We start from the raw sequence: 72089 nt of genomic DNA on the forward strand, positions 1-72089 counted from the left end.
CCTTGGCCAACGTTCCTGACAGAAATCATCTTCACCTACTGTTTCCATTGTCTCAGCTCAGATGACGTCTCAGCCCACAGCAGTCTGGCTTCTCCCCCACCAGCACCAACTCCTCCTCGGTGGAAACTGCTTCTGCCAAGGTTGTCAACAACAACAAGCGCGCGCTCTTCGGTCCTTATTCTCCTTGGCATTCTGACTCTGAGGACCAGCTCCCAGCCTTTCTTCCTGCCTCTGTGCCTCCTCCCTCTCCACCTCTATGGCAGGCTCTCCTTCTCAAGTCCAGCCTTGAACACGGGTGCTCTTCTGCTTGCCTCCAGTCATGATGAACATCTCTCCTCTGTGTCGCAGGCATTGACCTCCAAAGGTGAACTCAGCATCTCACCTCCCCGCCCAGCCCTGCCCAGCCCTGAGAGCTGCCCATCTGATACTCTGGCCCAGGCAAGACACCATTGTCTATAAGCTGCCCAGGCCAGAAAGCCATGGAAGGGGCTTGTCGCCTACCTCTCTCTCACCCTCCACCTCAGATCATTGTCCAGACTTGCCCTTGGCATCTCAGATCACTGACATTTCATCCCCTTCCGTTCACCCCCAATACCATGATTCTTGCCTGAATTCCTGGATCTCCTCACCCCACTAGACCCCCTTCTGCTTCCCTGCAACCATTTCTCCAAACTGCAGACAGAATAGACTTTGTAGAACACAGATCCATTCACATTACTCTTTTGCTTACATCCCTCAGCAGCCTCCTGCTGCTCTCAGGACTGAGTCTGAACTCCACCAGGGTTTTCAAACATTTCACAGTGGGGATGTCCTCTCCTGTCACCACATTCCTCTCACGGACTACAGCCTGACTGCACTGTTCATATTCTCTTGCCTCTGGCCTTGCACTCCACGTGTCCCCTCACTCCCCAGCCTGGGTGTTATCTGACTCTCTCATATGCCTTCTTCCGGTGATGGCAAATGACTTTGGACAGGAAACCTTCACTGACCTCCTGGGACTGGATTAGCACTCAGACTACGGAGTTTGCACAGCATCTGGCTGGTGGACACCACCACACTCTCAGCTCCTCGGGAGAAGGCTCCAGGACTTTGTCCTTCTGTATCCACTGTGGTGAGCCCAGTGCCTGGACATGGGGAAATAAACATGTGTTGAGGAGGTAATGAATGAAAGGGGGAAGGAAACTAGTTGCCCATGCGCGCTGAGTGCCAGGCTAGGGAGTTTGGGTTTTATTTTGTGAGGCACCTGGGGCCAGTGCAGGGTTTGGAACAAGGGAGACCGATGACCTGACCTGTGCTTTAGGAAGTTCACTCTGATGGGTTAGTGGTTGGAGGCTTCATAACAACAGATGACTCCTAAAGCAAGAAGCCCAGTTAGCAGGCCCTTGAGAAGGCCCAGGCAGTGGGTAGCCAAGCATGTGCACAGGCAGGAAGAGGGCAGCAAAGAGGAGAAACCATACGAAGATCACATTAACGGACTCCATCAACTGATCAGCCTGGGGCTGAGGGAATCTGGGGGACCAGGTGGCCTGAGACCTATTCTCTTTGTCCTCTGAAGTTTCAGGGTCTGAGACTTCATGTTTCTGCCCTAAACTCTTATATGAAGAGCAGATATTTGCATAGCATTGGGGTTTTATTGTGGGGATTCCCAGGTGGTGCTAGTGGTAAAGAATCCACCTGCCAATGCAGGAGACTTAAGAAACATGGGTTTGATCCCTAGGTTGGGAAGGTCCTCTGGAGGAGGGCATAGCAACCCACTCCAGTATTCTTGCCTGGAGAATCCCATGGACGGAGGAGCCTGGTGGGTTACAGTCCATAGGGTCACAAAGAGTCAGACATGACTGAAGTGACTTAGCATGCATGTATGCATGGGGTTTCATTGCTGTTTTTCTTGTTATTTATCCACACTGAACTTGAATTGTGAAATAGACAATGGCTTGTACTGATGTCTGTACACAGAGAGCATGCCCTCACCCCTACCTGGGCTGTAAAGAGTGTCTATAGCAGAGGATTACAGGCTTGGCATTTTATTTTGCTTTTCAATTTTTCAGTGCTCTGCTCAGCCCACCTCAGTGGAGCTGTCTCCCTGTTCTCCTTTCCTAGACAGAGGCAGTGGCCATCAACATTTAAGCCCTAAGCCACAACCAGAGCTAGGACAGACACCACCATGCCTCCCAGCAACCGGACGGCAGTCAGAAAGCCCCACAGCAGGCTTCCCACTGGGTGGTATTGGCAAGGAGCTCACGTCTTCTCCTCTGTTTCTCACCAAATTCAAACTTCAGGGCACAGGTTAATTTGAACATGAGTTGCAATCATCCGGCATAGCCTTGCTGGGGTTCCCATGTCCAACAGATTCACCAAGCTCAGTATTCCTGAAGCACTTACCCCTGCTGGACAGGCTATTACTGATGAAAGCAGGAAGGCTAAAGACAGCAATGTTTTCACTGAGTTCCACCGCACTGTGCGCATTACTGATCACAGCGCAGGACTCGCAGGTCTATGATGCGGGCAGTGAAGAGTGTGGACCTGGAGGTCAGGCCACCTGGAATCAAAGCCCAGCTTGGATTTACTGGCATCAGGACCTTGGTAAGTCATTCTTCTACACCTCAGTTTTCTCATCTGTGAAATGGAAGGGAAAAAAGTAACAGTGCCCAGGGCTATTACAAGCAATAGATGAAACTATCCACATGAAGTACTTAGCATTCAGCTCTTGGTGACATTTATCAGCATGCTGACCCCTTCAGTAGAATAAATAATCCTATTGGCCATCGGATTCCCTTTCTGGGTCTTTTGGTTCCCCATCCCCAAGGGCTTCTTCTTATTCTTCTTTTTTTTTTAATTCATGAATTTATATTCCTTCTTAAAAAGAGCTTCCAAAATGTAATTGCTCCTGGAAGTGATTAGTAATAATATTTCTTTTCTAGTCTTTTTTATGTTTGGAAAAATTGTGGTAAAATTATAAATATAAAATTTACCATTAGTGACTTTTAGTACATTTACAGTATTTTCAACTGTCACCACTGTCAATTCCCAGAACATTTCATCACCCAGAAGCAAAGCCCATACACATTAGCAGTCTCTCCCCATTCATCACCCCCACTCCAGCCCCTGGTAACCACTAATCTGCTCTCCGTTTCTATGGATTCGCCTATTCTGGGCATTTCATATTAAATGGAATGTTTCTTTTATTCCTAAGACAAAGTTTCAATTTCCCCTTGGAAGCAGTAAGTAAGCTCCTTCAGGCAGGGATTTTCGACTGTGAGTCTATGGACAAGTTCCTGAACATTCCTACATCTTGTTTTCCTCCCCTAGAAAGCAAGGATGACAATCGCTGGACTCCCCCACCCCAGGGCCGTGTAAAGAATGAATGAGATGGTACATGAACAGTGCTCAGTAAGTACTTGTGCACTGCCAACAATCATTAACGTTATTGTTTTATTCACAGAATTTTGTTGCTTTCTGTCAAACTTCAACATGAATCAACCATAGCTATACATATATCCCCTCCTTCTGAACCTCCCTCCCATCTCCCACCCCATCCCACCCCTCTAGGTTGATACAGAGCCCCTGTTTGACTTTCCTGAGCCATACAACAAATTCCCACTGGCTATCTATTTTACATATGGTAATGTAAGTTTCCATGTTACTCTTTCCATACATCTCACCTTCTCCTACCCTCTCCCCATGTCCATAAGTCTATTCTCTAGGTCTGCTGCCCTATAAATAAATTCTCTAGTACCATTTTTCTAGATCCCATATATATATATACATACATTAGAATACAATATTTGTCTTTCTCTTTCTTATTCACTTCACTCTATATATAGGTTCTAGATTCATCCACCTCATCAGAACTGACTCAAAGGCATTCCTTTTTATGGCTGAGTAATATTTAATAGTGTATTTGTACCGCTACTTCTTTATTCATTCATCTGTTGATGGACATCTAGGTTGCTTCCATGTTCTAGCTATTGTAAATAATGCTGCAATGTACCATGGGGTATATGTGTCTTTTTCAATTTTGGTTTCCTCAGGGTATATGCCTAGGAGTGAGATTGCTGGGTCGTATGGTGGTTTTATTCCTAGTTTTTTAAGAAATCTCCATACCGCCTTCCATAATGGCTGTATCAATTTACATTCCCACCAACAGTGCAAGAGTGTTCCTTTTTCTCCACATCCTCTCCAGTATTTATTGTTTGTAGACTTTCCAATGATGGCTATTCTGACCGGTATGAGGTTTTATCTCATTGTAGTTTTGATTTGCATTTCTCTAATAATGAGCGATGTTGAGCATCTTTTCATGTATTTGTTAGCCATCTGTATGTCTTCTTTGGGGAAATGTCTGCTTAAGTATTTTTCCCACTTTTTGATTGAGTTGTTTGTTTTTCTGGCATTGAGTTGTATGAGCTGCTTGTATATTTTGGAACTTAATCCTTTGTCAGCTGTTTCATTTGCTATTATTTTCTCCCACTCTGAGGATTGTCTTTTCACCTTGCTTGTAGTTTCCTTTGCTGTGCAAAAGCTTTTGAGTTTAATCAGGATCCACTTGTTTACTTTTGTTTTATTTCCATTACTCTAGGAAGTGGGTCATAGACGATCTTGCTTTGATTTATGTCATCGAGTGTTCTGTCTATGCTTTCCACTAAGAGATTTATAGTTTCTGGTCTTATATTTAGGTCTTTAATTCATTTTGAGTTTATCATTGTGTATGGTGTTAGGAAGTGTTCTAATTTCATTCTTTTACATGTAGCTGTCCAGTTTTCCCAGCACCACTTATTGAAGAGGCTGTCTTTGCCCCATTGTATATTCTTGCCTCCTTTGTCAAAAATAAGGTACCCATAGGTGCATGGGTTTATTTCTGGGCTTTCTATCTTGTTCCATTGGTCTATGTTTCTGTTTTTGTGCCAGTGCCATACTGTCTTGATGACTATAGCTTTCTTTGTAGTATAATCTGAAGTCAGGAAGGTGGAGTCCTCCAGCTCCATTCTTCTTTCTCAAGACTGCTTTGGCTATTTAGCGTCTTTTGTGTTTCCATATGAATTGTAAAACTTTTTGTTCTAGTTCTGTAAAAAATGCCATTGGTAATCTGATAGAGATTGCATTGAATTTGTAGATTGTATTTGGTAGTATAGTCATTTTCACAATATGGATTCTTCCTACCCAGGAACATGGAACATCTCTCCATCTGTTTATGTCATCTTTGATTTAGTTCATTAGTGTCTTATCACTTTCTGTGTACAGTCCTTTTGTCTTCTTAGGTAAGTTTATTCCTAGGTATTTAATTCTTTTTGTGGCAATGGTGAACGGGATTGGTTTCTCAATTTCTCTTTCTGATTTTTCATTATTAGTATATAGAAATGCAAGTGATTTCTGTGTATTGATTTTGTATCCTGCAACTTTGATAAAATCACTGATTAGCTTTAGGTAATTTTCTGATACTATCTTTAGGATTTTCTATCAACAGTATCATGTCATCTGCAAACAGTGAGAGCTTTACTTCTTTTCTGATCTGGATTCCTTTTATTTCTTTTTTTACTCTGATTGCTGTAGCTAGGACTACCAGAACTATGTTGAATAATAGTGGTGAAAGTGGACACCCTTGTCTTGTTCCTGATCTTAGGGGGAATGTTTTTCACCATTGAGAATAATGTTTGCTATAGGCTTATCACATATGACCTTTACTATGTTGAGGTAGGTTCCTTCTATGCCCTTTTTTTGAAGAGTTTTAATCATAAATGGATGCTGAATTGTGTCAAAGGCTTTTTCTGCATTTAATGAGATTATCATATGGTTTGGTTTTTATCTTTCAGTTTGCTAATATAGTGTATCACATTGATTGATTTGCATATATTGAAAAATCCTTGCATTCCTGGAATAAATCCAACTTGATCATAGTATATGAGCTTTTTGACATGTTGCTGAATTCTGCTTGCTAAAGTTTTGTTGAGGATTTTGCATCTATGTTCATCAGTGATATTGGCCTGTAGTTTTCTTTTTTTGTGTTGTCTTTGTCTGGTTTTGGTATCAGGGTGATGGTGGCCTCATATGATGAGTTTGTAAGTCTTCCTTCCTCTGCAACTTTTTGAAAGAGTTTAGGATAGGCATTAGTGCTTCCCTAAATGTTTGACAGAATTCTCCTGTGAAGCCATCTGGTCCTGGGATTTTGTATTTTGGGAGATTTTTGATCACAGCTTCAATTTCAGTGTTTGTAATTGGGTTATTCATAATTTCTGTTTCTTCCTGGTTCAGTCTTGGAAGATTGAACTTTTCTAAGAATCTGTCCATTTCTTCCAGGTTGTCCCTTTTATTGCCATACAGTTGTTCATAATAGTCTCTTATAATCCTTTGTATTTCTGCATTGTCTGTTGTAACCTCTCCCTTTTCTTTTCTAATTTTGTTGATTTGATTCTTTTCTTTTTTTCTTGATGAGTCTGGTGAAAGGTTTGTCAATTTTGTTTATCTTCTCAAAGAACCAGCTTTTAGTTTTATAATCTTTGCTAATGTTTCTTTCATTTTTTTCTCATTTATTTCTGCTCAGATCTTTATGATTTCTTTCCTTCTACTACTTTTGGGGTTTTTTTGTTCTTCTTTTTCCAGTTGTTTTAGGTGTAAAGTTAGGTTGTCTATTTGATGTTTTTCTTGTTTCTTGAGGTAGTATTGTATTGCTATAAACTTCCCTCTTAGAACTGCTTTTGCTGCATCCCATAGGTTTTGAGTTGTGGTGTTTTCATTGTCATTTGTTTCCAGAAGTTTTTTATTTCCCTTTTGATTTCTTCAGTAACCCGTTGGTTATTTAGAAACATGTTGCTTAATCTCCAAGTGTTTCTGTTTCTTGCAGTTTTTTTCTTGTAATTGATATCTCATCTCATAGCATTGTGGTCAGAGAAGATGCTTCATATGATTTCAATTTTCTTAAATTTACTGAGGTTTGATTTGTGACCCAAGATGTGGTCTATCCTGGAGAATGTTCCATGTGCACTTGAGGTGTAATGTTCTGCATTTGGATGGAATGTTCTGAAGATATCAATGAGATCCATCTCATCTAATGCATCATTTAAGACTTGTGTTTCCGTATTAAATTTCTGTTTTGATGATCTGTCCATTGGTGTGAGTAGGGTGTTAAAGACTCCTACTGTTATTGTGTTACTGTCAATTTCTCCTTTTATGTCTGTTAGTATTCATTTTATGTATTGAGGTGCTCCTATGTTGGGTGCATAGATATTTACAGTTGTTATGTTTTCCTCTTGGATTGATCCCTTGATCATTATATACTTTCCTTCCTTATCTCTTGCAATCTTCTTTATTTTGAGGTCTATTTTGTCTGATACAAGGATCGCTACTCCAGCCTTCTTTTGCTTCCCATTTGCATGAAATATATTTTTCCATCCTCTCACTTTCAGTCTATATGTGTCATTAGGTCTGAAGTGGGTTTCTTGTAGACAGCATATATATGGGTCTTGTTTTTGTCTCCATTCAGATAGTCTGTGTCTTTTGGTTGGAGCATTTAATCCATTTACATTTAAAGTAATTATTGATATATCTGTTCCTATTGCCATTTTCTTAATTGTTTGGGTTGATTTTGTAGATCTCTTTTCTTCTTTTGTATTTCTTGACTATGTAATTCCCTTTAACATTTCTTGTAAAGCTGGTTTGGTGGTACTGAATTCTCTTAATTTTTGCCTGAAAAGTTTATTTTTCCATCCATTTTGAATGAGATCCTTGCTGGGTACTGTAATCTTGGTTGTAGATTTTTCCCTTTCAATACTTTAAATATATCCTGCCATTCCCTTCTGACCTGCAGAGTTTCTCCTGAAAGATCAGCTGTTAAGTGTATGGGGTTTCCCTTGTATGTTACTTGTTGCTTCTCCCTTGTTGCTTTTAATATTCTTTCTTTGTGTTTAGTCTTTGTTAGCTTGATTAGTATGTGTCTTGGCATTTCTTCTTGGGTTTATCTTATATGGGACTCTTTGTGCCTCTTGGACTTGATTGACTATTTCCTTTTTCCATGTTGGGAAAATTTTCAAATATAATCTCTTCAAAAATTTTCTCATACCCTTTCTTTTTCTCTTCTTCTTCTGGGACTCCTATAATTTGGCTGTTGGTGTGTTTGATATTGTTTCAGAGGTCTCTGAGACTATCCTCAGTTCTTTTCATTCTTTTTACTTTATTCTGCTCTTCAGAAGTTATTTCCACCATTTTATCTTGCAGCTCACTGATTCATTCTTCTGCTTCAGATATTCTGCTATTGATTCCTTCTAGAGTATTTTTAATTCTAGTAATTGTGTTGTTTGTCTCTGTATGTTTATTCTTTAATTCTTCTAGGTCTTTGTTAATTGATTCTTGCATCTTCTCCATTTTGTTTTCAAGGTTTTTGATCATTTTTACTGTCATTCTGAATTATTTTTCAGGTAGTTTGCCTATTTCCTCTTCATTTATTTAGACTTATGTGTTTCTAGTTTGTTCCTTCATTTGTATAGTATTTCTCTGCCTTTTCATTATTTTTTTTAACTTACTGTGTTTAAGATCTCCTTCTCCCAGGCTTCAAGGTTGAATTCTTTCCTCCTTTTGGTTTCTGCCCTCCTAAGGTTGGTCCAGTAGTTTGTGTAAGCTTTGTATAGGGTGAGATTTGTGCTGAGTTTTTGTTTGTTTTTCATCTGATGAGCAAGGCTGAGTGAAGTGGCAATCCTGTCTGCTGATGATTGGGTTTGTAGTTTTGTTTTGGTTGTTGTTTATATGAGGCATTCTGCACAAGGTGCTACTGGTGATCTTTTTCCTTTGTGTGAGTTCTCACTATTTGATGCTCCCTAGAGTTAGTGGTCTAGGGTCTTAGAGTCAGTGCTCCCACTCCAAAGGCTCATGGCTTGATCTCTGATCAGGAATGAAGATTCCACAAGTGGTTTGTTATGGCATTAAGTGAGATTAAAACAAATACTCCAAAACAAGAAACCAAAGATGAACCCCAGACAAATGGAGGTTACAAAACCAGGTAAATAATAATTAAAATAATGGAAATATACATATACACCCATGAGCAAAGTGAAAACAGTTAAACAAAAATAAATTACAGTAGATTGACCCAACGAACAAAGTAAATAAAAAATTACCTTTACCAGTTAAGAGCAAAACTAACTAAAGCATAAACTGGAAAACAAAACTAAAGCGAGGTGCCAGTTGTTTAAATATCTCTTCACTGTGTAAGGGGAAAAGAACAGTAGGAAATGTAAATAAAGGAATAAATGTAGAAAAGATACAATAGATTTTTGAAAAAATTAAAAATTAAAATTATAAAAAAGAGAAAAGAAAAAAAAAAACAGAAGAAAGAAAAAAAGGGGGGGAAAGGAAAACTTCACAGAACTGCAAAAGCCCAATGTAGAGGCAGAGGTTTATAACAACAGTAAAAATTGTGACTGAATATACACATATACATACACACCCATAAGCAAAATCAGAACAATCCAACAAAAATAAAGTACAATAGATCGACCCAGCAAACAAAGGAAACCAAAAATTATATCTACCAGAACAAAACTAACTAAAGCACAAACTGGAAAACAAAACTAAGGCAAGGTGCCAGTTGGGGAATAAAGTAAAGAAGATAAAACTAACAAATATGTTGAGAGGAAAGAAAAGAAAGAAAGAATAGATATGCAAAGTTAAATAGAGGTAGATAAAGAAGATTTATATACATTAAAGATTAACTGCAAGGGGAAAAGAACAGTAGGAAAAGCAAACAAAGGAATAAATTTAGAAAAAAAATAATAATAGATTTAAGAAAGAGAAAAGAAAAAAAAGGAAAACTCCACAGAGCTGCAAAAGCCCAACGTAGAAGCAGAGGTTTATAACAGCAATAAAAAATGTGACTGAGGGAAAAAGAAAAAAAAAAAAAGCTCAAAAGCTTAATTGGATTTCATATGCCAAAAAGATTGACAACTGTAACGGGGGGGTGGGAAAGAAAAAGAAAAAATAATCCAAAAGAATCTATAGAGCAAGTCAAAACATAATAATAATAAATGTTTATGTTTTGACTGTTGTGTTTTGCTGTCAGAGTCCTTTCCCTCACTGGGAGTCACAGTCCACCTTACCTCCCTAGGATGCCCTCCAACACTGTGCTGATCTCTGGACCTGCTGTGGGGGCAGCTCAGATTCTAATCTGGTTCTACTCCTGTGTGTTCTTGCCTTCAATGTCCACAGCTATCAGAACTAGTGCATTTTCTTTTGTGGGAGCTCTCGCTGACCATTTATGTATTCCATAGACAGAGTCTGTCTAGTTGATCGTGTGGATTGAATCTGCAGCTTGTGCAGCTGGTGGGAAGGTTTTGGGTCTTCTTCCTTAGTCACACTGGCCCTGGGTTTCAACTGTTGTTTTATTTCCACCTCTGCCTGTGGGTCGTCCACTGGGGCTTGCTCCTGAGTCTGCCCTGGAGGACTTGGGTTTGCCCCTGTGAGGGCCAGGTGTGGAGGTGGTACGGCTGCTTGGGTCGCAGGGGTTCTGGCAGCACCAGGTACTCAGGGGAGTTGGCAGCTAGGGCAGCAGGAAATACAGTGCTCTAGAAGGATATGGCAACCAGCATTGGCCAATACACTCCAGCATTCTTGTCTGGAGAACCCCACTCCCTGACAGAGAAGCCTGGCAGGCCACAGTCTACAGGGTCACAAAGAGTCGGACACTACCAAAGCGACCTTGAGCACATGGACGCAAAACTTTTTTTGCCTGTGGCAGCTCTGCCCCAGTGAGAGTTGAGCGTGAAAGTGGTGCAGCTGCTTGGCTTGCGGAGACCCTAGTGGCGCCAAGTGTGCGGGGACACCGACTGCCTCCGCTGCAGGAGTTATGGCCCTAACAGAGTCTTTCTTCAAGCTTCTTATAGCTGGCAATCAGAAGGCCTCTTTGGCCAGTCTTTCTCCACAGCTCTGCCCATTCAGGCACTTAGAAGGCTCCCTTGCCTGGGGTCCTTCTCTGTTGTTTGTTGCGTCAGGCACATAAAGGGGGACCCCCCTGGTTGTGGTCCTACTCTGTAGATGGGTGCATCAGTCACTTAAAGGAGCACCCTGGGTGGGGTCCTGCAGGAGTTTGATGGGCCGGCCTCTCTATTGTTCAGCTGCCAATGCTGAGGTGTGGGGAGAGAGAGGCTAAGGGGGCGGCTCTACCCCCTACACGTGACTCAGCTGTATCGCCTTGCTTTCAAGGCTGCCCAGCTTTCCTGCACAGGCATTTCCCATCACAACCCCCTCCCTCACCTCCCCTCCATCTGTCTCTCTGCAGTCAACAGCATCCCTTGCCCTGGGATTGCTCCACACTCCCCAAACTCCAGCTCCCAGCCACTAGGCCTTCCAGGGGACCCTCGTCCCTGTCTGGAGTATGTATGGCTGTAGTAAGGACTGTCTGATTCTCATTCCATTTAGGTTGCACAGCTCAGCTGTTTCACTCTCAGCCTTAAATGTTTCTCCTCTGACTCAGACAATTGCCCAGATGTAGGGATTGGATCCCTGCTTCAGTTCCCCCACCTGACGATGGCAGGTCCAGTCCTACTAATACTCCTGTTTTTCCCCCTAGTTCCTTCATCCTCTAGAGTTTTGCGTGGTTCTATGTGTTCTTTTCTTCTGGTCAGGTCCTCCTGTCCTCTCCCAGCTGGTGTTCTGCATGCACTTCTTTGACTGAAGGTGTATTCTTGATGTATCCATGGAGAGAGATGTACTCCACGTCCACCTACTCTTCTGCCATCTTGTTCTCCCCTCACTAATGCTATTTTTAATTACACAAGTAATGCAGGCTCTCTAGAAAAAAATTGGAAAACAAAGATGTGTTGCTGTGGTTTAGTTGCTAAATCATGTCTGACTCTTTGCAACCCCATAGAATGGAAGCACGCCACACTTCCTGTCTTTCACCATCCCCTGGAGTTTGCTCAAACTCATGTCCATTGAGTTGATGATGCCATCAAACCCTCTTGTCCTCTGTCATCCCCTTCTCCTCCTGCCCTCAATCTTTCCCATCATCAGGGTCTTTTCCAATGAGCTGGCCCTTCACATCAGGTGGCCAGAGTACTAGAACTTCAGCTTCAGCATCAGTCCTTCCAATGAATATTCAGGACTGATTTCCTTTAGGATTGACTGGTTTGATCTCCTGGCAGTCCTAGGGACTCTCCAGAGTCTTCTCCAGCACCACAATTTGAAAGCATCAATTCTTTGGCACTCAGCCTTTTCTACAGTTTTAAGTCTCATAACCGTACATGACTATTGGAGAAACCATAGCTCTGACTATACAGATTTTTGTCAGCAAAGTGATGTTTCTGCTTTTGAAATCGCCCACACCCCCAGCTACACTGGCAGTTGAAGGTCAGTGGCTACATCTTACCTCAGTGTGGGCAGTGGCAGCCCCAGTAGCAGATGCTGGGTAAGTGGACCTGAGCCTGCTTTTCTGCACGGTCATAACATGGGTGACCTTGGGCAAGTCACTCAGCTCCTGTGAACCCAATTTCCTCATCTGTCACAATGAGCAAACCTCCACTGCAGGAAGTCGATGTGAGAAGCAAAAGAGACGTTCAGTGTCAAGGGCCTGACTCAAAGGAGGGCTTCAGTAGCCAAGGGCATGGTGTGGCCGCGGAGGAGGCAGTGAGTGAGGAGAGGACTCAGTTACAGGCACTCCACGCAGAGGTCTGTGGGGCAGATCTGGGGAGGGGAGGGGACCGGAGGGGCAGTCAGAGTCTGCAGAAGCAGAGACGTGAGGAAGGATTGTACAGTACAGGCAGGACCAGGTGTTGAGCACTGCAGGGCTGGGGGCTATTTTATTCCCTCGCTAACCTTCACACTCATCACTTGTATCCCTCTACCCCCGACTCAGCGGCGGGCCCCTGTGTTCCCAGGACAGCAGGCACTGGGTTAGTGTGGAGGATGTGGAAGTCGTGAGTGGCAGGGACCAGCAGTGGTAAGGGCTGGGTTCATAGGGAGGGTTTCCTGGGCCAGACACCGAGCCCACTGCCCTTTGCCACATCCTCCTGTACTCCAAGGGAGGGCGGGATGAGGGAGCTGCTGCTATAGCAGACCCTGAGAACGGAGACAGAGACAGCAAAGGGGCTGTTGAAGTGCTCAAGTGGAAGCCCCCAGTCCCCACAGACCTTGTCTCTCCCAGCCACACCTCCTTGAAATCTGAGGAAGTACAGCTTCTGAGAAGGGAACAAAGAAGAAGGCAAATGCACAGACTTATGTTCAACTCAGAAAGACCCTAGAAAGTAATGGGCCAGTTCCCTCAGGTACTGGAACCTGCCATATGAAACTTCAAGTGCTGGGCCAAAGTCACATGCTTTTTTTCAGAAAGCCAGAGCAAGGCCACTCCTGCTCAGAATGCGCCAAACTTCAATTAAACGTAAACTAATCCTTTAATGCACAGCCAACCTGAAACGGGGCCAAGGTTGCTCACTGGGTTTCGCCCACGTGGCACCAGGGAAGTCTAGCTCCTGGCAGAGGGTACATGTAGATTGACTGTGGGCATCCCAGAGCATGTAAGTTGTTGTAATAATTGCACTGCAGTTTGCTCCATCAACGAATAGAAGACTGAGCTCATTCACGGCACTTCTATCAGTCACAGATGATTTGGGTAAAGCCATCTCCTTTACTGTGTCGAGTAGCTCAGATGGTGGAAGGAACATCAGGCAAAACCAAGTTTCATCTCCACACTGCAAACCAGCTGTGTGGCCTTAGGTCAGTCACTTAACCTCTCTGGGTCTCAATTTCCATACTTGTTAGAGAGGGATTTGACTGAAAGAATCAAAGTTCCCTTCTGGCTCTAAATTCCTTTTTTAGGCCTTCCCATATTGACTTTTGGAATCAGCAAATGCCACCTAAAGAAGCTGTGGCAACATAGAGAACAAATGTATGGATACCAGGGGGGAGGGGAAGGGAGATTAACTGGGAGATTGGGATTGATACATACACTATGTATAAAGTAGATGACTATTGAGAACTGACTGTATAGCACAAGGAACTCTACTTGATGCTCTGTGATGACCTATAGGGGAAGGAAGTCCAAAAAAGACTGGATATATGTATACATGTAGCTGATTCACTTTTCTGTATGGCAGAAAGTGACACAGCAGTGTAAAGCAACTATACTCCATTAAAATAAAATTAAGAATCTGGCTACATAACACTTCCAGACTGAGCAACAAACTCCTCAGTCAGCAAGGCCTCATGCAACCCACTGGGGGTGTTCATAAAATGGTGGCGGTAAGTCAGATGAATAAAAGCTGTATCATGAAAGTTCTAGAATCACTGAAAATTAAAAAGACCAAAGAACTGAATTCATCTACAAAAGACAGAACATTTTCATAATGCCCCAAATTCCTTTTCATCTGTCTTTTAACTTGAATTTTTGCAAGAGGATTTAATGGACTTTGAAGTCACCAGAACTGGGGTGGAACCCTGGTTCCCGGAGGAGTTACTCTCTGAACTTCAGTTTCCTTGTCTGTAAGTGAGTGTTTATACTTTTCTGGAAACACTGTTGGAGAGATTAGCAGGGATTTATATTTAGTGATACAGAAATCTGTTAAACATGAGGTGCCCATTAAATTCATTATTGTGCCAGTCCTAAAGCAAGACACATGCATGTGTCTTCAGTTTTTTTCTCCCAAATCTCTTTTAGGTTTTTCAGGATAGGGACAAATTTCTTCTCCTCCTTGGTAAAGCCCACAGTGTTTTGTATGACGCTGAGCAAGATAAATGAATTCATCAGTTAATGAAATTACTCTTTTGTTCTTCCCTAAGATTTAGCTTTCCTTCCCAGAATTCATACCATTTCTCCCTTCCTCTTTGAGATGGCAAATTTAAGGTCTCTCATAATATTTGCAAGTCTTAGAGTTGTCATTGTTCAGTCGCTAAGTCGTGTCCGACTCTTCTGCAACACCACGGACTGTAGCCCGCCAGACTTCCCAGCTCATGGGATTTCCCAGGCAAGAATACTGGAGTGGGTTGCCATTTCCTTCTTCAGAGAATCTTCCTGACTCAGGGATTGAATCCGCGTCTCCTGCACTGGCAGGCAGATTCTTTACCACTGAGCCATCAGGAAAGCCTAAGTCTTAGAAGACTCCTGGCATCTGCATATCCAAAAAGAACACATGTCCACTGGGACCCATGAGGCTCCAGGCAACAGCCTGAAAGTGGAAAGCAGAACTCCCCGCTACCCCAAAGAGCAAACCCAGTTCCCACAGTGGAAGAAATGGGGCAGATTCTTTACGCTTTGTGCTTGTCCAGTCCCAGGAAACCACACAGGCTGTCTTCCGCTCCACACCACCTTTGCAGGTACATACATTTTAGCCCCAGTTCCTCCATTTCCCAGACTAAGAGCAACAAGCAGGAAAGAGGGAGGTGGCAAGGGACGGCACGTGTGCAAATAAAACTGGAAATGTGCCTGAGAGGTAGGGCAGGGAGGTGTGCTTTCCAAGGGGCAACCATTCCACCTCCTGGGACTTTGGAAGTTTTTCTGGGGTCCCCTGACCCCTGGGTTAGACTGGAGAAGTTAAGTCATGCTCTTCCCGGCTTCACCTGAGGAGGTTGCCACACCAGAGTGAAGCCAGGAAACCAGTGACTCAGGAACATCCATGAGCAGAGGGGAGGTTGGCTGCTGGTGGGATCAGCAAACAGTAGGAGCTTGGAACCACGGTTACCATCAGCTTTATGTTCCCAGTGCTAACCGGATGCCTGGCCCACTTGAAATGCTTGCTGAGTGAGCAGATGCATAAATGCAAGAAGAAATGAGGGAATGAATGAATTACAGCTGGGGCTAAATTAAGCAAGTATTTCAGGTCCCTTTTCAAGGGGGCTAAGAACACCATTTCATACCTTGTGCTGTTTAGGAGGGGCAAGCGAGAAACTATTTGTTGACCGTTCCAGGACAGTGGAGAGGGTGGTCATGGGCTGGTCCCCGGGGAGAAGAGTTGCAGGTGGGGGGCCAGCTGCCCAGGAAGTAGATGGGGGAGAAGGGGGTGCAGCTAAAGCCTGGGGGAAGTCCCAGCAGGAAGGGGTGGTCGAGCAGGGGGAGAGGGGGGAATCCGAACATTTGGGGCACCCACGTGGTGTATGTTGTCATCTAGTCACCCCACCACCACCAGAGCCCTGTGAAATCAGTATATCATCGCTGTTTTTATCGAGGAGAAAACGTAGGTTCAGAGAAAATAAGAACCATAACAAAGGTGAAGAAGCTGGGGAGTGGAAGTGTTGGGATTTGAACCCAGGTTTGTGCACGTGGGCTCAGTTGCTCAGTCGTGTCTCCCTTCTTTGTCACCCCATGGACTGTAGCCCACCAGGCCCCTCTGTTCATGGGATTTTTCAGGCAAGAATACTGGAGTGGGTTGCCATTTCCTTCTCCAGGGGCTCTTCCCAGCCCAGGGATTGAATTCAAATCTCCTGTACTGGCAAGCGGATTCTTTACCACTGAACCACCTGGGAAAGCCCACTGATTAGCCAGTTCCAAAGTCAACATTGTTTCCCTCTTCCAGTGCTGTCTCCTGGAGAAGACAGAGCATTACCATGCACATTGCCGATGAGGCTCCCTCAGCGTCCGTCCTATGGCCAATGAGTCCTGTTGACCCGCCCTCCTGAATGGATCTAAGATCCATTGTCATCCCTTGCTCAACCACTGCCTTAGCCCAGCTTCCCTCACTCTCACCCGAACCACAGCAAGTCTCCTGAAGAATGGCCACCAGCTTCAATCACACTGCCCACCCACAGCCCACTCCCAAGGAACAAGCAGTGGCTTTTCCAGAAAACAAATGGAAATGTCACTGGTCTGCTCTAGGATGAATCTAGATTCCCTAGGACCCAGCCTTGCTGGTCAGTCCAGAGTATCCCTCCCTACTCCCCGCTCTGTACTGGACTGGATGGCACCCCCCCCAAAAAAGATACATTTACATCCTAACACCCCGACCATGTAAATATTAACATCTTGACAGATGTAATCAAGTTAAGGATCCTGAGATGAGGAGATCAGCCTGGATTACCTAGGTGGGCCCTAAGCTGAAGGACAAGTGTCCTTATAAGAAGCACAAAGACACAGAGGTGGGGTAGAAAGCCATGTGCAAACAGAGGCAGAGACTGGTGACAGCCGCAGGGAATGCCTGAAGCCACCAGAGGCTGGACTCTAAGACTGAAGGAAGGGGTGAGGGCCCACTGACATCTTGACTTTGGACTTCCAACCTTCGGAACTATGGGAGAATAAATTTCTGTGGTTTGAATCCACTCCGTCTACGGTAATTTGCTATGGCGGCCCTGGGAAAGTCACGTGCCTTCCCCCACGGTGCTCTAGTCATTTACTCACTGTCCTGAGAAAGAACTAACTAAGGCTCCTGAAAGCTGCCTGGTTCTCTTTTTTGGCCTTTTTACATGCTGATCCCTCTGCTCCAAAGACTCTTCCACCCACTTATTGCGTGACTAACTCCTGCAGTCCTATCACTTCTGCCGAAAACTCTTCTGTGACACGTCAGCCGGGCTGGATGGCCCTTACTATGTGTTTCTCCTCACCATGTACTCCTCTTTTCATAATATGTATGATAACTTCACTATAATTTTTTGTTAGTTGTTCCATTAACCAGTAAGTTCTATGAAGGCAGGTGTACCCTCCCATACACAGTTGTCACTTCGTAAACATTTGCCCCGTCCCGTATCACTTTTTCCTTCCCTCCCACACCCAACTCAAATTAGCCTTCCTAGGCAGGGACCCATGAATAGAAATTATCTCTATCCTTGGCTCCCTGGTAGTCTTCCTCTCCTGTGTCTGGGCCCCTCAAGACTTTCTACAGTTTTACTTCCAGCTCCAGGAATGAAGAATTAATGCTTAAATTAAGGCTCATAAAGTGGCTATAAAGAGTCACTGGGAGTTCCTCGGTGGCCTACTGATTAGGATTCTGAGCTTTCACTGCCAGTCCCTGGTTGGGGAACTGAGATCCCGCAAGCTATGGGGCATGACAAAAAAAGCCCTTATTTGGCCCCAAGCCTACCCAAGCATTGTACCCCCTTTCTCGGGTCACAGTGATTGGCTTGTGGATAAGCACACAGTCTGGGTAAGGTTCGAGTTCTTTTCTAGAAAGTTAAATACAGATGTTCAGAGGATGCCATCCTCTTCCTTTTGGGGTCACTGGCTGGGACAAGGCCAGCTAGCACCATCTTCGTTCATGTCCAATGTCCCCCATGTGAAGAAAGCCCATTTTCAGGTATAAAAACGGAAGTAAACGCAAGAGTGGGCGGGGAAGAAAAGAGAGCTGAATGTCATTGTCATCTGAGTCCTTGTGCCCAGTCAGCCCTGAGGCCACCCCCAGACCTCCTCAAATGTTAGTGAATTCCCTTCTTTTGTCAAGCTGGTCTGAGTTCACTTCCTGTCACCCGAGACTGAAGTGGTCCTGCCAGATGCAACGCCCCTGATGCCTGAAAGGTTCCATACCATCAGTCCACATGGCCCTTCTAAGCAGGAGTGCAGAAACTTATGTCTGGGTGAGTGAATGCCTGCCCGAGTGCACAGCCACAACACGGTTCTGCCTGCCTTCAAAGTACAAACCGTTCTCCTATCCTGGCTTCCCAGGTGCCTTCACAGGCAGGCAGGAGGGCAAGGTCAGGGAAGGCTGGAAATAAGATAATGATATCTTGTCCATCCCCAAAGTTCCCCCAATGCAGGTCACAATCATTTGAGTAAAAAGAGCAACAACACAACCCAAGGTGCCCTAAAACACTCATATGACACACAAACGAGTCTATGACACCCTGAATTAATTAGCCTTATGCCTCTCCACCTTGATCTTGAGGACCTAACTCTAACCAGAGGACCTAATTCAAACTCTGATTGTTTTGCATGTTTGGGGAGGAGGTAGTGAGTACTCAGGGCTTCCCTGGTGGCTCAGATGGTAAAGAATTCATGGGCAATGCGAGAGATCTGGGTTTGACTCTGGGTTGGGAAGATCCCCTGGAGAAGGTCATGGCAACCTGTTCCAGTATTCTTACCTGGAGAATCCCCATGGACAGAGTGACGAGCCACATACGCCATAAGTGGTCTGCCACTTAAAGCAATCTGAATGTTTCTGCTGCCTCAGGGCGAGGAGTCGTGCCTCCCTGGGGCTCACCCTTTCCTTCCAACAGGCAGCTGGACCTCCCAACTGTGACACTGTGACAGGTGAAGCTCTGCAGCTTTGCTAGAAGACAACATCCAGGCCCAGAGGGCCTCATTCACAGTGACCAATATTGCCCCCCACTTCCCCTGGCCCCTCTATGCTCTGCACCCGTGGATTCCTGTGTCCCTGACTGAGAACACATGACTCTTGCCTACTGTAGAGCTCTTTGTTGCACCACCTCTTTCCTTCATCCTGAACAAGGAGAAAGGGAGAAGCATCTTCTCTTTCCATTTGGCTCTGTTCCCCGATCCCACCCCCCAACCCCCATGGGACACCTGGATCACTGTTAAATATCAATAGCTGAGAGGCAAGGCCAGGTAGGAGAAGGAGGCAGCAGAGGATGAGATGGTTAGATGGCATCACTGACTCAATGGACTTGAGTTTGAGCAAACTCCCTGAGATAGTGGTGGACAGAGGAGCCTGGCCTGCTGCAGTCCACGGGGTTGCAAAGAGTCAGACACAACTTAGTAACTAAACAACAACAAAGGCCAGCAATTAAGTTTTGTGGCCTCACCAGAAAGAGTCAGGTAAGGATTTCATTAAAATATGTATGAACATGCTCAAAGATTATCAAATGATAGGTAACTGGAGGGACATTAGATGAATTAAGTTAAATGAAAATTAACTTGTATTTCATAGTACTTTAAAAAGCATAGATTATTTCCTTTAACTACTTGGCCATGGATTAGACATAAACTGATGTTAGACCACAAGAAAGAATATATTGTTCTCACTTGCAGATAAATAATATTTTTTCATAGTTTCCCTCTAATTTCAGTAGAGAAATGCAATGGGCCCTATGATTTTGTCAGTTCAGCACCAGCCTCATTTCAGGGAACTCTCTCCCCATCCCCCATGCCTTTGTCCTTCCCATACTCTCCGCTCTCCAGGTGCATACGGCCACCACAAGAGACTGCAGATTGGTACAACGGGCGTGGCCTTGGCACAGCCCATTGGTCCAGCAGTGGGCGCCCAATCTGAATAGGCCAATCAGAATTCTCCCCCGGGATTTGGGAACTGCAACTGACAAAAGAAGTCAGCCTTTCCCTGGGTGTCTGAAAATGAAGACATGTAAATGCAGAAGCAGTTGGCAGTCTTGTTCCACCATGTGGACTGAGGAATAGAAAATGCCAATCAGCAGAAAGAGTTCAGAGGCAAGAAAAGGAGAACAAATCCTGACAGCCTCTGAGCTCCCACTACTAGCTGCTCCCAAGGCCTGTCCGTATTCCTCTCTTGGATTTCATTGAATCCATGTAGCCTTATAATAAAATTCTTGCTTGGCTTAAACTAGCTTAAGTTGGATTTCTGTTCCTTGCAACCAAAGAGTTTTAACTAATATAAGAATGCAGTCCTATTTCAGTCTCACTTACATGCTAATCTTGAATTCCTTAACCATTTTACTTTGTGACTTCAGGATGAAAAAAATAAAAGTGAAAATATTTGAGTTAGACTCTGGTACAAATTAGTCCACCATCATTCTCTTGGACTGTTTTTTTTTTTTTTTTTTTTCCCCCACACAACAATCTGGTAGTGTTTTCCTCCATACTGGAATGGATTAATTACAAGCTAGATACACAGGGGAATGAGTAGGTCAACGGTCTAGCTGTCAATGACAAAACAAGGGATTTTTATGATAGTCACTAAGAATTTGGTCTTTCCTAATTTGAGTCCATTTGTGAGTGCTGTATGTTCTCTCTTGATGATCTACCTAACTCAAATGACCTCTGATCTGTAGACCTATCACCAGTCCCCTTGGACACTCCAAATTTGGTGAACCATGCCCACAGCAATGGTCTGTGGTGGGGTCCTTCCTATGGAAGCCAGAATTAGGCTTTTTGTTTACAAGGCCTGTCCTAAGAAGGTGGCAGGGAGCTGTCCAACTAAGACTCTATAGAGAAGCTGAACAAGCACAAAACCTCTGCAGGACTAACAGCGATGTTGCCTTAGCCAGGAGCCCTCAACACTTGTTCACTGCTAGCTAAAATACCAAATGTCAACAACGAATGTGATACCATCCCCATTCACTTTCCCAAAGGTGTGTGTAGAACTAAAGAAGCTCTTGCCTGATATCTAGCTAGGCTCTCTCAGGGTTCTCCTATGAAAAAAAACAGAAATTAATCCCAAACCCACTGACTTGACCAAAGACAAGAGGCATGTGCGTGGAAAAACATAGCCTGATATTAAAAATCCAAAGGCAGGTGGAAGTGCTCACCAGCCTTGCCCATGCCTTCCCTTGTCTAAGTGGGTCTTCTTGGACCACCATAAGCCTCAGAAACCTGAGTGGCAAATTAGTCACCGTCTCTACTCTGATTGGGAAATATTTCCTTGTTATCCGTCCAAGTTTGATCAGCATTTCAGTTAAACAGGTTAAAAATGCCCGAGGAATTCAGAGCTGGAAAGAACCTCAGAGTCATTTGGCCCAAGAGTTTATTTTAAAAATGAAGAAAAAGAAGCCCAGAGAGATACAGTCACTTCAAGAGGCACAGCCAGGGAGCAGGCGGCTGGAGAGCAGCAGCGCATCAACCCCGCCGGCTCCAGGCTCTGCGAACCGAACGCCCTCCGCATCGCGCTGCTCGCGGGCCGCTCTGCACGCGCCCGAGGCCTAGATGGCCAAGAAATCAAGGGCACCGGCTCTTCTAAATTCTCCAGGGAGAAAGTTCCAAGGCGCTGGGGGCCGAGGCGGAGGATTTTCAAAGGCCTGCGGCGGAGCCCTGCTCGCAGGGACACGGGCCAGATGTCCTCACGTCCCCTCTGCAGACGCTGGGGCGGCCTGCTGCAGTCCACCCCGCGCGGGCGCGCAGCCGCCTCTCCTCCCGCAAGCCCCCGGGCAGCTTCGGAACACACCTAGGGATCCCGCCGGGCGGGCGGGTGGATGGTGCAGGGGCGGCAGGATGGCTGCGAAGGTCAGTCGTCTCCCCTGCTGGCCGCCTTCCTTTCCTGGTCGCTCCCCGTGGCGGCAGAGAAAACAATGAACCCGCGGGGCAGACAGAAGACAGACTGACGCATCTGCACACTCGGAAGAGAGGGTCCAATGGCTAAGCAGCTCGAGTGGGGCCGTCAGAAAACCGTGGGGTTTTCACAGAGCAGGTGGAGTTCACTGCAAAAGTGCTGAGTCTTGCCAATCACTGGAGATGGCGCACCTTTGTTCGGTTTTCAGAAGTGCAATTCCAGGGGCACTTTTTTTTTTCCCCCTTGTAAAAGAGACTGTAAAGACAATATTAATTTGTTTAAGCTCAAGACGTGAAACAAACCGGATGCCATGCTTTCTCAGCTTTCTGAGTTACAGATGACGGTGTAATTTAGCATCACCTGAAGCCAAAATTCACCTGAGTAGAATTAGGGATTGTCAGTGAATCCCCACTCACACTTACAGAGATGAGTCTGATTCTTCTAGACACACACACACACACACACATACAGAAACAGTTATCTGTCTCCTTGGCCCTGATCTCCTATTGAACAACAGATACGGGCCCAGGACAATGTGGGGTTTGGTGCTTCTTTTGGGAGAAGAACTTACAGTATTTCTCCACCCCTATTATTCCCGTCTCTGCGTATGGTTTGTATGTCAGCTGCTACCTGAACAGAGGTGGCAGTTCCATATAGGTTGGCTTAGAGAAGAAAGCTGTTCTCACTTGGGTTCTATAAATTACTCATATTCTCACTTTAATATCAAGTACGATATGTATTAGAGTGCATGGTTTTGGCTAGAATCAATTTGGAAGGCTGTCAAATAAAAAACAAAATAGGAAAATAAATCCAAAGTAAAATTTATGACATGATTTTACTCCCATTACATTCCACTTAACAAATGCATATGTTTTACAATATCTTTAATAATAATTATTAAACATAGTAAAATACTTCCAAACTTGGCTCATTGCATAATTGTACTTCGAGTGAAAAAAAAAAAAATTATCTGAAGCCTTGTCAATATGCCACTTCCTCCTCCCCCAGCTTTTAACAGAAGCAGCCTCCAGTGGAATAATCCAAGCTGTGTTCAAGAAGTTGGCAAGTAGGTCCAATTAAATGTGGTTTTACTGTATTCTGGCGTTTGCATATCTTGTTTGCCAAGAAGTAATCTTTGACAAAAAAAAAAAAGAATCTCTACTGGCCCAGACACAGCCTGGATGGTGCAATGCATCACATAACTTTACCCCATGACTAAGATAATCTTTTTTTCTTAAATAGCTGTGGAAACCGTATCATATATCCATCATATTCCTATATGAATCACAAAACACTGTGCTTTATGGAGCCTCTTACATTTATACATGACAATCTGAAATTCATCTTAATAGCCCCGCTTATTTTAATTATTAAACTCAAAGGGGGTTACTTTCAGCCACCTGAGCTTGATGTATTTATTCAGGTGTGCTCCAGTTGGATTATCTGAATGAGGCTCCAAAGGACCCTATTGACTATGAAACGCCGGCTGGTCCAAGTTGCAGTCATCCACACTCACAAACCCAGGGACCTGAAACTCAGGGACAGACATGCTCCTCTGAGTTTTGCTGGGCCGTTCTTTTGCTGGTGTTTTACACACTCCCATGCCCTTATGGAGGCGTTGACTCTCGTAGCCCCTTCCAGCTAACCCACGCGCTACGTGAACCATCAGCCGTATCCAAAGTCCAGATGGAAAGCTGTCAACAAAGAGACTCCTTCCGCTCTGCCTACTGCATGATTCATCCCTGGCATGAAGACAGGCCGGAGATGGCCCCACCACCTTGACTCCCATTGGTGAGCCAGCCGAAGAGCACAGGTGCCCATTCCTCAGGTCAGCAGGGAGGGATCGGGTCCGAAAATGCCTCTGAACACACAACTTGGCCTTTGTTATCGACCGTCACAAGCTCATTAAAAACACATGCAGAAATGGTTAAACAAAATCCTCTAAACCTTTTACAAAATTGCCAGTCTATTAGAAGGACTGAGCTCACAGCAAACTCTCCCTTCCAATGTGTGCAATGGAGCAGCTAATGTCCTTTGGACTCTTGTCTATGGCACCAAGCAGAGAGAGGTGGGGGGGGGGGGGCTTGTTTGTTTTTGGTTCTTGTTGTTGTTTTTTTAACTTTTTTAAAACCAAACTCTTCAATAGTGCAACCCAAAGGACTGTTTTTACCAAACACGTACTGTTAAAGTCATTGCCTTATAAAAAAAAAATCTACGAAAATTATAAAATAAAAAGGGAGATCTGTGTCATTGTATCTGGGAGAGCAAGAAGGAAAAGAGAAGCAGATGACCGTGGCACGAATGCTTTTGTGAGTGGCACGGCATCAAAGAGCGAAGTGGACTCGCTGAATGGGGGTTTTGAAGCCTATTACGTGGAAAAGTTGGATCGTAAGCTTGATCTGGGCAATATTTACTCAAAGTTTCCTTATAAGGCGCAGAGCACTGCATTCCATCGAGTTGTGGACTTTCACCAGGTGCATCTTCCTCCTAACAGAAGTAGTCTCAAGGAGGCGGTTTGACCACAGATTTGCAGTGTACCACGATGTGGCTCTAGCACATCAGTGATGTGAGGCCTGAGATGGAGAGGTGCTGAGCTCTGATCTGGCATGTGCCACCTTCTCCTGGTGAGATCAGTAAGTCATTTAAATCTCTGGGGAAATCATTTTAATATATGTGCCTCTCTGGGGAGTTGCCCTTGTTCCTTATCATTATATATATTAATCATGCTGTTTTTTTTTTTTAATTTTATGATGCAAGATTAAATATAAGCTGAAGCTTTCAGTCTTGGTCTCTCCAGCCTTAAGAGAAAAATACATCTCCAGCTTAGGTTTTTGGATTAATCAGATAGAGAGTTGAAAGGGCTTGGGACATTCATCTAAAGGAACCAAAAGTACGATGTAAGTTCTATGAGGGTTAGGGCATACATACCTATCTGAGACTGTAGGATCTTTTTCATTCCTATGGTGCTTGGACTTTCACATATCATGTAGAACTTGCTTTCCTCAGGGCCTGCTTAAAACCAGAATAAAGTTGAGACAGTTAGTGCCCAATGAACTTAAATCATAAAAATTCACATGAAAAAAAAAAAACCCACATTGATAAGAAGGCTTTATGATAAGGAAACTTCACTTTGGCATAAAAAATAATAATCATTATAACAGTGAAGTCACTGCAAATGTATATAACATCTTTTTTTTTTCTGAGAGCTTAATACTTTTGCAAATTCATTTGCACACTATTCTAAGGAAGGAGATGATAAGGGTATTATTTTTCTGGTCTTTCTTACAAGTGGGGAAATCAGGGTGGGCTGGTAGAACTTCACTAACTTTCCCTTAAGCCTTCTTTCTCTAAAGCAGATGATACTGAGAGACAGGGGTGAAAAACATTCCAAGTAACCAAGGCCAGTTCTCAGATAAGTGGGAAATTATTCAATTTTCCCCTTTCAGCAGCAAACAAGTTTTGAGGTTCCTGTCTGGCTGCCACCCTCTGTCGTGAATCCATGTTTCTTCCCTCCCTCTATATCCAGGAACAGTTCTGTCAGCCCTGCACTTACTAGCCTGCAAGTAGCAGTGCCTCGTCGTGGTTGAACTAGTAACATGTTTGGAAACCTAAGCAACCCCTTTCATGACTGGGAGTAGAGAGGGAGGGTGTGTCAGTGGGAAGAATCCTGCCAGGGTCTCAGTTCTTGGGAAGCCCAAGGTAGAGGCGCCAAAACATGTCCTCTACACTCTTAGGAGAGAGTGCTCTACTGTGATAATGTTTTTAATAGTTGATAGGATCTAAGTCAGGAAGAGAAATAGCATAATTCCAACCTTAGGTTCAACTTGTAAATATATATAGCAGACAATGGTAAGTGCAATCATGGTAAATATCTATTAACATACTGCAAACTTTACCATTTGGGCATAACCAGAATGCTGATTTCAGATTCAGACTTGATCAAAGATATGCCCCGAATAAGGAATTCAGCCTCCATGTGCCTCTAAAGAGAGAAAAAAAAAAAAAAACCAAACCTCATGTCTAAAATGATAGATAACTAAAGGTTTGGGGAATGTATGAAATGTTTGCAAAGTAGTCTGGACTCTCTTCCCTTGTCTTATGGCCTCACCCAGTACCTGCTCTTTCACTTTTAGGATGAAAAAACTGGAAATCACTTTTGCCCTGTCCAGCTGTAAGTTTCTGTGATTTTTAGGAAGGATGTGATACAGCAACTTGTAAGGGGAGAATATCAGACACACAACACAGGTCTTCAAATAATGGGGAATAATTGGGCCATTCTGGCCAATAGATTTTTGCAATTTGAATAACAAAATTAACTCATTATTTTAAAAGCAACCAGTCCAGAATGCAAATTTTAAAATTCAGGATCCAGATGTAAGCTGGGAAATGTTTTTGTTTATACGGCTTAAGAGTTATGTTATTTTAGGAGAGAGAAAAAATTATACATGTATCATTAAATAGGAATAACAATATGAGGACTGATTGCCTCATACTTCGAGGGCGTTGTTTGACTGACTTTTAAACAGAAACACTTCAATCATTTAAAATTCTTCCATACTGGTCAAGCCTACAAGCCGCCTGTATTTTGACTAAAGTATTATTTTTACTTCAAGATAAGCACCTTTACAAAGCAAATTGAATAGATGACAAACCCACCCTCCCTCCCCCTTTTGCACATAAGTGATTCTAGTACTGCTTTGAGGCATCCCTCAAGTCAAATAACATAAATAGAATGTGAGAAATTACCACATTTTCTAGACTTCACACTTAGCATGAAAAACAAAACTTCATTGTGCCTCAACATATCCTCTTTTTTCTCTTAACCTAAGGATTTCATAGAGTTCGATGTGGTTTATTATACTGAGCACCTGAAAATGCCTCAGCTCCTGGGTCCACAGGCTCTGACTTTGGATATATGTCTGTGGGTTGCTGGTGCAGAGTGATAAATAGGGCCAACCTCAGATGTAGTTTTCATTCAAATGTACTTTAATTTTTACAAAAGGGTAGAAATTCACACATAAAAATAAATTGGTTGAAAAAAGTCCATTGCAATGGTGTCCAAAATTATTCAATGCATGAAATTTGCCCTCTTATAATTAATAAAAGACACTGAGAAAAACAGAGCAGATTACAAAATATGAATTTTAGTTTGCATCTCAACAAAAATAAAAACCTAAAGGGTAGTCCATCTGTGAGCCTTTAGTTTCTTTTTCATTTATTCAATTGCAAGATCTTGGGGATTCTGAAGAGACCTTAAATTTTACAATAAAGGCATGTGTATACTCCCTCCTGTCATACTTAAGAGACCCTTTTTCTCAAAGGCAGTTAGTTATAGAAATAACCTTATAAATTATTTTCTTGGAATACAGTTTTATGCTCAAATTTCTTCTATTCAGTGAGGATTTTAAGTACACAGAGAAACAGCTATAAATGAGAAGAAATGGATTTTTTTCCCCTAAAAATGAATAGATGGCACAAACTTCTGTGGCTATGGTTCACAAACAATAAATGTTTTTTTTTTAATGTTTTAATTATCTATTATTGTATCATTGTGCTTTTCTAAAACTTATCCAAATAGACACTCTAGGAAGCATTGTTGCCTGTCTGGTAAACATTTAATAGGCATTTCAGTATTATCAAAGAGCTCGTTTGCACAACACAGTTCCAAATAAATGATCCACAAAAAAAGGTACATTATGTACATACATATAATATGCATATAATTTTTCTGTTTTTAAGAGATTTAGATTAAAAGCTTAAATGCTCCTACTTTAATCACAGATCATTTCAGAGCAATAGACATATATAACTAAATGTCAGGGTGTTTGGTAATCCCCTCAAAGGTGAAGTGTACACTGAACCAAGGTATGATTTTTTTTTTTAATGAGCTGAATATGTCCTTATTTATACATAGTTTCGAGTAATCTATATTTTAAAATTCTACATAGTTAAGTTTTATTCTTTTAAGCTCTGTTATACCAAAAGTTAGCTCTGATTTGTCACAGCACACATAAATAAGGTTATGCTAGTCTTTCAAGTTCAGTATCATTGTACTTACATGATTATGTATTCAAGCAACAAGAGTTAATCCAGCCTATAAAAGTTTACAAATATTCAAATACATTTTTCATGTACTACTTCATATTAACTACAAATATACTTTTTTACAAATGTGAATATTTAGGCCAATATGTCTTTTTTAAAATTCCTATATAGTCATGTTAAGCATGCATATTGACATTGAATAAAAACTACTTGATTTGATGATTAACTACAGAGATTATAATAAACTGTAAATAAATCGCTTCCATGAATGGACTCTCTATCTGTGTCACACGGCCTCTCAAAGCCACTCTAAATATCCTCACTGAAACTGTTACTGACTAATGTGCTACATTTTAAAGCCAAATTGGGTTTTTGCTCCTCTCATGCCAAACGAACTAGACAGAATTGCCTCCTATAGCAAAATGCGAGTTCAACTGCAAACCCATTTCTGAAGATAATTAGAAAGGGTGGGTGGCAGGGACAAGTACCTGAAAATTCAAGAAAATTTTAGTTTTGACAGCATCATTTTGCAAACTACCCTTCACATAAACCCAGAGATGGTGATTAACAGTCAGTAAATATTAGAATAGAACCAGGAAAGTCAACTAGATAGTTTCTCTAAAAAAAAATCAGATTTCTTTCAAGTGCTTGAATATTTAGGATTCTATGAGCCTGAATTATCTAGACAATTAAATCAACAAATTATTTAGTGTAAGCAGACACTTTTAATTGGGCTTAAATGAGCAACTTTTCAAGTTTCATTTCTATGACCTCACCGTTCCTTGTTACAATGTTTTATATATGGAGTTCAGTTTCTTTCACAAGGAATTACAAACATTAAGATTTTTAACGAATCAGTTTGCAAAATGCTAAAAGTTTCACTTCTAAAATGTCTCTGTAAATAAACTAATATTTCTGAAAACCTCCAGTGTCATCAGTATGATCTGATTACTTTAGCCCTCTTTTTATATTAAAAAAAATCTAAGAAGGAGTTGGGAAGGCTAGAAACATACAATGTTTCTTTCTACGTAACTACATTGACAAAGTCAAAAGACAAGTGGTTCTACATTTTGGACCAAAGGATCACCTACAAAGATATTTTGCCATTTCGGCAGGTCAGAGTACGACATTTTTAACATAAGGGACAAAATCCTATCAGTGTAATAAATTTGGACTATTAGCCAGAATGAAACTCCTAAAACGTATTTGCTTTTAAAAAATAATTGTTTTTTTAAAAAATAAAAATGGTGTTATTTCTAGCGTTTTCATGTCAAATGACATTAAAGAAAAGGATCGAGTTTTCCAGTCCAGGATTTCAAACTTCACACTTCCTCGATCACTGTACCTTATTAGTAAGTTTCAAACACTGAAATAATTACAATGAAAATTTAGATCAATACTTACAAATTAAAACTAAAATTTGAGTTTCCTATCCAGACATATGTGAGTTTCCCTCATATTAGAAATGAAAGAATGTTTTAAGCTTTTATAAGAATAAAATGTAGTCATACAATAAATTTTGAGATGGTAAGATTCTTGTAAAAAATTCTTATCTGGTACAATAGGACTTTTAAAGTGAAGTTTTTATGTTTGGTGTTCTATTGATCAAACTTGGGAGATTCAAGATTTTTTTAGTTGTATTACTTCTTGTTAAGAAAACCAATTGTTTTCTTTGATAACAGTTCAAAATTTTTGTTTTACCTGGAAAAAAATGAGTATTTCAGCCATTTTAATGTGAGCTATTATATAATTTTAGTAAAATGTTCATCTTTTCCTAATCTTCCAATAACATGTTTGTAGATCATGTCTATTGAAAAAAAAAAAAAAAAAAACTCTACTTGATTCACCTATTAATCTGATAGCATAATTAACCAGAAAGGAAATCCAAAACCAGTATCCTTAACATTGGATAGCTCTTGGATATTCCCCAGGGTACACCCTACACACAAAGCAGGGCCCACATGAATCTAGGGCATAATTGATTATCTGAAAGAAACAGATGTTTTCAAAAGTAAATGAAACCCCATATTTAAAGTATACTTATGTATCAGCCCAATGTCAAAGGTGAGATCAATTTGAATGGTTTCCAACGTGATTACATGACAAATTAATTTCCTTTTGTAAAAATGTAGTGAATGAACAACTGATTCCTTACTTATCAAATGTGGTGATTTGTGTAATTGTTCTAGTTTTGTAAGAAGTGTTTTAAGGAGTTACTTCTTCCAAATTTCATGTCAAAACACTCTTTTTGTAAGTGTATCCAGCTAAGTTTAAAATAATGCTCATTTAAAATTAGATGCTAGTCTGTGGAACTAAATTATAACTCTTAACATCTTCTGAAAGCTTCGAGACACTCTGACCAGATAGCATAAAAACTGAAGACACAGGTCCTACTCACCCTCCCACCCCGTAACTAACTGCCCAAGAAATTTATTTTGTGGAACTCAAATGTACATTCTCCTTTCATGTCAAACAACGTTTGGTTGGTTAAAACCAAGTGAGTTTCATGTAACTGAAATACTGTGTCAACCAAAAAAAAAAAAAGGGAAAGGTAGGATCCCAAGTAGTAAATTACTGATGGTGCTTTATAATCTTTTGGGATTCCCATCCAAAGACAACAGGGAACTTACATATGGTACACTTTCAAGCTCCAGGCCTTATATACCATTTCTACAGAAATTAAGAATATTAACCTTACTATAGATCATTTAATATAAATGTATTTAATTTTGACAATAATCATGTAAAACTGTATTTTCATAGGTACCTTTAAGGATAGAGGAATGGGCAATTATAAATTATGTAAATCCTGGAAGAGTATGGACAATTATAGATTCCAGAATTTATAAAAACTCTCAGGTCGGTGCCAGCCCTGCTCACACTTAAAGACAACTGGACCCTCAGCATGTGTGAGTGAGTGTTCTGTCAATTCTTTAGGTCAACCAGCAAATGTTTCTCACCCTGACAAGACCCATCAGGCAAGTATGAAGTTGGGACGATCACAAAAATTAGGGAACAGTTTTTTAAGTGGTTGCATGTACTTAATCACATTTTAAAGTTAAAACTTAAGAATTAAAACCTGAGAACTTTTGACTTCTCCCAGCAACAAAGAGGATGTATACAGCTATTCTTGAACAAGCGAATGCCTGCTAATTCAATTGCCTAAAATTCCAGTCATTAGCCAAGCAGTTTTCCAAATTAAGACATCCGGTCTCCTACAATTTTCCACTTAAGCCAGAACACAGAAAAATAGATTTGACCAATCAACTTAAGATTAACCATGAAAATATGACTTATGGTGTATGGATTAGTAGTTGTACAGTGTATTATGAAAAATCTATGCTGCCACCTTCACGTTCCCAATCCAGGTTGTAGAAAATGGATCACATTTTTTTTAATGTGCATATAGAATCTTCTTAAATGACTAGAAGCAAAATGTTTGAACACTTCTATCTGAGTGATTTAAGGTAATCTAATAATTCATAAGCTCTGAACAGAATTAATATTAAAAATAAAGATGCCATGTATGATACATATTTAGGATCTATAGAGTACATAATCACAATTTTGAAAACACACAAGAATTCTCAGTTCATATAATTTATTGCAGTTAGCACACAGTTTAAAAATTCACCAACACACCAATAGTACAAAACTAAACAGCATTATAAGTTATTCCCCCCTCAGGAAAATAAAACATACTATGATTGTCAAAGCTAGATGTCAGTCTAAGTTTTAGAACAAAGGAAGAATGTGAAACTAATAAAAGGAAAAAGCAATCACTCACAATGACCACAAAAAAAAAAATCCAAAAGAAAGTCCGTTTTCTCACAGACATTGATTGTCTTCTCTAAATTAATAAAAATTATCTTAACATAAACTGTACTTTAAAAAAACTAGAAACTCTTCAAGTAACTAAAGATAATGCTCCAAGGCCATTTTCACAGCTTTTTTTGTTTGTTTGTTTGCTTTAAATGCCATTACAGCCAAATTAACACACATTTGACCAAATATTTCCAAAACAGTCCAGCAACACACAATGGAGTTTTCCATTCAGTATCTTAAGCACAAAAATAGGCTATGTTTACAGTAGTTAAGGCGATCAAATTTTAAACAAAAGCAATTTAAAAAAAAAAAAAAGGGAAAAACAGCAAACGTTTTCCATGCTACTCCCATAGACCTTATTTGTAAGTGCAAGACAGGAAAACAAACACTGTGCAAAATGCTTTTACCCTGCGTGCTGGTCATTAAAACCACACGTAGGGCTGCAGCCTCTGCTGCCGCGATACACATAGTCTACTAACCCCCTTCCCCATGTCAATCAAGGCAGTCCAGTCCATTCAGCCTGGGGCTTTTTCAGTCCATAGAATCTTTTCATGAGTTGGGGGTGTGGGGGGGATGGAGGGGTAAGGGATGGAGGGAGGAAGGGAGGGAAAGGAAGAAGGGGAGAAAAAGAAAAGGGGAGGAAAAAAAAAAGAGAATGACCTATTGTCAATTTGTGCAGTAGTTAACTCTAAAAACGCTCAACTGGGTAAATGTGTACATCTAAACTTTGAGCTGGCCTGGGTTTTGTGCAATTAGAAGTTTTGTTATAAATGCACACTGCACATGCAGATCTTTAAGCCGTTTGTAAACATTTATATTTTCCTTGTTATGTAGCGAAGTTATCAATTTGCAGCTTAAGTTTTTATTCAGCTTAACAGTTTCAACTTAAAGACAGTGGGAAAGTCAATTTAAATTATATAAAATAAAAATAAAAACAGTGCATTAACGTTCTTCATAACACCAGGTTTTTTTTTCTCCAAATGGTGCTATTTCTCTAAGGAAATTAAATAATTTTAAACTCACTCGTTAAAGTTATACAATGCAAACAAAGACAAAAAATATATCGAAACTCATGCATTTCTGTAGCGTTAATATTTACTTTTCAAGACTCAACTAAGAGCATCAACACAACCTGTCAAGTCCTTTGACACCCCCCCAGCCCATGTAATCAATTACAGTATACAATAACAGTAATTCACATTTTTCAACACACAGTTCAACACTGCTGAAGCTGCAATATCCTTTTTCATCCCAAGCAAACCTTCACAAAGACAGCGTCCCAGTGATCCCAGTGTACTTTCAGAATTTCTCTCATTGGGAACCGTCAGAAAACCAGAAGTTGCCACAGAAAGTTTTAAGTCAACTGCTTGTTTAAAAATAGATAATCCAGCATTTCAGAAATTTTCCATTTGGGTCTAAAAGCATTCAGGTTTCCAACAGCCAGAAAAGATTCATGCAATTTGAGACATATAAAGAGGCTAATAAAACTGGAGGGAATTTCTACTTTAAAAAAAAGAAAAAGTGGGAAAAAGGAGAGAGCTCAAAAGACACCGCAGTGCTGACAAAACAGACCCTATGAAAGCATTTTGTGATAGGACGATTTGTTTCAAAGGTTCTTATTGGCTTACTTCCCCTACCCCCTCGAAAGAAAGGAAGAAAAAAACACCTCTCTATTCTCCGACTTGCTCTAAAGTTTCTTTAATCAGGATGCTAAATTAGTGAGATTCTCATGCTATTCTAAAGTGCAAAAACAAGTTAATATCCCAACCTTTCAGTTCCAGGAAACGAGACTGCTTTTAGACCGTACCACAACTATATAGAGATCTATTTATATATAGGTATATATATATTATTTATATATATATATATAAAATTATTTCCAGAGTTCTTGAGAGCTATCTTCTAAGGTCCAGTCTCTGACCGCGGGCAGGCTCAGCGCCTCGCTTTTGACCGACAAGGAGTTCACCAACTCACAGTGGAACTTGCGGATGTGCCGGTACAGGTCCCCGGACTGCGTGAACCTGCGCTCGCACCACTTGCAGGCGTGCGGCTTCTCGCGCGTGTGCACCACGGCGTGGCGGCTCAGGTTGTGCGAGTACTGGAAGCTCTTGCCGCACTGCGTGCACGTGTAGGGCTTCTCGCCCGAGTGAGTCCTCTCGTGGCGCTTCAGGGTGTACATGCAGGAGAACGTCTTGCCGCACAGCGAGCAGGTGGGCACGTTGACGTCGGCGGCCGGCTTGCTGCGCAGGCCGTCCTGCTCGCGGAAGTGCGTGCTCAGGTGGATCTGCAGGATGTGCGGGCTGGGGAAGACCTTGTTGCACAGGGGGCACATGAAGATCTGGCCGGCCGGGCTCAGGATGTTGGAGACGTAGGGCAGCAGGCTGCTCTCCATGCCGCCCTCCACCTGGACCCGCTCGCTCTCGGGGGTCATCATCTCGTCGTCGCTGGCTTTGTCCTCCCGCTCCAGCTCCCTCAGGACCGAGTCCTCCCTCAGAGGAGCCAGATGGGCCGGCTCATACTGTACCCTGTTATTAGTGCTCACACTCTCTTTCACAGTGCTATGTTCCATGTCATAGTCATTAGTGCCAACATCACTCTCATCACAGGAAGCCTCTTTCTCCACCTTCACCTGCACCAGGTTGCTTCTCAGCACGTCCTGTGAAGAGAAATAAGAGCTGTTCAGATTTTCAACTCCTGAAAGGCTGGACTTGACAGACAGGTCCAGCACACAGTCAACATCTGCCGAATCCCTCACGGAGGTGACAGACCTCTGGGACAAAGACTCTGTTGAGCTGCAGGGGCTGGCTACTGTTTTTCCAGCTGCTGTGGCGTGTGGCTCTGCCTCTCCGCCAGCCTGGGGGATGCCTGCTGAGTCCGAGGGCAATCGCATCCACATGTTCCCAGGCTCGGCCGCCAAGTCCCTTTTGCTGGGCAAGATGTTCAGTTTTTCATCTTCCCCTTCATCTTCATCACTGGGCAAATCGCCTGCCATGTGGCTGCTGCCATCTGAGAGGCTCTCGACTTTGTCCGAACAACTTGAAGCATCTTCTTCCTTTTTGGTGCTGTCTGCCTCCGTGGTGGCTTTCTCTTTCAGCTTCTTTTTGCAGACTTTGACAATGTCATACATGTGGAGATAACTGGCAGCTGCTAGCACGTCTTCAATGGGCAAGTCTTTGAACTGGAGTTTCCCTTCATACATGAATTCAAGCAGGAGAGCGAAGGCTGGGGCTGTAACAATGTCGCTGTTCAGATGAACAATGTCTCTTTTGTCCAGCTGGTCCTTGTAAAAGAGGTGGAAATACATGCTGCATGAAGCCAGTACAGCGCGGTGCGCTCGGAACTGGGCATCTCCCACCAGAACAGTGCAGTCACAAAGAAAACCCTGATGTCTCTGCTCGCTCAGACACTGCAGCAAATGTCTACTATGGTCTGGAAACTCCATACTGTCTTCATAACCTGGGAAGAGAGAAATTTCTCATGAGAGTCTGGTTAGGAACAACTTTTCAATGCTCTAGTCCCCACTTTAAAAAAAAAAAAAAAAAAATCAGCTTGGGCCTCGGAGGTACATGTCCCTGAATTTTAATCAGGCTTATGACCCAAGCACTACCAAATCTCACACACACACACACACACACACACACACACACACAAAACCAAATGTGAGAAGAAAAATGTACGCTTTCCAAACTTCTCACTCCAGCCTGATGCGTCTCCATCTTCCCTGAACTTTTAGTCAAGTTTTAAAAGTCTTCATTTCAATACAGTCTCTTACTGAAAGTAAGAATTTACGTCTCTTTCAGAAGCAATTTAACTAACGCTAATCATCAAATGATGTCCTACAAAACCTACAAAATAGCTTTATTTTCAAAGGGAACAACTCAAATAATGAACAAAGAAAAGTCGCAAACACATTCTGGAAGATTCAGGAAACTTGTTCAACCATCCTTTTTTATTACTTTTGATACCTGACTGCACTTAGAAAGCAGGATTTAAACACACACATTTGGCTGAATCAAGGGGAAAAAAATGAAATTGCATAATTAGTCCAGAAATCAGCAAACAACTTACTTTTAAAGTCAGAGTGTTAAAACAACAAAAGCCCTGTGTATAAAAACAGATGTTAATGCCTTAAGATTTGCAGGTATAGCACACATGTACGAGATCAGAAGGAACTACACGAACAGATGGAAAAGATCATCCTTACTATGAACAAATCCAAAATTTTTTTTTATGAATTGAGAAAAGAAATGATTGTATTTCTTTGTAAAATCTGTACATTTAGAATATTAAAAACCAGAAGGGCTTTATTTAACTCTGAAAATTCTCATCTAAACTTTGATCTGTTGCATAGCAAAATGAGCTCCATATTAAAATTAATACAAACTTTTAAATAAAGGCATATTACATTCAAATGAAACTCAAAAGCTGTACAGGTTCCACATACCAAAAAAAGCCTTGCTAGTAAAAGAGAAACAATTTTTTTTTTCACTCTGACATACCTCAGTCAACAGAAAATACTTTGTTTCAACATAACTTGATATATTCTGTTCTCCCAATAGTCTTTATTCTTTCAAATGTGCATTGTTGCCCTTATTTTCTGGTGAAAGAGGGTAAAATGGAGGGAGGGGAGACGCAGATGTACAAAGGGTCAAAATTCAACTGCGAAATTCAACTCCTTAAAAATACAGAAAGCCCGACTTCCCCTTTCCTATGACTAGAAGCAAGGTTCCACATCACCCAGCTCAAAAAGTGCATTTGGGGAATGGATACATATTAATTTAGTATTTAAAAATTACTTCCCTGCTGCCTTCTACACTTTGCCCAAGATGGACTAAAACTTTCAGCCAAACCCAATACATTCTGCAAGATGCCACTGCTAGAATAAACCAAGATTTACAATACAATCACTTTAAGTGCCCCACAGCTAACATCAATCCTAATCCTTGAGAGGGCTAAAAATAAAGATTGGAGGGCAGCTCACAAGGTAGCCGTGATCAAATTAGGAGGCTGAGAGGACAGAGAGGGACGAAGAAGGAAGCTTATAAACATCTGATCCAGCTGACTGTGGCCATATGGCAGCTGCTGCCCAGATAAAGAGATTAAGAATAGAGGAGTGCGATTACAGCTGTCTGGCCAATTCAGGCAGCTCAAATCTACAAGTTCTAAATTAGTCGCTAACACAAAAACTCCTGCAAATAATTATCGTTATGCTGAAATAAAAGATCTCTTAAGTATATATTTGAGAGAGAAATGAGGAAACCAGTCAAACTATTCTCCTGGGGACAAAAGTTTTGTTTTTTTTTTTTTCTTTTCTTTTAAAAAAAACCTTCGGTTTCAAAAGCACTACAGCTGTATGTTTCAGTAAGTAGTGCTGCTGAATGTTTTGAAGAATAAAGTTTCACAGTGGAATTAATTACACAACAATCTAGCTTCTTAACTAGAATAATCTTCTCATATAAGTTTGAATGCTGGATTCCAAACAGTTTACTGTTTCTCCCCCCCACTCCAAAAGCAAAAGGAATCTAAATAGCAGTGAACAACAACAAAAAAGCATTTTAATCCGAAGTGATCTCAAAAAGCAGTATTTCAAAGCCTTTCTTAACATTTCAAAACTTGAAATATTCTGTAAAGTTCTTTACCGCTCAAGCAAAAAGGGATAAAAATTAAAACTAAACAAGCCCAAGACTTTCAATGCCAATAAGATGTTCATTTAATACTCAATTCCATATTTTACCCCTAAACTGGATTAGAAAAGTAATGTGATTTTTTTTTTAAATTAAATAAACAAAACACCAAAACAGAAATATGCTCAATCTAATCTCTTGCTACTCCTACCTTTAGGACACATAAACCTGATTAAGTCCTTTCCTCTGAGTCTCGCTGGCTCCAGGTCTGTTACATCGGTGGAAAAAAAGCAGACTAAGAGAGACAGATGCAAAGTGGAGATGATGTTAGAGAGGAATGAGATACCTTCTCCACCACAGATCCGCACACACTAACTCCCTGTCTGTGTGTTAGAATAAAAGGCTGAGGGATGGCAGGCTGTCAGCTGCTCTGACATCATGTTCAGATGGAAATGCTACCTCCAGCTGTGCTCCTTTTAATGCCATATGCTACTCCTCTACACTCCTGCCACCAGCTTTTTCTTAGGAGAACTTTTCTCTTCTGTTAGTATAAACAAAATACTTCAAAGTCTCCCTTTTTTTCCACCAAACTTTCTAACAGAAGAAATGGAAAAACTCAGCATATGGAGTTCTACTGTATTTATGGAATAGCAACACTTCTGTCTTAAGTTGGTGGACGGGCTTACATACTGACAGCGCACACTTGCCACGGTGCTATTCAGGAAATCCAGATTCACTTTTATTCAACTCCAACGTTTAGTTTCAAAGGCAGCTCAGGGATATTTTTAAACCAACCCATTTGACATCTCCAGTCCCATTTCAACATTATTACGGCACTTTAATTTCTTTCTCTCTGCGGAGAGAATGGTATACATGTCTCAGGATGTTGGAAGACTATTCAGAACTATGACTTCAACCTGGTTCTCATTATTTCACCCTTACATAACTCCTTATCTAAAACTACCTTCTCTGTAAAATTTCCCACACTGCCAGTTAATGCAAATTTCAACTCTCAGTATCAACAAGCTGAAACTGCACTTTCTGAAATCCTGGAAAGTACTTCAATGAGACAGATTAATAAACTTGACAACCTGCTACAGCCACCTAAAATGAAGGCTGCATCTGGGTATCTGATCCGACTTTCCCCTCAGAAAGAGCAGAACTTTGTCTTCCCCTTGATCTGTGTCCCATAACAATCTTTTTTTGGGTCACTCTGTAATGTTCATGATCACAAGAAAACCTTTCAGGGAGAAAGGGGGAAGGGGTGGGGGAACCTAGGTCTAGCAAGTTAGGGAACTTTTTTAGCTACATGTGCGGGTCTTTTCGAATGGCTGATGAAATTGTAAAGCAACCCGGGCTGGCCCGACCGGTGCCCTGAAAGGGGCTGCGACATCTGTGAATGTCAAATACGTCTGCACAGGCTCCTGTGGGGGTGAGGAACAGAAAAGGCTCTGGGGCCTGAGGCGCCAAGTGTCACAGTCCTGGTGATAACCACTATGTTCTCATTAGAAAAACCATGGCCAAGAGTTAAAGAAAGAGTAACAAAGGCCAAGGTTCTCTCTCCCGTGCTTCTTGCTTTCCCAAAGTCACAAATCCAACTTTCTCTAACTTCGCGATGAATGACATAATTATGAATGCTTATTTCAGGAGGCACTCCTTGGAGATAAAATTCCTCGGCCACACCACCTATTCTGCACAAATGCCCTCGCCTCATTCCCATATATCAGACATTAATCACCCCATTTACCCAGTGGGGTGGGGGGGGGGGGGTGGGGGGCGAGTGACAGTTTAATGAGTCCCGAGCACCGCAATGGGCTAGCGACTCCCACTCCACAAATCAACCTCTTTGCGCCTCGCAGCCGCAGGTCCGGAGAGGGTTTTGTGAGGCCGGGTTTTGTTTTTCAAGGAGGTGGGGGCAGGGGTGCGGAGCAGGGAGGCGGCGGGGGTGGGGGTGGGAAGCAATGCAAATTTTTACGTAGTTGGCTGTGCATAAAACACTAGGGGAAAGAGGAAGGTTAAACCACAGGGAAGGAGGTGGAGGGCGTAGAGCCGGTGCAGCAGGAAAACACCTTAAACAACAGACGAGAAAACAGACCCGGGTCACGGCAACAACAAAAGAAAAGTCGTAAGAAGCCGGGGGAGGGTGGCTGCTACCGCTTCCCCGCCGCCACGGCGAGAGCCCCCGGCAACTGCCCCGGCCCGGGAGGGGCCTCCCCGCAGGCGCCGCCGCAGCTGCAAGGGTCCCCGGAGCCGCGGCCGTCCCGGCGCCGTGCAGCTGCACCGCTCCCAAGCCCCCGCCCCGCGCCCCCCGCCCCCGAGAGGCGCCGCCGCAGCTGCACCGGCCGGAGCGCGCCCCGCGCCGCAGCTGCACCGGCCGCACCCCGCCCGACCCGCAGCTGCGGCGGCCCGGCCCCGCACCCGGCCCCCGCCGCGGCGGCGCCCCCCGCCACCCCTAGCTCCACCCGCACAAACTAACTCCACTCGCGGGGCCCGGTCGCCCGCCCGCCCTGCCCCGCCGGCCGGGGCCGCACAGCCGGCGCCCCGCCCGCCAGGGCCCCGGGCGCGGAGGGGGCGCCGGGTCGGGGCCGGGGGCCGGCGCCGGGACTCACACGGAGCGGCCCTAAGTCACCGCGTCCCCGCCGCCGCCGTGTCCTCCGCCTCCCGGCCGCCGCTGCCGCCGCTGCCGGACTTGGTGGGCTTCCTCCTCCGCGGGCCCCCCTCCCTCCCTCCCGGCCCCCCCCGCCCCCCAATCCCGGCTCCGTCGCCCGCTCCCCCTGCCCCCTCCCTCCCTCCCGCCCACCCCCTCTGGCAGCCGGAGGAGCGCGGCGGAGCGAAGAGGCCCCACTCTCAACGGCTCCCCATGGCAGCAGCCCAGCGGCGGCCGCAGCCTGCCAGACACAGCGAGGGAGCGAGCGAGCGAGCGAGGAGCGAGCGCGGAGCCCGGGCCGGGGGGCGGGGGGGGGCCAAGGGGGAGGGGCGGGGGACGCACCACGCACGCACGCGGCGGCGCCGGCCAGATGTTACCCCCCCACCCAACTGCGCGCCTCCCTCCTTCCCTCCCTCCCGGCGCTGGGCTGCTGCGATTGACCGAAAGCGGCCGGACCGGGTTCCCCGCCCGCCTCCCGCACGCAGTCTCCTCCAATAGGAGGGCGGCTTTTCAGGAGGGCGGAGGCAGTGGCGGGGAATCGTCGGACTGACAAGACGGCCCAGCCAGTGGGAAAGGCGAACTGAAGCTGCCGCTCGCGCGCGCCAATCGCAGACAGAAACTGTTGGGATGGGCGGGTCCGGGAGGGGCTGGTAGCAAGGCGGTGCGGGCGGAGTCGTCGGGCGGGCGCAGCGGCGGCGGCGGCGGCAGCGGCGCCCCTCTGGGGGACTTGGCCGTGAGAAAGTGAAAGGAGCCCGCGGGCGGCGGCGACAGCTGCGCTGGGAGGGGCTTGTTTCCAGGCGTGGAGGCCTCGCGCGCTTTAGGCGAGCGGAGAGAGCTTTTCGGTGTGCGCCTTGACAACCGTAAATACACTTTTGAACGAAGTGGGGCTGGGCTGCTTGAAGTTACGGAGGTATCAGCGGAGGCAGGGCGCCCGGGACACACATGACCTAAGTCCGGCATTAGGTGGCTTCCTCGACTCTGGCTGCTGTGGGTGGCGACGCCCAGGCTCTCGTGTCCCAGAGCGCAGAGGGTAGGACTAAGGGACGTCCTCGCTCCGTCCGGCGCTGCCCCGCCAGCAGGTGCAGGTGCGCGTCGGGCTCAGCGGACGCCACTGGCTCCGACGGGCAGTTTCTGAGCGTCATTCTCAGGGCATCTTGTCACAGGCACGGCAGAGCGCCTGTATTTCTCGCAGAACCCTCATGTCACGTGTATTGCACTGTTACAAGTAGCCATTCCCAAGTGACCAAATTCTAGAGAACTACAGTAAAAGTAATACTTGTCGAAGCCATACCCTGATTTCTTAATTTGTACGTCTTCAAGCCACAAAATTAAAGTACGGAGGGAAGATGTAAGACTGTTGCATCGTTTCTCCCTTCCTTCAAATAAATTTTTATTCGATTCCCATTCTTTGCAATTAAGCTGTGTTCTTCACGGCCACCAAGAAAAGTAGAAACTTCTACTTCAAGAAGTTGGAAATCTTCTTGAGGAGGCAAGAATTACAAGCAAAAAGTTGAATAACAAGGCAGAAAATGGTTTACGAATGTAAAATAGAAAACTGCAGAGTGAGGAAGTTAGTACCCTTGTAATTGTCAAGGAAATGTGTTTATTCTTTGCTAACTGAACTGAGACTGGCAAGCCTGTTGCTAACCAACTTGCCAGGAGACCTTTCAACTGGGCAAAATGTGCTGTCACTTTGTTCCAGGTCAGATGGGTAAACCAAGTTGAAAGTATTGTGTAGGCAATCAGACATATTGAATTACTAATGAAGTAAAAAACAGGAGCACTCGGGATTCCTGAAGCTGAAATGCTATTGGAGTATCCTATTAGAAACAGTGGTGATATTCTCTACTTTTTCCTCAACCTTTTCATGTGCCCATGAGGTTGATAACTGAGGTCAAGGCCATTCTATGACAACCAGAGTTTTTTATTCCGTGAAATGTATTCTATTTGTGCTCTTGCTGACTTCTGGATCTTTTAGTCTGGTGACAGGCCAAATTTCAGTTGACTTGTTAAAAGTTAGGGAAGTTTATAAATATTCTTGATAAAGGAAATATACTCAAGAAAAAACAACAGGTGGAAAGAAGTATGTGCTTTGCCAGCAAACTCAGGGGAAAAAAATGGAAAGAAATATTTGCATCCTCAGAGTTGTTTCTCACTTACTAAAAGTTTAAGGAAAGTAACAGATCTCTGGATAAAAAGACAAAGTAACTAATAGTGTCAACATGTTAAATAATAAGTTCATGAGAAAATTAGAACACTAAGATTATCCACAGAAAGTTTAGCAACTCAGCTCTGTAGCATGTAAAGTCACAGCTCTAACAAAAGGCTTTACAAAAGGCACCTACAGGGAGAATAATAGCCCCAGAGATGTGCAGGGGTGGACAATGATGCATCAAAAGTTATGAGCATTGCTTTTTAGATATAAGAATTGTCACTAGGATCCATTTTGAGGACTGAGGACATGTAGATTAAATAGAGATTTAAGGAAGCAAGTTTATAGACCCTCAGTTATTTAAAAGATTTTCTAAATTCATGTAAATGCATGAAATATTCCTACACTGTCAATTAATAAAAACATTTCTGAAGTATTTATTGTGTTCAAGAAAGATACTCTGATAGGATACAGAAGACAACAAAAAAGCATGTGACACTTTCTCTCCTTCTTAGGGTTTAAATTTAGTCCAGAAAGAAATGGCATGCATGTGTAAAAATCAGAACAAATGGAAAAACTAAATAACAATATAATAAGATGTGAATGTCAGAGCTAAATTTGATATTAAATTTTTATAACTGTCTTGTCCCTGGTCTCTGATTGCTGTTGCATTTTCTCTGCCATTTTTTTATATTAAAAAAAAAAATGTTTAGGTGACATTTTTTGAAGTGTCTTAAACAGTGTAAAAATGATACTTGTAATCATCTTTGGAAAGTCATCAGCATACAAATTGTAAATAAATAAGACTGATTTTAGAGGTATCCTGATACAGAGTGATAACTATTTTTATTGGGCACCAATTGAAACCATAGAAGGTAAGTCACACTATAAAGCACCCCTTCAAGTAAGCCCCTCAAAGTAGGGACTGTTTGCCTCTACACAACAGGCTTAGCAAATTACAAGATACAGAGCTACTTGACAGAGTTTGAGAGTCAATAATCTTTTTTTTCTCTCCCACAATGGAAAAAAATGCAAAAAGTATATATAGTCTCTAAACTATTAGAAAAATATAAAATTGCTTCCCTCTGGAGGAATCCTAGTCCTATACAATTCCAGTTAATCCACACTTTTCTGGGAGTCCTGAAATTCAAAATAATATCAGTCAATCTAACCACTTATGGTTAGACTTCTTGTCAGAGAAAAAGATGTATGTTTTACTAATGTGCATTTTGACTGATAACAATTTAACACTCTAAAACATTAACATACCAAATAAAATTTAATTTGATGAGCAACTCCATAAAGTTGTCTGATTTTTAAATGTGAACCACAGGTCAAATCTCTGGGGGGGAAAAAAAAAAAAATCAGTGTTCTTATTACACTTCGTTCAATAGGCCATGTTGAAAAGGTTATCTGTGAAATTAATTTTTGAATATTGACTTTTTATAAGCTTCAGGTATAATTGGAATTTTTTCTTAAAAAAATAGGGAAGCAAGCATAAATAATACAAGAATAGGTACTCCAACATGTGGTGTTTTAAATATCATAACTATAAAGTGTGGTAAAATGTGAGTAGAAATTAACCTCGGTTTGAATCTAGAGGAAAAAGTACACTACAATGAAGCAGTTGTTGAAGCTTCTGTTAAGCACACTTTCAATATCATAGTACACGTTAAACTCTTGTTAACTTATTTCGAACCTCTCTCTCCCTCTGTCTCGCTCATTCTCTTCTTGCTTTTAGAAATGAACAGGTTGAAATGGCATAAACAGAAGAGACACAAGCACACCTGAGACAATGGTAAAAAAAAAAAAAAAAAAGATGAGCAAACTGCAACACTCACCACTATAATGAAACGAAGGAGCATATTTCCTAAAGCATAGTTTAAATACATACACATATATAAAATAATCCATAGCACATTATATACCAAATCATTTCTTGGGTTATAGATTCTACAGTACTTGAATCTGTTAAATTCCTGAACTATGATAAGTTCACATAGGAAATAATTCATCCTGATTCTTAGCCCTAATGATAGAAATTTATCATAAATACTTGAGATAAGATCCTTAGCAGATTTACCCAGGGTGTTGGGAATAGACCACCTACACTGGAAGCAGAGTGAACCTACACCAGTAATTCAAACCTGTTTGAGGTCTGTTAAATGGCAGCGAGGAACAAAAGATACAGCCTTCCCAGAACTGTTTTTCCTGTATAGCCAGTTTTCAGTTGCTTACTGTAAATCAGGGCTTTTACATGACCACCATAAATCCAGAGACAGCATAATGGCTGAAGGAGGCTGATAGCTCAGGCTTGGTTGAGACCAAGACTGGCCACTTCAGAGAACTTAGAAAGCAAGCAGAGTCACCCAACCCACACCTCTTTTCCTCTTTCTCTCTCTCTCTCACTCCATCCCTCCATTAAATACATTATGCCTTATGCATATATGGGAGGAAAAAATGATGTAGTGACACTTTTTGCAGTTCACTTAGTGCTAAAATGCATTCATTATTCTACTGGTACATGATCCCAGGTAGCATTCGAACCCCAGGTTGGCTGTCTTCCTTCCTACATAGAATGCCTTCCTGCCATCCACTGATGTGAGCTCAATCAGTTAAGAAGTACTTAAATGCTATCCTAAACAAAATAAATTTGTATAGACAAGTCTACAACCCTTAAGAAAATCACACAGTTCTTCCAGAATCCAAATGTTAGAGTTGTTCTATTGTTTTGGAAGTTATATAAATTAAAAGATGCATTCAAATTTTATCTGTGGATTTTTTTAGATTTAATTTTTAAAAATAATCTGAAGAAACATGACTTTTCCAGATGAACAGATTTTGTTAAAGAAAGATTGAATGTGAACCTATGATATTCAGGCCCCATTTTTAAAATAACATAAATCTTTGAGTAGTGATTGTTCTCAAATTCTGTAAAATATATATAGAGTGAGGTAATTTGTTTTTGTCAAAATTAAAGAATAAAACTCCCAAATGTTTAAATGTTCTTGATTATATTCAGTTGCTCAAATTTGGGTAAAAATGAACTCAGAAAAAGTGAAGTAAGAGAGATTACCAGAATTGGCACCACATACCTACTATATGACAAAGTGTTGTGTTTCTGACCAAAAGACAGAAATTTCTGTCTGCATCTCAAAACAAGGATCAGTTTTTCCTTCTTTTTAGGCCTGCTCTACCCTCAAAAGTAGAACATTCTTGGACTTGAAATTGGCAGAAGGAAAATGATATATCCAAATATTATTTACTGAGAACTGACAAATACATAGGAGAAATATGGAGCTTCCCCCTTCATAGTTAGGACTTCATTATACGTAAAGTCGTTCTGAACCCACTGGACAAAGATAGCATCTTATTTTTCATTCATGTCTAATAAGTGCATACAAACCCTATCAGAATAACATAAAATTGTCCTAATAAAACCCTTCCTTATAAAGAAATTCTTATGAACTTAACACAAAAGTCTTGATACATACCGAATTCAAACTATTCCTGGTAATAAGAGCAGACAGAAGGTTAAATCTCACTCCAGAAATTTACTTCACCCTTAGCGATAACATGCAACTCAGGAAGTTACTTCCCTTACAAAGAACTAGCATTTATGCTTAAGACTAAAATGATTATTTTTAAAGTACCCATTTTACAATGCAAATGTGTATCTAAATTAAACTCAGCAAAAAAAAAAAAAAAAGACATTTTAAGTTGAAGCTGCAGTAATGACTTTATGGGAGACAATAGGAAAAGCAGTTCTTGAATATGAACTCAGAAGATTTCAAATTCCTTCTAGGTGTCTTAAAGATTTCTTTGTTCCCCTGACTCTATACCTTAATGTTTTGGCACATGCTTAACTCAGAACCCATTGCTCTGAAATTGTTTTAGAAAACTAAGGCAGTTCAGTAAGATCATAGCAAAAGAAAAAAAAGAGGGTAAAAACCTGACAGCTGATCTACTTGCCAAACCATGCCTTAGCACTTGGAACGTGGAACAGATGCAGGCACAGAGGCTTTGACTAAGGCAGAACAGCAACAAAAGTCTTTGTAACAAAGACACATGCACAGGAGATCATTTTAGACATAGACAAATGACAGAGACAAGCAATCTAAGGAACAATAACTTTAGAAAGGAGAGGTAGGGTGTAAAAGGAAAGTGAGAAGGTGGTGGCGGTGGAGAAGCGTGATTGAAGAGAGGTGGAGAGAAGGAATGGTCCCCATAGGAAATGTGTGATACAGGCCTGGGTCGTAGAGATGGTGCCGGTGGAGGTGGGGGCAGCAGAAATGTGAATACAACCAAGAGGTCAATATTTCTTCCCGGGCTCTGCTGATCCTATGCCACTATTATTTGTTAAATCGCATCTTGCCCATTGTCCTTAAATAATGCTTTATGAAATATCTAGCCCCAAAATAAAGAGGATAGAATACACTTGGTATTTAACTCTACAGACATTGAAAGAAAGTGTTAGTCGCTCAATCAAGTCTGACTCTGTGCAACCCCTATGGACTGTAGCCCACCAGGTTCCTCTGTCCATGGGATTTCCCAGGCAGGAATACTGGAGTGGGTTGCCATTTCTTTCTCCATGGGATCTGCCCGACCCAGGGATTGAACCCAGGTCTCCTGTACTGCAGCCAGATTCTTTACCATCTGAGCCACCAGGGAAGCCCAGTCATTGAGTTGCCACAATCAAGCAGGTGTGTGTGTGTGTGTGTGTGTGTGTGTGTGTGTGTGTGTGTGTGTGTGTGTGTACATGCACCCTCATGTACATCTAGATCATTGGTTTGGCCTGCTTTTCTGATGATACCTGCTTGGTATAAACCAAGTTTTCTTAATATAGGGTTAGAACTTCATAGCACTCTCATTACATAGATTTAGGTTGATGTTACAGAGAAATTGTGGGAGTGTACAGACATTTCATTGAGAAATACAACCTGTTCATTAACCTAACTAATCATATTTCATTCCTTCAACAGTCACTAAATAACATACATGGGCCCTGGTACTGGGCATATCAGCCCAGATACAGCCCATATAAAACATCTGACCTGCATCACAACCAGGTGCAGAAATTAGCAATGGAAAAAAAGAGGGTTGAATGACTTCAGTAAAGAAAAACATTCCCATGATCTAAGATACTGACTCTATTTTTGTTTACTATCTTCCTTGACGAGAACACCTCCAGGATGAGAACTTCTTCTATGACATTAATAACGGTACCTTTAAAGTACCTGGAATGGTAGTTGGCACATAATAAGTGCTCAAGAAAGATTTATAGGCAGGAAAGGAGGAATGGAGGGGACAAGGAAGGGAGGAAGGGAGAGATGGAAAGAAATAGCTTATAACTGCATTTTTCCAGAGGCTGGAGGAAAGAATAGTGTTCAACTATTCCCTTCAATGTCAAGAAAAGCTTGTTCCATGGACTACCGGAAAAATGTCCATTTACTTTCTTAGAGGTACCCTGACCCAGTATAGAAATAACCCAGGTGGGTGTGGTAGACCTTACTCTTGGTAGAATCATAGCAGTTCTCCAGCACATATAAAGAGTATTCCATCTGTGAAGCATTTTAGAAGTGAGTTACTCCTCAACACATCTCTTCCACACATGGGATGTGTTGTAATTTTTGCTACTTGGAGGAGAATATTGATACAGAATGGCTTACCCGAGGCCTCAAATTAAGACAGACACATTACAGGACTAGTCATCAATTCCTTAGGTCAGTTCTGTTCAGTGAAACTAAGAGAAAAACCTCCACTGTTTTTAACAAATTTAAATCTACTAGCTTTGAAAAAATACAACCTATTAGGTCTTTCTCCTTAATGAAAAAGCCCATGATCTCAATTGAACCATACGGACAAGCTAAAAATATAATGAACAAAGTTATTTCTGACTTTTCAAGGGTAGCTTCAGCTAAAGACATTTGCCATTGGTGAATATAAATGAAGACGCCTCCAAGAAAGAGATGTTTTCCCTTCTGGACATCCTATTAAGACGGTGGGGTCCTAATAGCAGTAAATCTGGTGCAGAGATATCTATAAAACTGTTTATATGGGTGCATCCTGTGACTATGAAAGATACAAGATTATATTTTCATTTGCATGGTTTGCTGGGTTTTATTTGGCAGATACAATAACACAGGCTTCTCAGAGCCCATAAAACAAAGTGAGAACAGCAGCTCATTTGGTGGCAGAATGTAATAGTTATGGCTAAAGGGCTTACATAATTCATCTCAAACCCTTATGTCTATATTTACTGTTGTTTAAATGAAAATCAAGCTCTCATGTCCATAAGGAGGGATCTGGTTAGAAACTGGGTTGAGATCCTTTCTTCTTCCACAGCTTCTGAGACAATCAATCATCAACACTTAAAAACAGCTAGAGAAATATCCAAGAATAAGCATAGGTTACCTAAGCACATTAGTACTTCCTGTCTCCATTCCCACTTCTCTAAACAACTCTAAAACTCCCACAGAATGAGAGTGAGTGGAGAGAGAGGCCCTGTTCTTTATCCTGACTTAGAACTCCTAGTTAGACTCAGGGAAGCCTCAGAGCAATTGTAAGCCCCAAGAAATAATATTTAGCTTTCAGATGATGTTTAGTGCGATATAGTACTTTTTGGGGGATGGGATCCAGCAAAAGGGGGGCAATATAAAAGCAAGGCTGAGGTATGTGTCATTTAATATTATTAGAAGTATCTCTATTAGATCATATTTCTAAAATAAGATTTTTAAATTCAGGATTTTTAATCGCTTTACTCATGTTTTGCTATAGGAATGAAAACTTTGTCTCTCAATTATGACTGCTCATTGCAAAAGACTGCAGATTTTTCTCTTTTGGGGGATGATGTTTGGTTTTGTTTTTTTCTAAAATAGGATCTGAAATATAGTTTGTTAAAGAGAAGTTTTCACCATATTATCAAATGTATTTTAGATAAATTTTTAAAAATCAATGATTATCACACCAATTTAGTGAAAATGGAGCTATATGACTTAGAACAGCTGTTTAAAATAACATTATAGCTTTGTTCTCTGAATATCTCATAGAGGTAGTATATATAAATATTGATATGTACACATACATTTTATAATGTTCATTATAATTACATGCCACCCAATTAGATAGAAATGTTTAATACTTCTGGGTTATTGAAATATTTGTAATTAAGGTGGTCTTGAAAATAAAAGAATTAACTCAATCATTTTAAGTGAATAGCTCACCTTCTCCACATAAGTAGCAAAAGTATGAAAATAAATAAAAACATGTGGCCTAAATTTTACCCACCATGAGCAAGTAGCTATTTGGAAACTGGGTTACTCTTCTTGATTTTAAAAATTCTTTGTTACTTTTAAGTAAATTAATATGATTATTAAAAGTGATCAGGTCTAACTTTCCAAATTTGAAAATTTTATGCCATTTAGGATGTCACTACATATATACATGCACCAATCTGGAGGGGAAAGACAAATTTTTTGAAGTTGTTCTAAACCACTACTAAATGCAAGTAAATAATTCATTTTCTATGTAATAAGATAATTGATAGACTTAATCTTGCTTTGGTATAAGCCCATGCAGTTTGTGTGTACGTGTATGTGTGTGTGTGTGCATGTGCACAAGCATAGATTGAGTTGCATATTCCTCAAGTTTAATAAGAAACAACTACAAGGGAAAAAAGAAACGTTAAAAACAAATAAGATATTATACATTTTCATTTGAAATTAAAATGTCATTGTCATAAACATATTATAACCTTGTGTATTTGCTCTTGTTGGGGAGATATTTCATTACTAATCTATATTCATCTTTCAGTCAGTTGATTTTCATGGCCTTCTAGTGGCTGCAGGGAAGATCTGACAAGTCGAAAGGAAAATAAGTGGTAAGCTAACCCTGATTAAGAGAATTTCAAAAAGAAAGAAAAAATACAAAGGGGAGAAAAAGAAAGAAAGGAGAATGGAAAGAACCAAATAAAATTAGGCAAAGTTTTAGGAATAAGACAATTACGCAAGTCTGAGGTTAATTCATTTTTCCCAATATATAATTTTTACTTGAAAAGTTATCCTTTATTATTTTAATCTGAAAGAAAATCTCCCTTTACTAAACTAAAAACTTAATGCTTTGTAAACTTGCGTAGTCAAATTCTAAAATCTTGACAGCTAAAAGGGCTCTGCTGCTTTGGATTGCCACTCCACTGAGAGGTGTGTGGACTTCTGAAACAGGAGAGAAACGAGTAAGAAAACAAAACAAAGTTTTCCATTCAAAGGCATTCCAGCATGAAGAAGCATCACTTTCTGAACTGCCTGTTATCAAGGCAACTAGATGTTAGTTTGGTCCAGATTCTGTTATCCTAGGTGGGTGAAAGGATTGATTTGTGCTTTTCTCCCATCTCCATGCTATATGCCTTCAAACTTCACCTCATCACAAATATTTTTCTTTTCAGTCTTTTATTTTTGAATTCTTAGAGCATATTATTATTATTATTTTTAGTATTGCAATCTCCAATAGTCCTTATTTTCACTCAAAATTACAATACAGGGGACTATGGCCAATGCTACACAGATGGCCAAACAGATAATAAAGACTCAGTTCATGAATAATATCCACTCAGAAAGAGGACAAAAGCAACAGGAAAAAAGAGCCCAAATTGGACAAAATGTGCATGCTATATTTAAAAAAACACACACGCGGTCATTGTCAGAGATCATTAAGGGTGCCCTGTAGTTTTAATAATATGCCAGTGGCACCAATTTGCTGTGACTGTTTGCTCTTATAGTCAATAAAAAAAGTCATAACTGCTATCAAATTTAAATTTAATTTATTTTCTACACAGCCTTTTCTGTTTTCCTTGTTTTTTTCTTTTATAACATTAACACTTTTTTTGTTAAAAAATGTGTGAAAGATTAATTTGTAGAATGAGGGGAGCTGTGGGTGCACAGCAGAGGACAGATGGCGTGGGTGGGACGTGACAGTTTTCGTCTGTGGCATCGTTTTGTTGTTGCTATTGCAAGTGAGCAAAATACAGCTACCGCCACCACGATCGTTTCTTGGAAGACCCTCCGATAAGGTGTGTTGCTTTTCTTCATGTCCAGGCCTGCCACATGGGGACTCAGCCACCCTCTACCCTGTAATCAGCCTGCTCATGACCATTGTTAGTCAGCCTGAGAGCCCTGGAATTTTAAAATTGCATTTATATAGAATTCCAGGGGACTTTGGTATACAAAAATGAAATATACTCTTTCTTGGTGAGCTGACTGTTTTGAAATGAATTAATGATCTGTCTTCTCTGAGAGCCTGTACTGTAAACCCAAACACATGAAACTATAGATGTAGAAAAAAAAAAAAGATTTTTTTCTTTTAAGGAGAAAAAAAAAATTTTGTTGTTGTTGTTGTTTTTTTTTTTTATTTTGGTCTCAGTCTAAAATTCACACTCACACACAATTACATTCAAGGGGAGGGGAAAACAGTGCAGATTTATATTCACAGTTTCGATTTTAACCTTGGAACAGCCCTAATTTACACATAAGAGTTGTAGGAGTTCACTATTGTAAAGGTTCTTATCGAAGAATAAAGCAATTACCACAGAAAATCACTGTCATATGGTACACGCAGACATTCTGAGAAAAAGTAAAACTTTGAGAAGGAGGAAAAGGGGAATTCAGGACAGCATGTGGGAGGGAAGATGTGAGTTCTTTTTATGCACAAAGAGATCCATTAACAATATCTTTATCAGTTTTCTTCTTCCTTGTTAACTGAACCGACTTGCAATGCCCAGAACATGTGAATGTGATTGCAATTAAAAGACGGGGGAGTAAATAAGGGAGCGCAGATGAACATGGTTGGTGGTTAATTCACGGTAAGACAAAATTTGCCTGAAGAAAAATGTTCACAAAACCTTTCCCTCAAACTAGTGCTTCTGTCAGAGGAAGGCAAAATGGTCCACAAAAGGATGTTAGCAGCCATGGAGTGGAATGTGTAATTCTTCTGCAGTCATGAGGCTGCTTTAGACTTGAGATTAATGTGTTCTGATGGGTAGGATACCGATATTCGTGTCATTTTATAGTATTATGTTATTTTCATAATTCAACTGTAAGCTTTCTCAGAGCGATTTCTCCACATCAGGCAGCCCTCCACAAGTGTACTTCATTGGCAATTAGCACTATGGGGTCAGGGATATGGCGAGGGGCCACAGTGGAGGCAGCATGACAGAGTGGTTACTAGTGTGGGATTCAGGGGCAGACCATTTGCACTGGATATCTGGCTGCCCCCAGCTATGTAACTGTAACTAAGTCACTTTAATGTGTCCAAGCCTTAGTTTCCACGTGTGTTTTAAAAACATGTAGTAAAAACAGAGATAACAATAATACCATGTACCTTCACTATAGAGCTAGTGGGGGAGTTAGAGTCTTTGTAAAGCATCTGGACAGTACCTGGCAGGCAGTTAAAAATTAGTCCTCATTTCCTAGGAGTCCCTTTTTGGACTTTCCCAGCACCTCATGCCCAAGGGCACACAAAACTTCAAATCTTCGGTGTGAAACATTTCTTCCTCTGTTTCGTCAGGAGGTAGTAGGGGGAATATACAGTTTTGGAATAAACATGGGTACATGGGGAATGAGGAAGAAGTGGATACGATTTGAAAACCAAATGTATAGGTTCTTCCCTGGTGGTCCTGTATAGTTAAGACTTCACCTTTCAATGCAGGGGGTGCAGCTTTGATTCTCGGTCAGGATGCTAAGATCCCACATGCATTGTAGCCAAAAAAACAAAACACAGAAACAGAAGCAGTATTGTAACAAATTCAATAAAAGCTTAAAAATGGTCCACATAAAAAAAAAGTCTTAAAAAAAGCAAAACCCAAATACACAGTGTTATATGGGGGAAAAGTGTCACCAGTGTCACAGGAAATCCGGGGGAAATCTGGTGTATGTGTGTGTCACATGCCTGTAAAATAGAGTACACAGAAAGGAAATGTGATGGTAAAAGGTGTCTACTGCATATCTAATTTAAAGAGTTATCTATTTTATATGTATTTGTTCTGCCAGACTTTCTCCACGATTTAATATCGTAGTGGGCAATCTAGAAATGGAGGCCAGCAAGTTCTTGTCCCCTCAGACACATGTACAGACATAAACAGACTCAGAAGAGACAGTTTCTACCCATAAATCAGTATCACAACAATAGCACTGCTGGTATTGAAACAGCCAAAACAATGCAGAGCTTGTAACTTTTATGTGCGTGTAATTACTTATTCCTATGCATCTTTATACACAAATGTAAAGAATCCTCATTCTTCCATTGTTGTCTGATGCAGCTATGCTTCTGTCCAAAATGCTGGAGAATAGTTAACTCTGATTCCAGAGGAATTCTGATGTGCTGAGATTAGGGTGGAAATGATAAATGATGTGAACCTCATATTTTTAAAATATATTGAAAAATTATGCACATGTACACAGATGTATGTCTAGAATTGCATTTTGTGCAAGTCAATTCCTCCTTCACAGTAAGAAGCTTGTACTTATTAAAGGTAGTAAAGGTTTTTGGAGGTCTACCCCAATAGCTGTTCTTCCTTTTTTCTTTAGCAATAAAACTCTCAACTTTTACTAGGTACATGGCAGCTTAAAATGAAAACTACATTTTCCAGCTTCCTTTGCAGCTAGATCTATCTATGTGATAAGTTTGGGACAATGACATAATAAGTAGAAGTGTTTTGTGGCGGTTTATAAGAGGCCTCCTATAAAAATAGTCGTTCTCTCTTTTGACCCCTTTCTTCTTTGTCCCTTTCTATTGTTTGGAAAGTGGATGTGATGGCTGGTGCTCAGGTTGATATAACGGGCCATGAAGATGAGAGCCACACTACAGGAAGGGTGTAGAGGTTAGCTGGAGAAGCTTTTGAAGTTAATGCTTTGCTAAAGTAAGCATATCAGCCCATGACTGCTTACTTCTCAACTTTGTTTCTATAAGACAGAAATCACATTTAGCTTGTGTAAGGTCTGGTTATTGAGAGTTTCTTCACATGCAGCTGGATTTTATTCTCACTGATGCTTTGTGTATGCCTTTTCCTAAGGTACCGTAGCAGGTAGGATGTATATTGAAAGAACCAATTCCCCAACCAATTAACCAACTACATTGGCTTAATTTTTTAAAAGTTAATTTCTGACATAGTAGTGTACTGTGGACTGGTGGGGTTGGAGGACAGACATGAAACCCCTGTTCCATGCAGGTATTCTGACACCAAGGCTTTTTCTATCTTAACCACCAAAGCCTGTGCCATTGTCCATACATGGTCTCCCTTGTCTCAACAGAATAGAAAGAGAGTGTGTAGGATCAGACATAGGAAATTTTTAATGATATAAGCCTGGAGTGGCGTTTGACACTTATGCTCACATTCCATTAGCTAGAACTCAAATGGTCCGAAACTAAATACAAGAGAGGTAGAAATGTAGTTTATCTGTGTTCCCAGGAAGAAGAGAAGAAACAAGAGCACTAACTCTGCCTTTACCTAAAAAATACATAGAAAATAAAGCTTCCAATATCCCCACTTCTGACTTACTTAGAGGCCAAATTAAACAAGGACTACATAGTTCATTGTGTAGCAAAATATTCTCCAGAGGTCATTTTGATGTTGAAACATCAAAGAGTCAAAGATTTCTGATTATGGAAGATGAGTTCCCCAAACAGTGAAGCTTCATTCACAAGCCCTGGCCACTCCTGTTCTTTTGATTCTTTTTATTGCTCTTTCTCCTTCCTTGTTCAAGTGCTTTTCTTGTGATGAGGGGGTAATTCTTTAACACCTATGGAAGACGTTAAGGAAAGTCTCCATGGGCTTTGTATTGCTGAACAAAACAGTTAAACATGCATTTAAGTGATGGTCTGGGAATATGATGCTGGAGATAACAATGGATCATTCAGGCAGAGCCTCTCCATTTCCTCTTACACTGCTGTTGTATATTTTGTAGGGTTTGTGATTATGTGCTAACTGATACTTGTGTAAAAGAAGACCATTTAGGATATTTTTAATATGATTAAACCCTCCAAAAATATATTGAGAGAGAGATGATAGATAGACAGATAGATAGATAGGGCTAGGTGAATGGGTAGGCAGGTAAGTATGTGGACAGATGAATAGATATACAGAAAAAAACCTCTTTTTCCTTGGAAAATTGATCAAGATGATTTTACTGAACCAACATTTTCCTCAAATTCTGGGTAATTATTTATGATAATCCATTTGAGGGAAATGGTTGGGATAAATAATAATAGATTCAAGAGGAATAAAGTCCAAGATCCCCCTTCTTCAGAATTACTAGTCGTGGCCTGCACAATGGGCTTCCAAGGTGGTACTAGTGATAAAGAACCTGCCTGCCAATGTAGGAGACATAGAAGACTTCGGTTTGATCCCTGGGTTGGAAAGATCCCCTGGAAGAGGGCATGGCAACCCACTCTAGTATTCTTGCCTGGAAAATCCCATGGACAGAAGAGCCCTGACAGGCTACAGTCCATGGGACCCGATGGGGTTGCACAGGGTCAGACACAGCGGAAGCAACTTAACTTGAAAAACCTACGTAATAGGACAAATTATTTCATCATACTTTATTTTGAGAATCCTTTTAAAATTTTTATAAAAAGTCTGAAACTTCCTTTTCCAGAACTGCCCTCAAGATGTTGTTACTATTAATTATTACTTCCTTTCATGGTTTGATTTTGTAGTTCAGCTCTCTTCCAGGGATGTGAGGCATTTGATAGGCAGAAGGTAAATTTTAGAGTATTTGTCTATTTCCCAAGTGAAATATAAAGAAATTTTAATGGTTTGGATTGTTTTCTGGAAACATCAGGGTGAATTTTGAATTTTTGTGTTAACAGAAGAAATCTGAAGCATTGATGTTCATAGAGAATAAAACAGGAAATTGGTAAAAAAAAAAAAAAAAGCTTCTGTAAAACCAGGAAGTTAATTTTAAGTTAAAAATGAAAAGACTTTTTATTGATTTCTGTATGTTTCAGGGAAGCCCCAATTTAGGATTGTTAGATTTAGAATAACACATCTAATGAGCCTGGCACATAGTAGGCATGCAAATAGATTTTGAATGAATGTGCAGTGTATGAATGCCTAGGTCCCCAGAGTTCTAGGAGAATAGAGAAACAAGAGTTGGGGTGGTCTCCACCATCAGTGAGAAATGAGAGGACCTCCAAGGATACCCAGTCCTGCAAGCCCAGCAGGAAGCACTCCCAGATAAATGGGACTCCAGCATCTCTAACATGATGCAGTGAGTAAAGTTTCTGGTGTGAATAGACTGACCATTCCACTCTTATCTACCACAAGGAAATCACCAATCATTTGCCAAGGTTTTGTGGCTTATGGAAGGAGAGATTTCTCGGCTCTAAACTTCTGAGGTTTAGGAAAACCATCAGGAATTCCTCAGCCTTCCGGTTCGTTTTGGTGTGGAGCCAGAATTGAACTAATCCTTTTTCCCTCAAATCCTTTCCCACAGATTTAGGTTTAAAAATCTGGCTACAGGCATAGGTCACTAACTCACACTGTTTAATACTCATTAAACTATCTGGGGGCTTTTCCCAAAATACTGTCACCCGGGTTCCACCTCAGACTTACTGAATCCAAATCTCCAAGAGGGTCTGGACATGAGATCTGGGTGTGTATGCCTTAAAAAAGCCTTCCCTGTTGAGTCTGTTACTTGTCAAAGACTGCAAAACCCTGGTCTGCCTCACCTCTGTAGTTAAATGAAACTCAGCATTAATTGAGGCTTTGAAATTGTCACAGCTTTTGGTCACCAGCTTGATATAAAAGGACTAAATCCATTTTCTTGCTCATCAGTGATTGTGATCATGAGCAAAATGTGAATCTTGTTGCACTCTCTACCTCCACCTCTAAGGGGCATCTTCATATTGTACCATTATGTGAAAAACTTACCACTTACCTAATTCCTAACCATTTGGACTACGTTCTTATGAACATATGAGCACTAGAAAAAAGAAAGATTGAATACATGTAGGTGAACTATTAAGAATTATAAAACCATAACTAACAGTCTGGATACTCAAATTTAATACTATTAAAATAATGCACTTCTTGTATGTAAATAAGATATTAGAGTATGATGAAATATGATTTTATTCATTTAGAAAATCCAGAAAGTAGGTTATATCTGGTTAAGAGCAATCGGCTCTATAACCAAAGATACTTTCAAACAAGAAGCCAAAGTCTAAATAATGGATTGCGATTATGAGAGTATCAAATAACTGAAAAAAAAAAAGGTGGGGGGGGGGGGAATCTCCATCACCATTTTCCAGGATCCTTTTATTAATGCCAGCACTATAATAAATTGCAGAAAGAAAGGAAAAAGGACTACCTGGGATTAATGTTGTAGGGCATTTTTTATCTAGCTTGCTGTCTTTTTGAAACACTGATTTCCATCTATTTTGAGTCTTCTGATGTAGATCAGTTAAACTTGAATGAACAGAGTCTTCCTGTTTAGTTTGCCTTATCCTCAGACAAGAATGGAGTGTGCTTTCTCCCCTTCAATAGTTTATAAATAGTCCGTAGAAAAGGGCCCATTACCTTCTTATACATACTGAGCTCGTTATTGAAAAATTACACCCCCTCAAACCTCCAGGCTCTTTTGCATCTAAATGAAACTCTTTCATTTAAATATATATGGCAGGAAAAATCAGTAAATACTAATGTTCAAACCCCAAGGGGGCAGCCTGCACACAGATGAAAATATGACCAGGCGTGTGTACAGTTTTTGTTGCATGGCACTAGGCTTCGAGGAGAAAACTAAAACCTGCATAAAAGATTTCACTCAGAGAAGTAAAAGAACCCCGTACTTGGGTATATCTAAGGTCATATGTAAACTCAAAAGAGTCAGTAGAAATCCAGACATTGTTTCAAACCACAGCGTAAGATTAACTGTGCGTAAACCACAGCACATTTTTGTTAAATTCACATTTACTTAATAATACATATCACCAACTTTGCAGTCAGATGTCGAGGCAGTACAAAACAACTGAATTTTAGGAGTCTAGCCAAGGGCCATTTGCTCATTCATGAGTGGGTTCTAAGAAGGCCAGAGCCAAAATAGCAAGACAGGCCTTTATCTGGGTAGTGGTTGCTGGGCCAAACCACCTCACAAGGGGAGTGCCATCGACCGCATGGGAAACTAGATGAGAGACAATGTGTGGTTAACACAGGCCCATTACTAGGAGGAGAAAAACAACCACAAACATAAAGGCTGGCAGCGGTCAGAGCATTTTTACATTCAAAGAATGGCTCACAGATTGGTTTGGCTAAGACTTGGCTAAGGGGGCTAACCTGCAAAATTTATCTGAAGACTAATTTGTTTCTTAGGAAAGAGATTTAGGTAAGGGGCACACAACAGCAGCCGTTACATCTAAAACTGAAATGCAATTTACTGAGTTCCTATTGTTTCGTAACTGCTACCACCACAGCAAGACCATAGCATCCAGTTCTCATCAAGATGAATTATGGCAATTCAGAAGCTATTTCAGGCTTATAAGACATTCTATAGCATGCCTTTTCAATGTGATGTAACTTGGGTCTGCTGGGAAAAAGTAGCAGTAAGAAATGCCATGCGAAGTTATGTGGAGTGCCTCATTAATGTATTTATTGTTCAATAAAGCTTTGTTGAACTTTTTCCACAAGACGTGTACACACCCTGCCTTTTAGCCTATTTATTCTTACTGTCATTGACAAATTATCATCATCATGTAAACAAATAGTCCACACAACAACTACAGTTCCTTGAGTCCCCCCAAGGGGAAAGGAGAAATATCTCCTTACACTTGTCATTGCTAGTCATTTTTGCATAATGATTCTTATTTCAGTGAGTGTAGCAGAAACAGGGTTGATGGCCACACCCTGTCTTAGGTGGAACCGTGTGACTAGTTCTGTCTGATTAGCTGTGAATATGTCACTTTTTTGTTGCTGTTGTTCAGTCAGCCATCTCTGACTCTTTGTGACCCCGTGGACTGCAGCATGCCAGGCTTTCCTGTTCTTCAGTATCTCCTGGAGCTTGCTCAAACTCATGTCCATTGAGTCGCTGATGTCACCCAACCATCTCATCCTCTGTCACCCCCTTCTCCTCCTGCCCTCAATCTTTCTCAGCATCAGGGTCTTTTCCAGTGAGTCAGCTCCTCGCATCAAGTGGCCAGAGTATTGGAGCTTCAGCTTCAGCACCAGTCCTTCCTGTGAGTATTCAGGGTTGATTTCCTTTAGGTCACTATTACAGGTTGAAACTCAGGAGAAGCAGCGCTCAATCCTCCAGCTGTCTTTTCTCTTGCTCGGACATTCGAGGAGGACTCACGAGGGGATGACAGAGATGTCAGAGCAGCCTTGATTGTCAAGCTATAGCATGTGGACAAACGCCTGAGAGGGTCATCCAGCCCACAGTGGACTTCCTGAGTGAGAAACGACCTTTGTGATACTAAGTCACTGTGACTTGGGGGCTGTTTTTCCCCGCAATATACTGCTAAGTCACTTTAGTTGTGTCCGACTCTGTGCGACGCCATCCCTGGGATTCTCTAGGCAAGGACACTGGAGTGGGTTGCCATTTCCTTCTCCAATGTATAAAAGTGAAAAGTGAAAGTGAAGTCTCTCAGTCAGGTCCGACTCTTCGCGACCCCATGGACTGCAGCCTACCAGGTTCCTCCGTCCATGGGATTTTCCAGGCAAGAGTAATGAGTGGGGCGCCATTGCCTTCTCCGACCCTGCAATATAACCCTCTAATAAATGTTTTGCCTAGGACTTTTAGATGAGACAAGAAATCACTGACTCTGTAGAAATGAAAGGAACTTTATGGATTAATAATAGACTCACCTAGGGCAGATACATCTCCCAAAGGAAAAAACAATTTCTCCTTGTGTGTTTTTCCTACTTCAGTCAATCTCAGTCTCACTGATACTTCCCAAGATGCTAGATTGTGCCAGCTGTTGCCTCCCTCATGCCTGTTGTCTTGGGCACCCAGATACCTCCCGGTATTCTGGCCTCAGTGTATTCATATCTCTTTTCGTCTAAATTTAGTAGACGCAACAGTGGGCTTCATGTGTGTGTCTGACTCCTTGCAACCCCATGGACTGCCGTTCACCAGGCTCCTCATGCATGGAATTCTCCAGGAAAGAATACTGGAGTAGGTAGCCATTCCCTTCTCCAGGGTATCTTCCCAGAAAGGGATCAAACCTGGGTCTCCAGCATTGTAGGCAGATTCTTTACCATCTGAACCACTAAGGAAGCCCGTACTGGGTTTTGGTAAGTGAAAATTTGCTGCTAAGGAATGAAGATAAAGTAAGTTAAAATGTATAGAATTAGCTGGATTTGCTAAGTATTTATTTTTTTATATAATTTTATTCATTTTTGGCTGTGCTGAGTCTTTGTTGCTGTGAGCGTTTTTCTCTAGTTGCAGTGAGCAGCGGCTACTCTCTAGTTTGGTGCTTAGGCTTCTCGTGGTGGCTTCTCTTCTTGCATAGCATGGACTCTAGGCATGTGGGGCTTCGACAGTCGTAGTTTCAGCCCAGTAGTTGCGGCCCACAGGCTTAGTTTCTCTGCAGCATGTGGGATCTTCCTAGACCAGGGGTCGAATCTGTGTCTCCTATAGTGGCCCATGGATTCTTTACCACTGAGCCACCAGGGAAGACCTTGAGTATATATTTTTTAATCAAAGTGTATTTCATCCTCCAAAACATTGGTAAGACAGTTTATGATCCTTGTATCCTGAATCCGTTTAGATAAAACCAACCTGAAACAGACAGGGGAGATCTGAAAGGCCTCATGACTTGGCCAGATGCTAGTTTTATTTATTCACCCCAAATTGTGACAACATAAGACATGCTACTTTCTATGGAACAATCATATTCCTTATGAAAAATATAATTTCAGGAGCAATATTCTCATTAATAATTAATTTGTGGTTTTAAAGCACTTTGTATGTTCAAAGTAATGACTATAGTATTGGGAACAATAATAGTCATCACCATATTTTAAGCCTATTCACGCACAGAAGAGAGTAAGGAAGTTCTTTATAATGTAAATTATTCCTAAGCGCTCAAAATTCAGTTTACCCTTATAAACATTACTTAATTTCAAATTCTTCCATTGAGATATATAATTGTTGGGGCAACAAGCTCTATATTTAATTGATAATTCTTTCAGAATAAAACAATATTGAATCTTACTTTGGGTGAGAGAAAAGTGACCATAGATGGAAAATTAATACTTTCAGGGCATGGTTTAACACCCTGGAAGAAGCAAATCACATGTATTTCTTGTTAAAAAAATTAAATGCCTTTCTTCCTGTGTGTAATATGTTTTAACCCACTATAAGCCCAATATTTAAAGGGGACTGTGGTATAGTGGTTAAGACCATAGACTCTGAAGTTAAAGTAGGTTTTAATTCCTCTTTTGCCACTTAACTATCTGTGTGACTCTGACCAAGTTCTTTAACCCTCCAGCGCCTCATCCTATTTGTAAAACGCAGACTATAACTGTCCCTACTTTAAAATAGTACCTGATATAGTACATGTAATTACAGTGTTTATTGAATAAACATGAATTCATAAACTAGTTGTGAAGTAGAAAAATGGTGGAAATTATGAACCCTTGGTTCTCTATAATAACCCAAATTTGAATGCAGAAAAGTTTCTCATGCTAACATCTGTAATGGCCATCAAAATCAAAATGGATAGCAACTGGCTATTTGGAGAATTCAAATTCAGAGAACTCTCAGACGTTGGGTAACTATATAAGGGTGAATTATTCCCTCAAATATGCCAAAGTTGGACTCAAGATTTTCCAGGGCTAACAGGGTCTACTGGGACACTGCTGGTGACTGTGAACTCCAAGCCCAGCACACGGGCTCGTGAGTCCTGGCATTGGGAGTGGAGGTCCACACTCACATACCTGCAGTTCAGAGTCCAGAAAGCTCTGACAACCAAACCTTGTCTATTCGCTTTTTTAATTAATTGATTAATTTCTGGCTGCACTGGGTCTTCGTGCTATGCACAGGCCTTCTCTAGTTGCAGTTAGCGGGAGTTGCTCTCTAGTTGCAGTGCACAGGCTTCTCGTCGTGATGGTTTCTCTTGTTGAGGAGCACAGGCTTTAGGCACAAGGGCTTCAGTGGTTGTGGCTCTCAGACTCTAAAGCACAGGCTCAGTAGTTGGGGCGCACGGCCTCCGTTGCTCCATGGCATGTGGGTTCCTCCCAGATCAGGGATCGAACCCATGTCCCCTGCATTGGCAGGTGGATTCTCAACCACTGGACCACCAGGGAAGTCCTGTTTGTGTTTAATAAGCGAGATGCAAAGTCACTTAGCATCAGAACTCATTCTGAATGAAGATGAGGCCCTTTGGAGTCTTTGTATATCCCTTAGTGTGAATCTTCACATGTTTCACCACAGAAGCAGTAGCACATCTTTTAATGGGTATTTCCCCAGACCTTGCTGGGATGTTATATGACTTATGCACTCTGCTATCTTCCTAAAATCTGAAAAGTCCCGAGTTCCAAGGATCTCAGGTAAGGGATTATGGACCCAGACCTTCTCACAGGTGATGCGTTCAGTTTAGAAATGGGCTGTTCCCTTACTACTCCAGGCTCCCTCCAAGTGTTGAGATGTGAACATCGTGGGATCTTTTCTCTTGCCTCCTCAAAGTCAGAAGGTGGGAAAAACAATCAGACAGAGAGTCTTTGACAAATTATTTAACTCACTCTGGAAGTCTTTTCTCCCAGAACTGTTGCAGGGATTTCTGCTGTAGAGGTTTACAAGGAGTGGCAGGAAAAGGATCAGGACATAGAAAGCACAGATATCAGACCCAAGACGCTCAGCAGCAGCAGCGCTACACCCTCCTTAGGAGGTCATGAGGAGTGAGTCTGCCCAAAGGAGTAAAAGGGCCACTCCAGGGGTGTGTTTGAGGGGAATAACAGCGAGACAAAGACCACACGGAAGACTAACAGAAAGGCTCCGCTACAACCCAAGCCCCCTTTGTGCTCCCATCCAATCACTCAGCTCTCCAGTCTTGAGACAGGCTGGGACCTGGGACCTGGACCCTTTGCTGCAGTGCTTGCACCTGGACAAACATTTCCTCAAGCAACAAAACACAAAAAAACTATCACTTCAGTTCAGTCGCTCAGTTGTGTCAGACTCTTTGCGGCCCCATGAATCGCAGCACGCCAGGCCTCCCTGTCCATCACCAACTCCCGGAGTTTACTCAAACCCATGTCCATCGAGTCGGTGATGCCATCCAACCATCTCATCCTCTGTCGTCCCCTTCTCCTCCTGCCCCCAATCCCTACCAGCATCAGGGTCTTTTCCAATGAGTCAACTCTTCACATCAGGTGGCCAAAGTATTGGAGTTTCAGCTTCAGCATCAGTCCTTCCAATGAACACCCAGGACTGATCTCCTTTCGGAAGGACTGGTTGGATCTCCTTGCAGTCCAAGGGACTCTCAAGAGTCTTCTCCAACACCACAGTTCAAAAGCATCAATTCTTCGGTGCTCAGCTTTCCTCACAGTCCAACTCTCACATCCAAACATGACCACTAGAAAAACCATAGCCTTGACTAGATGGACCTTTGTTGGCAAAGTAATGTCTCTGCTTTTTAACGTGCTATCTAGGTTGGTCATAACTTTCCTTCCAACGAGTAAACGTCTTTTAATTTCATGGCTGCAATTACCATTTGCAGTGATTTTGGAGCCCAAAAAAATAAAGTCAGCCACTGTTTCCACTGTTTCCCCATCTATTTCCCATGAAATGATGGGACCAGATGCCATGATCTTAGTTTTCTGAAAGAGACTAAAAATAACTGTGTTCATGCGCAATTGAGGCAAATTAATGGCAGTAAGATACAAAAAGACCAAGAAAGCCCAACTGCCACTTCTGGAGAGCTGGGAGCAAAAACAGTGTCGGGAGCAGAAGTGCATGCCCCCTGCACTCAACAGCACCAAAGGGATGGGCAAACCACCCTAGCCACACCTCCAGCCTGAGTCCTGGACACACCCCTACCCTCATCCCATATAAGGAACCAACTCACCCCCACTTGGGGACCAAGCAAGGGAATCTGTTACTTGTTTTTGCTCCCTTCTGCTACAGCAGGGGCCCCAATAAAGCTTTGCCTGAATTCCTTGACTGGCCTCTTATCAATTTCTATTGGTTGGGGAAGGTCAAGAGCCATGATCAGTATCAAGGGCACATCTCAGTTCAAGATCACCACATTTCAAGTGCTCAGTGGCCACACATGGCTGTAGCTACCTTATCAGACTGAGCAGGGCTGACCTGGTCTTCCTTTTACTCCACCTTTCTTCCTGGTCCCTTCCTCACACCCTCACAAATAGTCCCAGGGAATTCAGAATTCCTCTTGATTATACAAAGCCCTTCCCCAATTCTGCTCTTTTATTCCAGGCCTATTTCTACTAAGTCAACTTCTGTTTTTTAAAAGAATTTTTTTTTATTTATTTTTAAAATTTGTATTGGAGTATAGTCGTGATGCAGAGTACATCATACAAAATGCAGGGCTGGATAAAGCACAAGCTGGAATCAAGATTGTTGGGAGAAATATCAATAATCTCAGATATGCAGATAATAATAGGAGAAAGTGAAGAGAAACTACAAAGCCTCTTGATAAAAGTGAAAGAGGAGAGTGAAAAAGTTGGCTTAAAACTCAACATTCAAAAAACTAAGATCTTGGCATCCGGTCCCATCACTTCATGATAAATAGATGGGGAAACAAGGGAAACAGTGACTGACTTTATTTTCTTGGGCTCCAAAATCACTGCAGATGGTGACTGCAGCCATGGAATTAAAAGACACTTGCTCTTTGGAAGAAAAGATATGACCAGCCGAGACAGCATACTAAAAAGCAGAGACATGACTTTGCCGGCAAAGGTCCATTAGTCAAAGCTATGGTTTTTCCAGTAGTCATGTATGGATGTAAGAGTTGGACTATAAAGAAAGCTGAGCGCTGAAGAATTGATGCTTTTGAACTATGGGGTTGTAGAAGACTCTTGATAATCCCTTGGACTGCAAGCAAGGGACTAAAGGACATTGACTGCAAGTCAATCCTAAAGGACATCGGTCATTAATATTCATTGGGAGGACTGATGCTAAACCTGAAACTCCAATACTTTGGCCACCTGATGCGAAGAACTGACTTACTGGAAAAGACTCTGATGCTGAGAAAGATTGAAGGCAGGAGGAGAAGGGGATGACAGAGGATGAGATGGTTGGATGGCATCACTGACTCTATGGACATGAGTTTTAGCAAGCTCCAGGAGTTGGTGATGGACAGGGAAGGCCTGGCGTGGTGCAGTACTGAACTGAATTGAACTGACAGTTGTAATGTTGTGTTAGTTTCTGCCGTACAGCAAAAAGTGAATCATCAACTTCTATTTCCAAAAAGCCATTTTCCTTAGAAGTCATTTGGGCATTCAATAGCAATTTATCTTCTCCTCTTACATTATAGGAACTATTATTATATCACAATCTGAGAGAGAGGGAAATTTAAGTCACAAAGCTAGAGATTCATCACAGATGCACTGTAAAACCACGGCAGTGCAGGGGAGTCCACAACTCTTGAAAGACTGCCTTTCGGCTTTAGAAGCTAAGAGCAGAAGACCACAGACTGGCAGATTTGTCCTCCTCTTTCCTCCTCTGGGTCTGTCCTTGGTTTCTGTTGGGTCTCCAATGTTTCAATGCGCTCAGGGGGGCTTTTGTGCTTTTCTCTCCCTACTCTCTTTTCTAGCAATTGAATCTTTTCTCCAACCTTCAGCCTGCCTCCCCAGCTGTCTGCTAGGGCTCACCTTCTCTTCCCAGCCCTGCCCACCTTGCCAGGTGCCCGCACCTGCTGCTCTGGGGCCATGGTCTCTATGAACCCAGAATCTGGATCTTCTTTGGTCTTGGGCCTCCCAGGCCCACATCCTGCCAGTCATCATGCCCTGCCAACTGTAAGTTTAAAAGTAATTTCAAGACTTATACTGGAAATTTTGTATTTATGTTTGTAAACACTATTCAAATGTCTGATAGAACTTAAAGGTCATAATATTAAAACTCCCAACTTACTAAGTTTAAAAAAACTCTAAAACCATTAGAAGGTTTTGCTTGTCAGAATCAGTAACTTGCTAGGTCAGGTGTTTGAAGTTGTTTAGAAAGAAAAATTAAGTGCTAAATTGATTGCTGCATTTTAAGGGCAACTAATAGTTAACGTAAATGGCGCTAATAGATTATGGGGAATAGTCCTTTCAACTTGAGTCAGCCAAAAACTAATTAAAGATGTCTCTTTTTATTTTATACAAAATGTACTAAATCTATAAACAGAATAACTAGATTTGTAACATAAGCTTAAAGGCTTTAGGAAACTGGGCTTTTAAATGTGTAATTTTAGTAAGCTGAATGCTAATTTAATCCCCCAGGTCTATTGTGTTCCTTGAAGAGGGCTGGCTAGGCAGCTTCTCAGCACTATAAGTATCCATGACAGTTCCCCACGGGGCCTCCACATGGCTGAGTTAGTCAAAGAAGGCCTTGGTCAGGAAGTTTCCAGCGTGAATGATACCTTGGTGATGCCACAGGGAGGAAAGGCGAGGGGCCAGTGGGGCAGGGAGGAGCAGGGAGTGGAGGAAGGTTGGCTACCCAAGCCCAACTCTCCTCAAACTTGAAGGGGGCTGGAGTCCAGAAAACTGAAAGAGGTTTTATCAAAAGTGCCCTTTCTACACATGCAGAGGCGTGGCGTGCCCTCAGAGCCCTTGTGTGGGCACTGTCTCATCTGCTCTCAAGCACTTATTAGCTCCAGCTGCACAGTTGTGGCCACGGAAGCCTTTGAGGTTCAGAACATGCTGTTTTGTCCACTTGAGCTGCTGTAGCAAAAATATCATGGGCTTCCCTGGTGGCTCAGTAGTAAAGAATCCGCCTGTAATGCAGAAGATGCGGGTTCGATCCCTGTGTTGGGAAGATCCCTTGGAGAAGGAAATGGCCACCCACTTCAGTACTCTTGCCTGGGAAATCCCAGAGACAGAGGAGCCTGGCAGGCTACAGTCCATGGGGTTGCAAAAGATTTGGACACTACTAGGTGACTAAACAACAGCAACAAAAATACCATAGCCTGGTGGCTCAACCAACAAGCATTTATTTCTCATAGTTTTGGAAGCTAGGAAGTCTACGGTCATGGCAATGGCAGCTTTGGTGTCGGGTAAGAGCCATTTTCTGATTCATAAATGCTCTTCTACTCACTGCATCCTCACATGGTGGAAGAGACAAGGGAGCTCTTTGGAGGCTGTTTTAAAGGGCACTCCCTAATCCCACTTATGATGCTTCCACACTCGTAATCTAAACACCTCTGAAAGGCCTTATCTCAAGGCCCCCAATCACACTGGGGATTAGGTTTTAACCTAAGAATTTCGGGGGAACAGAGCGTTCAGTCTATAGCATACACCCAAATCCCAGGACAGGGCAACAGAGCCTGAGCTAAGCTCTGTGCCTCCTGGTTCCTGGTTCTAATGTCACCAGCACATTCCATGGTCTGTAGAAATTAAACACAAACTTTAATGGAAAAGCAGAAGGGTCCTATCTAGCAGACGGAATAAATTCATGAGCACATATTACACCGGTATCCTGAAAGAAGGCCTGAAAAGTACTTGTCGTGGCTTTCCTGCTTCTGTTCACTGAATGTGACTATTGTCTCTCTCACTGGATTCCATTTTAATGACGCAGCACTGTCCCCAGCAGGAGACTGTCTGGTGAGTGCAAGTAGGGCCAACAGTATTTAAATCACATTAGACATCATAGACACTGCAAGACGGAAAGAGAATTCCCTAATTAAAGTTTTGTTAGATGGCTGTCTTAACCATTATTAATTTTTATCAAAGCCAGGCTTCTGTAGCATGATTAAGGGCCACCAGTTTCTCAGACAAAACTGTTTTTGAGGGAAATGGGGGGGCACAGCACAGAGTAAAGGATATTCCTGATGCTTGATGAAATAAGAGGCAGAAAAGAAAGTAAAGCAGGAAAACATTTAGTCCATTCATATTTTTGTTTGTCTCAAATCAATTGTAATTAGGAGACAAAATAGAAATTTAATAAATTAGACCCATTATCGGTTGTCATTTTATTCATTAAGTCATGTGTCCATTGTGCCTCTTTGATAATAGTCAGACACAAGAACTGGGACAAGAGAGATGAATTGGGATACTGGGAAAAAGTTTTTTCTACCCTATAGAGCTAAACTTTGTCACTTATCTGAATGATAAAAACAATGTTAGACGTAGGGTTGTTAGAGTTAGCAAATAAAATATAGGACATTCAGTTAAATTTGAATTACAGATAAAAAATAAATAACTTTTTCAGTTAAAGTATATCCCAAATATTGCATGGAATGTAATGTAATATTAGGACACAGGATACTAAAAATTCTTTAACAATTTTTATTGTTTGTGTTAAATTCAATTTTAACTGTGTATCCTGTATTTTATCTGGCAATCCTAACTGTGTAGTCATTGGGTTGTATATGCCTTATATATGGTTTTTTGAATTAGCATTCATAGAAAAAGAAAGAAATATAGCATAGGCACAGTCTTCTTTAGTTCTCATTGCATAGTCAGATGAAAAGATCCTTCTTAATCTTATGGAGTTCCCATCTTAGGGAAATGGAGTATGGAGAACCTTGCTTGGAGAACCAGGGATACCCTGTCAATATGCAGTGGAGCTAGGATCCAGACCCAGGTCTGCAGTAGTCCAAAACCTGCACTTCACCACAACTCTTTGTTACTTGTCAGATGCTGAGTTAATAATACAGGAAATCATTTTTTAAATTCTGATAAAATATATATAATAAAAAATTTACTTTACTTTTTAAGTATGTAGTTCAGTTGTGCTGAGTACATTCACACTGGTATGCAATCAATCTTCAGAATTCTGTTCATCTTACAAAAATAAAACTCTGTATCCAGTAAACAACACCTCATTTCTCTCTCCCCAGTTCCCCTTTCTGTCTCTATGAATTTTCTTATTCTAAGTCCTTCCTGTAAATGGAATCATAACAGTATTTGCCTTATTTCACTTAACATCATGTCCCCAGAATTCATCCATGTTGTAGCATGTGTGAGAATTTTCTTCCATTTTAAGGCTGTATAATATCCCATTGTATGTTTATATCACATTTCATTTATCTATTCATCTGTCAATGGATAGTTGTATTGCTTCTACCTTTCATCTATTGCAAATAATACTCCTATGAACATAAGTGTACAAATATCTCTTTGAATCCCTGCTTTCAATTCTTTTGTATTCAGAAGTTAAGCTGCTGAATCACATGTTAATTCTATTTTAATTTTTTGAGGAACTGCCACAGTGTTTTCCACAATGGCTGCACCATTTTCTATTCTCATCAGAAGAGTTCCAGTTTCTCCACATCCTCATCATCACTTGTTATTTTCTGGGGTTTTTGTTTGTTTGCTTGCTTTTTACAGTAGCCATCATAATGGATTTGTGGTACCACTGTTTTCTGTGTCCACGAAAAAAATCAAATGCAAACCATATAGTTTGATTTTCTAAAAGCCGATTTAACTATTTATTTTGTTGGAATCTGCAGGGACTATCTTACTGAGTTATTTGTTGTATTTGATACTATAATCTATGATATCATCAGCTACTATAAGTAATAACAACCCACGTGCTCTGAGCCCCGACTGGAGGTCAGGCATTGTGTTGAGTGCTACACAACCATTCAGGCCTCACAGCAACCCTGCCAGGTGGATACTCAATGTTGTCATTTCCATTTGACAGATAAGGAAAAAGATGCTTAAAGGGGTTAAATATCTTGCTCAGTGTTATAAAGCCATAAAGCTAAACTTTAAATCCAAGTAATCTGACTCCTGGGCTTCTTCCCTGGTGGCTCAGACGGTAAAGAATCCGCCTGCAATGCAGGAGACCTGATTTCAACCCCTGGGTCAAGAAGATCCTTTGGAGTAGGAAATGGCAACCCACTGCGGTATTCTTGCCTGGGAAATTCCATGAGCAGAGGAACCTGGCAGGCTTGAGTCCTTGGGGTCACAAAAGCGACTAAATAACAACAATCTGACTCCTAACTGACCCTACCTTTTGGTGGATCTTGATAAGAAAAACACCTTCCAAATCAAGTTGACACATTTGAAGAGGATTAAAAATTTGTTGACTAATGGTATCTTTCTAATGTGACTCCTTTCAGAGAACTTTAAAGATTCTTTTAAAAAAATAGCTTCATTGAGAGATAATTTACCTTCCATAAAATTCACCCATTTAAAGTGTACACCTCAGTGATTTTTAGGACATTCACATATCTGTGTTACCATCATCATAGTCAGTTTTAGAGTATTTTTATAATCTTGTAAAGAAATTTTATACTTTTTAACTATCACTCTGTATCCTCCATTCCCTCCCAGCCCTAAGCAACCTCTTTTCTTGTTTCTGTCTTGATTAATTTCCCTATTCTGGACCTTCAAGTAAATGGGATCATGCAGTATGTGGTCTTTTGTTCCTAGTTGCTTTCATTTAGCATAATGTTTTTGAGGTTTATTCATGTTGTAGCATGTATCAATGCTTCATTCCTTTTTATGGCCATGTTAAAATTCCATTGTATAAATATACCACATTTTGTTTATCCATTTGTCCATTGATGGGCATCCACCTTTTGACTATTATGAATAATGCTGTTATAAATATTCAGGCACAGATTTTTGTGTGGACATGTTTTTGTTTCTCTTGCTTATATACCAAGGAGTAGAATTGCTGGATAGTATAGTAACTCTATATTTTAGTCACCTGGAGAAATGCCAGGCTGCTTTCCAAAGCAACTGAACCATTTTATATTCCCACTAGCAGTATATAAATGTTCTGATTTTTCCACATCTTTCCAACACTTGTTGTTGTCTGACTTTTTATTCTGGCCATCTTTATGGGTGTGAAGTGGTATCTCAAGGTCATGATTTGCATTTCCCTGATGACTAATGTTGTAGAGCATCTTTTCAAGTGTATATTGACTATTTATATATCCTCCTTGGAGAAATGCCTATTCACATCCTTTGCCCATTTTGAAATTGGGTTATTAGTCTTTTTATTATTGAACTGTATGAGTTATTTATATACTCTAGATACAGATCACCTTGATACAAATCAAATATGTGATTTTCATATTTTTTCCATCTGTAGATTTCCTTTTCATTTTCTTGATGAGGTCCTTTGAGGCAAAAAAGTTTTAAATTTTGATGAAGTCAAACTAATCTATCTTTGTTGTTGTTGTTGTTGTTACTTGTGCTTTTGGTGATATATCTGAGAATCCTTTGCCAAATCCAGAGTCATGAAGATTTCTTGTAAGAGGTTTATAGTTTAGTGCTTACATTTAGGTCTTGGATTCAGTTTGAGTTAATTTTTGTATCTGATGGGAAGAAAACATCAAATTTCATTCTTTTTCATGTGCCTATTCAGTTGTTCCAGCACCATTTGTTGAAAAGACTGTTTTTTTCCCCATTGAATAGCCTTGACATCCTTGTTTAAAATCAGTTGACTAGAGTTGTATGGATTATTTATGGACTTTCGGTTCTCTTCCATTGATCTATATGTCTATCCTTAAGCCAGTACCACACTGTCTTGATTACTGTTGCTTTGTAATAAGTTTTAAAATCAGGAAATGTGAGTCTTTCTACTTTTTCTGTATCATAATTGTTTTAACTA

At 41.4% G+C, this 72089-nt stretch overlaps 1 protein-coding gene across 8 annotated transcripts; it reads right to left on the bottom strand.

Moving 5' to 3' along the window:
- Positions 1 to 31717: 31717 nt before the first annotated feature.
- On the bottom strand, positions 31718 to 40326 carry ZBTB18 (zinc finger and BTB domain containing 18). Of its 8 annotated transcripts, XM_061160228.1 has the most exons (4): positions 38269 to 39492; positions 37794 to 37877; positions 36458 to 36555; positions 31718 to 35414 (listed from the first exon to the last, which is right to left on the bottom strand). In XM_061160228.1, the coding sequence occupies exon 4, from the start codon at positions 35398 to 35400 to the stop codon at positions 33832 to 33834; it is 1569 nt and encodes a 522-aa protein (XP_061016211.1). In that variant the 5' UTR covers positions 35401 to 35414; positions 36458 to 36555; positions 37794 to 37877; positions 38269 to 39492; the 3' UTR covers positions 31718 to 33831. The 8 variants fall into 8 exon arrangements, with proteins under 8 accessions (XP_061016211.1, XP_061016206.1, XP_061016212.1 ...); XM_061160223.1 differs by lacking the exons at positions 36458 to 36555; positions 38269 to 39492 and adding an exon at positions 40192 to 40312; XM_061160229.1 differs by lacking the exons at positions 37794 to 37877; positions 38269 to 39492 and adding an exon at positions 40192 to 40295.
- Positions 40327 to 72089: the final 31763 nt, after the last annotated feature.

This window comes from Dama dama, chromosome 14, assembly GCF_033118175.1.
Source record: "Dama dama isolate Ldn47 chromosome 14, ASM3311817v1, whole genome shotgun sequence".
NCBI classification, from domain to species: Eukaryota; Metazoa; Chordata; class Mammalia; order Artiodactyla; family Cervidae; genus Dama; species Dama dama.